At 36.4% G+C, this 72,089-nt stretch overlaps 1 protein-coding gene and 1 non-coding gene across 2 annotated transcripts; one reads left to right on the top strand and one right to left on the bottom strand.

Moving 5' to 3' along the window:
- The first annotated feature begins 5,087 nt into the window (after positions 1-5,087).
- On the top strand, positions 5,088-5,194 carry LOC121228459 (small nucleolar RNA R71). Its single transcript, XR_005926035.1, has one exon. It is a non-coding gene; the product is annotated as a small nucleolar RNA R71 (small nucleolar RNA).
- A 35,399-nt stretch (positions 5,195-40,593) lies between these two features.
- On the bottom strand, positions 40,594-41,777 carry LOC107947918 (uncharacterized). The gene is made up of 3 exons (XM_016882417.1): positions 41,566-41,777; positions 41,074-41,496; positions 40,594-40,621 (listed from the first exon to the last, which is right to left on the bottom strand). Exons 1-3 carry the CDS (start codon positions 41,775-41,777, stop codon positions 40,594-40,596), a joined length of 663 nt encoding a protein of 220 aa, XP_016737906.1.
- Between the last annotated feature and the right edge of the window lie 30,312 nt (positions 41,778-72,089).

Here is a 72,089-nt window from a genome sequence, read left to right on the forward strand (position 1 = left end):
TCCTTTTAAGTCAGGTGTATTTTGTTGAATATGATGTTTGAATATAGAAATTGTATGCATCTATGGTAAATATCTGTTTGCTTCTATGGTTAGATGTTTAGTTAGGTGTGAGAGGTTTTGAGATTAAGCTAAAAGTGTATTAGTGTAGTTTGGAACTAGAGTGCGCAACGGGAGTATAGTGGTGTTGATTGAGCTAAGTGCTTGTTCAGATAGTTGGAAATTTTGAGGACAAAATTTCTTTAAGGGGGTAGAATTGTAACACCCCGAATTTGGGCCTAGAAGTATTGGGACTTGAGTGTGGGTCAGTAAGGAGGTTGTGTATAAGCATTTAATTGTGCAAGGAAATGACACAATTAAATGTCTACTTTGGTGGTTTATGGCCTTGAGAAGTGTTGGAGAAATCTTGGGTTCAAACTTGGGCTTTAGCAAAAATTTTGGTTTTAAGTGAATAAAACCTTGGGTGCTTGGATAAAGGCCTTTTAAATTATTGTGGTAAATAAGTGACATAAGAAAGCATGTGGTCTAGTGGTTGTGGCGTCATTAAGGTTGCAAGGGAGCCTGGGTTCAAGTCTTGGCTCTTGCAATTTATTTTGGTTTTTCTTTTAAAGGAATCTGGACGTTAGCACATATGCCTTATAATTAATTGAGGATAAAATATGACACAGAAATAACCTGTGGTAGAGTGGCAAGGTGGCGTGTTGTGTAACTGTGAGGTCTAAGGTTCAAGTCTTAGGATGCGCAATGGGGTATTTATTTTGCTATTTGAGCTATGTAGGAGGTGGAGTTGGACTGGAACTCTATGGTTGAAGTGCTCATAAAAAAATAAGAAATTTTCCTAATGGTTGAAAGTAATCCCACATCGGGAAGCTAACATGGGAATTGGTAAGAAGCTGGCTTTAAATAGAGCGAACCAGATGAGTTGGTGAAAAAGAAAAGGAGATTAAGACCCAATGCAGGATGTGCCAAGGTTGGTGATCGTGGACTTCAATGCTTTCTCATAAACAGGTGTGTATTCACGCCCTTCTTTGTTAGAAACCCCGCAAAAGCTGAAAGCCGCCACAAGCGTTCTCGTGTACTGGGGCTGTTCTGGGCCTCGATGGGCTGAATGGGCCTGATAGGCTCGTGGGCCTGTTTGTGTAAATCTAACTGTTAGGTGGGAAGTAGTTGGGCCTAATGGGCCATATGAATGTGATTGGGCCTAATGGGCCATGTGAACGAGATTGGGCCTAAAGGGGCCGAATGAATAATTGTGGATCTGTTAGTGTTTAGTAAAGGGGTTGTGGACCTAGTTTTTGGTAACTACTCAAGCAGACATAAAACTTAAATAATTAATTAATCGTGACCGTGGACAAGCCATAATGTTAAGGTGTGGCAATGGTTATATGCATGTCTAGGATTGGATTTAGGGAGAGCTTGGTACTTAAGCTGTCTTAATGACTTACCTCCTCTTCTCTGGAATCCTACCTGGTGCATAGTATCTGTTCACTTTAGCCAACGAGGACTTGTTAACGGGCCAAGGTAAGTAATAAACCCATAATAAAGAGAAATTACCGAAATACCCTCAGTTTGTAAAATATTGAAGTACCCTTGGTTTGTAAAATTACTGAAATACCCCGATTTGTAAAATTACTGAAAAACCCTCGATTTGTAAAATTACTGAAACACCCTCGATTGTGAAATTACTAAAATACACTCAATTTGTAAAATTACCGAAATAGAAACACCACCGATTTGTAAAATTATCAAAATACCCTTGTAATGTAAAATTATCGAAATACCCTTGTAGTGTAAAATGACCGACATACCCCTGTAGGGTAAAATAACTATTTTTCCCTTGAGGGTAAATGACTGATTTAGACTTCGAATTCGACTAATTTGATTATGAATGTATGACTGCGTTTTAATTGACTTGACTGCAGTTGTATGACTGATATGCTCTTAATATATGTTTAAAAGACTGTTATTGAGTATGGTCATTCTGCATACACGTGTGATGATTGAGCATGACATACACGACTTATTGCATGGGTTGGGAATTATGGAACGGAAGAAGTATATGAGGATCGCATGGTTGCTTGATGACTGTGGATCCACCTATGGCTATTAAGCCTAATATTTGATTAGCAACTTGCTGCAATAAAGGTAGTACCGCAACCAAGCTACCATTGATGTGTATCGGATGGGTGGGTCGATATTTATATCCCCATATGATGTGTACCGGGGGATAGAGTTGGTGTGTAGCGGTTGGATTATTGGGGTAGGTTGCACAGCATTGCATGTTTGATATTATTGTGATATTATTATGATGTGGGCTTCGGCCCAACTGAGGCTAAGATGGGCTAGGCCCAATTGATTCTATTATGGGCTGTGACCCAAATGATATTGTAACGGGCTTTGGCCCACGTATGCTCTGAACTGGATCGTACTGTTACTATAATAGGCTTCGGCCCAGACTGATTCTGAATTTTGTCTATTTATGACTGTTACTCTAGTAAGGGGATTACACACTGAGTGTTTGTAAACTCACCTCGTTTATTAACTGTGCAGGTAATCCCCAGATTAGGTGGATCGGTGTCGCATAGGGACTCAGAGACGACCACACAACTACATATGTTTTTCTATTTCGTTTATTTAGTTAAGCACTTTGGTTTTTGATTTGGGTTGTATTAAGGCCTCTTTATTTTCTTAACTTTTTATTTGGGAAATTTATTTAGTATGGTTAATATCTGTTAGAAGTAGGGCATGGATTTCCAAAACAACAATTGGTTTCAAAATATCACATTTTCGCAACTGTTTAAAAGTAAGCTTCCGCAGCAAGTAAGGTTTTAAGGGAATTAACGTTTCACAAGTTTTAAAATGGCCAGAGGTTTTGAGTAGTAAAAAGGGTTTTCAATGAGAACATGGTTTTTGAAAAACACTTCAATGTGGCACGCCATGTTCAGGCCTAACTTCTAGTCCGAGTTTACGGTGTTACAGCAAGACCATGTCTGGGACATGGCGTCGGCACCTTACCCTATGCTTGAGGCTTATTGAATATCCTGTAGTATTCTAAATGGTTCAACGGGAAATTTACGATTTATATCAGAATAAGAGAGGTTATGACCATGATGTGAGTGATACAGGTACTTTCATTAAATTCATGAAATACGTGCTCAATTTATGTTGTATGATTAGCAATGAATGAAAATGAGTAAGCTATGTGTATGATCATGTTGAAAGGGTACAGGTATGTACTAAAAATTCATGAGTGATGAGCTCGATGTATATTAGACTTTTGGTAAGAATGTAAATGAGTAAGTCATACCTATGAGAAAGACTTTGTGGCGACCTTGTAAATATTACGTCGATACCCATGGTGTATAATTATGTGGTAAATTTGATGGATGATTATGTGTGAGGCTTTTAGGTCAAATTAAATTAGGACATGATTTGTTTATCCCTTCAACTTGTGGCCTAATGAATATGAAAATAGAAATTGATTGGCATGAAACTATATTTAAAGATAATTATGAAAGTGTAAAATTAGCATTGAAACAGTTTTGGAAAGCAGCAGCAGTCCGACTTTTAAAATCCACTAAAAATTGTAGAAATTGAATTAGAGGCTGAATAAAATATGAAATTAAAGCTTATTGAGTCTAGTTTCATATAGAAGAAATAGTGTAAGTAAAAAAAGTTCATATTATGAGATATTTGAATTGTTGTGAGATAGAGTCAAAATGATTTTGAAATCCCCTATGTTATGAAATATGTGCATGATGAATGTTTTGTAACCAATCTAAATGGTCATGGCCATGAATTAAATGTGTAATATGGAAATAAAGATGTGAAGGATTAAGGGTAACTTAAAGGCTTGGAAAATAGCCTAAGTTTTGGCCACACGGGCTGAGACACGGCCGTGTGTCTCAACCGTTAGGGGCACACGGCCTAAGCACACGGGTGTGTGGCTTGGCCGTGTGGTCCAAATTATTCGCTGACGTCATAGTCAGGGAGTTACATCGCCTAAGGACACGTGCGTGTTAAATGCGCATGGGCATGTCCCTGTGTTCACACGGGCGTGTGACCTTATGTCATTGAAATTTTTTCTAAGTTTTCCCAAAACTTTCTAAGGTTCTTAGTTTAGTCCCTAGCTACTTTCAATGCATATTTAGGGCTTCGTAGGCCCATGTATGGGACATTATGCTTGTGCATGAATGGTTTTGATACGAATGAAATTTTGTAGCCTGATTTTTGCATGTTTGTGAACAATTAAGTCCGGTAATGCCTCATACCCTATTCTGACATCGGACACGGGTAAAGGGTGTTACATGCACCACCTCCAATGTATTTTTTGGGCCTCGTAGGCTCGTTTTAGGGAAGATATGAATGTATGTGAAAATTTTTAAATTTGAAAAAAAAAATTATGTCTCGATTTTGTATGTTTGCTTATGTTTAAGTCCGGTAATGCCTCATACCCTGTTCCGATGTCAAATACGGGTAAGGGGTGTTACATGGTGCACTTAGATTGCACCTGTTTGACATTAGTTCCCATTGACTGCATCTCAATTCTATCCAACCATTGACCACATGCATTGTGGTCATTTAAGTTGACCCTATCTTGGGGTATCTGTAAATAAGGAGGTTGATAATTAGTATTTTTAACTTGATTTAAATTATTACATGCTCTTTTATTTCCCCCATATCAAATTTGGGTGATATCTCCAGTCTAGATTATATGTATTCAAATAAGGGTTTCCACCCTTATTCCCAATGTACGTTACATCTTCAGCAAAGTTGTTGATATAATGGAAGAGCCGTTTGTCTCCTTTATGCATAGACGGTGTCGTAGAAACTGATTTGATACAGTTGAGTCTATCCACTAACTGTTGATACTTATCATCCTCTTGGATAGCTTTTACCGTAGTGGGTTTCTGACCATATGTGAATCATTTAATTGGCCACTAGTAGGAGTTAGTGCCATATTCTGGATGATCTCGTACACATCCTCATACGTTCTATTCATAAGTGCTTCTACTGCTGCTTTGTTTAATCCAAATCATGCATTTGCATCCAACCTATTATAAAACACCTACAGTCGCATCCACTCAGGAAATCTGTGGTGCGGGCATTTTTGAATCTACATTTTGAACCGTTCCCATGCCTCATAGAAACTTTCTCCCTCCATCTTTCTAAAAACAAAAATCTCTCTTCTTAGTTGCATTACTTTGTTAATTAGGAAAAACTTCTACAAGAACTTTCCAGTGAGTTCATCCCATGTCGTGATAGACCCGGGTGGCTACGAGTCTAACCGGAAAAAAGCATTATCAATCAAGGAGAAGGGGAACAACTGAAGACGAATAGCGTCATCAGTGACCATGTTATACTTAAAAGTATCATAGAGTTGAAGGAACCATTTTTAATGTTGATTAGGGACCTCTATTATAGTGCCCCTAATCTGGAGATTATTCTAAATCATTTGAATCATAGTCGGTTTTATCTAGAAATTATTAGCTATAATTATCAGCCTTGTGGTACTTTCTTGAACCATGTCCAAACTTGGTAAGGCATAATCCCTTAAAGTTCTTTCATTCTAAGCCATATGAATGTTTGCAGGAAGTTTTGGTGCTGGTGGGTTTCCTAGGGTGTTATCGTTAGTGTCGTCAAATAGTGGATTTTCACGGGGTACTTTACCTACAATAGGTGGTGGTGGATCTTGCATTTGCTACTACTGCTATTGCTGATGAAGATTTCTTTGTATTATTCTCTCTAGATCTGTGGCTACTACAATAGGCGTGCACCTACTGTGAGTCATACACTAAATCCAGAAAGAGGAGATTAATAACAATAAATGGAATAGAATCGTATCTATAACCTACAAATTTCTTAATTATTCCTTTAAAGTACGAAAATTAAAATTAACCTAAGGACGTTACCTCCCCAGCAACGGCGCCAACAACTTAACCCCTTACGGACGTACTTACATCCACAATGTGAATATTGCACAAAAATATAGAATTACGAGGTGGTATCCGCAAGTATACGGGTCTAATTGTAATATAGTTTTACAATAGACTGTGTGAGTAATCTGAGGATTGTACCCAAGGAAGGCAGCTGCTAGATCGATTCTAACCTAAACACTTTATGATCTAATTAATACTTTAAATTCAATGATAGTACGAAGAATATAAAATAAAAGATTATTGGGGTTTTTATAATAATAAAACTAAAACAACATAAAAAGATCAAATTCAAGAGATTAATAAGGAAGAATAAATCAAATCTGATTATAGGGGACTAGTTCACTCTAGTAATCTCCATCAACTGTCACTTCGAGTTCCTTGTCAATAAAATAGTCACTACCTTTGTAGGATCTTTCAATCTTCCTCTAACTTAACGAGTTACTAAGAACGACTCATCATTCGACCTCACAGTCCAAACTGGTGGGGTTAAGGCTTTCCCAAATGGGCAATACCAAATTTGGGTTAATTCCCACCTTGACTTCCCGACACAGTCAGGCCTTGGGTTTATTTCATGTTCTCCCTTTCCCAAACAACTGATGTACTGAGTAACCCTACAAAATAGTTAACAGATCATACCTCCACTCACTAATCCCTTATAAAAGGATTAGTTCCTCATGGCGTTCATAAACAATATATAATTGATGCAAAGAGAAAGCATGCTAATTAAATTGACAAGATAGAGTAAATGAAAGAGCCTAATTGTATTGATATTAATCGTAAATCCACAAAGTTGAATGATTCCACAATCTAGATCTCTTGAAAGAAAACAACGAACAAATAAACTAAACTCTAGAAACCTAAGAAAGAAAACAAAACTAAATCTAAATTAAGAAACTAGGTTGATGAAAAAGTGTCTTTAACTTGTACCAAAGAAGACTATTTATAGCCTTCAGGTGGCCGTCGTCCTTAATTCTAGGTCAGTTGACATTCCTGAGCTTTAAATTTGATTGTACAGGCCAAAACGCCCTTGCTTCATTTTTAATTTATGTATTAGAGTCAATGTCGCGACACACTAGGACCTATGTCACGACAAGCAACCAGTATGCTCCTTTGTAGCCATCCACAGGGTATGTCACAACACCCTCAGTCCGTGTCACAACATCGAAGGTAGACTTGAATTTTCTTTATTCTATTCCCTATGTTGTGACATCAGACCTCATGTGTTCGACATAGCATCTAATATCAACCTAAAATGCCTTCTAATGGTCTGCTACATACTTACAAAGTACATTAGCTCTCCTTTAGGCCTCATTCGGCCCTTAAGGTGAATAAAAGACTCAATTTGCACATTTTATTGCATGTAAGTAAAATTAAAGAAACTTAACTAAAATGTAATGAAAATGCTTGTATTCAGGCTCCTTAAGTGTGAACACTAGTTTAATCTACTACATTAAATTACGACAGTTTAATAGTCTGGCCAGGGCTTAGTATTCCTATACTCTCGAGTCCGCAACATATGTAGGAGGTCGGAACCAATACCTATATTCTCAAGTTCGCAACATATGTTGGAGCTTAGAACCTATTCCTGTATTTTAGATTTTGCAACATATGCAGAAGCTCGGAACCTGGGCAAAACTCATAACCTCATATATGAGGCTTTTGTTATTTTCATCGAGATTTCACCTCGCATTATACCATTTTGCAACAATCCAATTCAATTTAATTCCATTCTCAATTTGGGTACTAATTGGCAGCCAATTCAAATTGCTAATAAAACATCAATGAACATACAAATAAAACTTAACAAAAAATTACACATATTTATATCGTATGAACTTACCTGACAAAACGAAACTACTTTAGATAATAGGGACTATTCGACAGTTTTCCCTTTTATGCCTAACTCAACAATATCATGCAATGGTTGAATTTCAAACTTTCCTAAGCCTTCCTTCCATGGTATTTTTTGGTGGGAGAAAGCAAGAAACATGAAAATGATGCTTTTTGTTTTGTTCTTTTAATTAATATTATTTTATTTTTACTTAAGTTTAATTATTATAATTTTAACATTATTTTAACTTAAAATTCACCATTTACCATCCATTAACAATAGTTATGGCATGTTTTTCACTTAAAACGATCCACTTATTCATTTAGGCCCATTTAATCCATAAAAACGAATAACGATTAATTTTTACAGTTTTTACAAATTTAATCCTTTTTCCTTAATTAACTATTCAAACATTAAAATATCCGAACCAAAATTAAACACACATATAAAAAATCCAAAAAATTTTAGTGAAAATATTTACGGGCTCGGGTTATGGAAACAAGGTCACAATACCTCATTTTCCAAAATCACTTGACTTTTAGTACAAATCACTTATACTTTAATCAGTTTTCCAATTAACAAAGTTTATCAAATAAAAATTCACTATATCATCGGATTTGACTCATAAATATTAAATAATAATATTTATGGACCCACTCATTGAAATTAGGAATCTGAAATCACTATTTTTGACACCATTAAAAAACTGGCTATTACAACTCTCCCCTATAGAAATTTTGTTCTCAAATTTTTTTGCTTGCGAATAGATTCGGGTAATGTGATCTCATAGATTTTTTGTTTTCCCACATAGGTTATTTAATATCATGTCAGAGCCATAAAACATTCACTAATGGTGCTCATTAAATTCCATAGTTGTTCTATTACAAACCTAAAATTTCGACCATTTTTTTCCAAATATAACAAGTTAGGTTGTATTTCTATCTTATCAAAAGTAATCAAGTAAGAGGAATCTTACTTATACCATTGTATCATTATTATGAATCTTTTCGAGCTTTGAGGGTAATACTAATATGTAAACTACAAGACTAATTCTCTCAAAAATTTCATACGACTAAACAATTCTTGAATTAAGTGACCACCTTTAGATGTACTAACGTTCGAGTGTAAATACTGCAATAAAATATAGATATTCGAGGCGGTATCCACATGTATACGCATCTAGTTGTAATATAGTTTTACAAAGGAGTGGGTAAATACTCCAAGGATCATACTGAATGGAGGCGAACACTAGACCAATTTTAACCTAAACACTAAAAGATCTAATTAGTACTTTGATTCAGTTGTAGTACGAAGAATATAAAATAAAGGATTTTTTGGGTTTTTATAATGATAAATAAATAAATCAACATAAAAAGAAAAAAATCAATAGATTAAAAATGAAGAATATATCAAATATGATTATGGAGGATTAACTCACTTCGAAAATCTCTATCAACTGTCACTTCGAGTTCCTCGTCAATCATGTAACAGTCCAGTTTAGACCCTAGTTGGAATAGTGGTTTTAGGACCACAAATTCTAGTCAGAAAAAATATTTAATATTATTTTCTGTGTTTAAAATATGTGAATTAACGTGTGAAAATTTCATATGAAAATTTGATAAATTGTGTGCTTAATTTGATAAAAGTACCTAATCGCGTAAAATGTAAAAGTGACCTTATATTTGTTAAAGTGCTTATTTGACATGTCTTTGTAAATGAAAGGTCCTTATGTTGATATTTGACCATTGTAAGCTTGAGTGGACAATTATGGCCTTTTATATTAAAGTTATAAATGTTTATTATTAAGGGCAAATTTGGTATTTGGTAATTAAAGCCATATTAATAAAAATAAAAAGCATGAAATTAGCCATTTATTCATGCTATTGCCGAAAATACAAAAGGAAAAGAAAAGAAAATACAATCTAGGTTCGGCTACTTATTTTGGTGATTAAGGTAAGGTTTTTAATCCGTTTTCGATAATTTTTACATTTTTGTGATCGTTGCTTAGTATACTATCAAGCCTATATCTCAATTTCTGATTTTGTTGATGATTTTGAGTTGACCCATTGATGAAATTATAAGTTTTGTGAAGTTATTTTTTGGTAAATGAAAGATATGTTTTGGGTAAACATATTTTGTATTTGAATTTTTGATGAATTTGAGTAATTTGGACTAAATTGTGAAATTTGTAAATTGAGGGACTAAAATGTGAAATAAATGAAATATATGGACTTGTATGAACACTATGAGAATTCGGCTAAGCATGTGTATAAAGAAATTTTGTGTATTTTGTAAATTTTTTAAATTAAGGACTAAATTGTTAAAATATGAAAAATATGGGGGCTAATTTGTAAAATGGCCTAAATGTGTATTTGTGGATTGATTTGAATGATTTGGTGAATAAAAGAGTTAAATTTGAATTTATATAGATCAAGAATTAAAGAAAACAGAATTAGATCGGAGAAAGTCGAAAGTCGTCGAGTAGCCGATTCTGTCTATCCAAATCCATACAAGGTAAGTCGATATACAAATAAATGTGTTTTAAATTGAAATATTACTGTTAATATGATATTGAACATTGATGAATGGTTATAAGAGTTGAGCATAAGACCTCCGAAAAAGTATTGACAAAGTTCCAACATCCAAAAAGCCCTGTACGAACCTTAGGAATAGTTAGGATACATACGTCATGACATAGGATCTGATTTGGGTTCTCGTGTAAGACCACATTTGGGACGTTGGCATCGACTTATGATTTACGTGTAAGACCATGTTTGGGACATCGGCATCGTATTTGATTTGATGTAAGATCCTGTCTGGGACAATGGTATCGATATTTGATTACATGCAAAACCACGTCTGGGACGTTGGCATTGTATGAGCTTTTTGAGCTATCCGCGTATCTTTATGATTCCGAACGGTTCAAAGGGTATTCCAATAAAATAGATGACTATGTGAATTTGTATCCGACTCAAGTACGTTTGAATTGTATACTATGTTTGAGAATGAAACGTAAATATATGTGCCTTGGTGAATATATGATATGAGTATGAGTTGCTATGAGAATGAGTTATGATATGTATATCTGTATCATGTTCGAATGAAATATAAGAGATATATGGCTATGTGAATGTATTTTACCTTAAATTATATGAATAAATTGATGTTATTTGTTAATTTTATTTGTATATGGCTTATTAAGCTTTTGTGTAACACCCCGTACCCGAGACCGTTGCCAGAGTCGGACACGAGGGGTTTGCAGACTTAAATCGCTTATTTGCACAGTCCATTTTAAATTTCCAGACGAGCTGGCTAACTGCGTCACTGTCACCTTAAAAATCATATCTCGAGTTCCAAAACTCGAAAACCATTTCCGTAAATTTTTCCTGAAACTAGACTCATATGTCCATCTACAAATTATTTTCTAGAATTTTTGGTTGAACCAATTAGTACAGTTTATTAGTTAAAGTCTCCCCTGTTTCAGGGTTTGACTACACTGACCTTTGCGCATTACGACTTGGATATCTCCCTACACAGAGCTTCAATACTGATTCCGTTTGCTTCTATAGAAACTAGTCTCGAAAAGGAATCTATACATATATGGAATGACTTCTAATTATCTCTGGTTAATTTATAATGAATTTCCAAAGTCGGAACAGGGAATCCAGAAACCGTTCTGGCCCTGTATCACGAAGACTTAAATCTCATAATATACTGTTCATATGATCGTTTCGTTACTTTCCTATGAAAATAGATTCATCAAGGTTCGATTAAATAATTTATTCACTATTTAATTCCATTACTACTATTTTTAGTGATTTTTCACATTCACATCACTGCTACTATCAGCATCTATTTTTAAGGTAGACTTTACCTATTACATAGTTTCCATGATTCAACTAGCCCTTTAGCATATATAGCACAAAATATGATCATGATTAACCATTCCAATGGCTAATAATTCCCAAACATTTCCATACCTCTTAACGAACATCATACAAGACGATTATAATACTAAGCTCAAAGTGTATATAAGCCATTTTCGCATGGCTATCCAAATTTATACAAAACCAAAGGGTCCATGACCAACAACAAAACGGGTAGTCCTATACATGCCATTTCAAAGTTCAACCAAAAGTGTACCAAAGGGGGTTTTGATAGTGTGGGCGACTTCGACTTCAATAATCCCGAGTCCGATAGCTGACGAACCAAAATCTATAAAACAGAGATTCAAAGAACGGAGTAAGCATTTAATGCTTAGTAAGTTTGAGCCACAAATTAGACACAACTAAAGTGTAGCATTCATATGGCTAAACAGATAATTTCATATGCACAAATTCTCAATATCGTACTTACTTCACATTACCAACCCTTATATTCATACACAAAAGATCAACTTAGCCAAAGGCTGGTAGCTCATTTATCGACTGAGCGAATACTAATTGTAAGGGATCAACTACATCAATGCATATACGAGACATACCTCATTGCTGGGATTTTACGAGCATATTAATTGAAACTATTACAGCAAGGTCGCTCATTCCCAAGCCAAGTACCTTCGGGATTTAACCGGATATAGCTACTCGCTCAATGCCTTCGGGACATAGCCCGGATATAGTAACTCACACAAATGCCTTCGGGACTTAGCCCGGATGTAATAACTCGCACAAGTGCCTTCGGGACTTAGCCCGGAATGTAATAACTCGCACAAATGCCTTCGGGACTTAGCCCGGAACTAGTCACTAGCGCAAAATGCCTTCGGGACTTAGCCCGGTTATCATCCAAATATTCATGCACATATCAATAAATCATGACACATCTATATTTCATTTTCATAATTAGAGTTCAAACACAAGTCACGTATTAAGCAATCCCAATTTCGGCTCACTAGCCACATACAAACAGCATGGTTTAGTTTGCTTTATGACACGATCTCTATGCACATACGGCTACCCGTCATACGTATAGACTAATTAACTCAACATATAATTCAAGTAGAATCATCATATCACCGTACATTTGTTATGCTCATACGTCATGACTTAATCAAATCGTAAACTAAGTCTCGTTACTCGAAAACTTACCTCGGATGTTGTCGAACGATTCCAATGGCTATTCGACCACTTTTTCCTTCCCTTTATCGGATTTAGTTCCCCTTTGCTCTTGAGCTTAATTTAACAAATAAATTGATTTAATCATTTGAGCATCGAAAAGAGGAACTCAAAGTACTTAGCCCATATATATACATTAGACATTAAAGTCACATACATATGAAATCATGAATCAACTCAACATATTAACCCACACTCCCTTTTAGCCGATTGTCTAAGCCAAAATAAAAGCATCAATATGCTTGCCTCTAACCGAATACATGCAACACCTATCTTCTTTCTATGGCCGAATATGCATGTCTATGTTGAGGTCGATTGCAACACTTAATACATTCTACAATTATGGTTACTTGTATTGACTAAATACCAATTCGTTTTAAGTTCAAAACTCGGCTAATACACATATATACTCTAGAGATCAAATACTAACACTTGCACTTCACCTTACTACCATTTTCATCCAAATAACATGATCAACAACCATGCTTCTCTTCTACTTCCTAACATGGCCGAATGCATCAAGACACCATACCACTTAAATTTTGGTCATGGGTTAAACAAAGAACTTAAGGCCTAACTCAAGAATGCTAAAAAGAAAATCCACCACCACATGTATCATTACAAAGCTTCACATTTAGCATGCAAATGGCATCAATCACAAATCCTCCTTAGCCGAAACTTAACCCATCTTCATGCCTCATCACCACAACATCAAACATCAACCAAGAAGACAACACCCATGGCCGAATATCATCTCCATCACATAGCAAAGATCTAAACCATGGGCTAGATAGAACTCAAGCTAACAAATAAATAAAATAAAATAGAATAAAAACATGCATGAATCTCATGGAACAACACCAAACATACCTCCTCCTAAACACCAACCAACCGAACAAGAAGCAAGAAAATCCTTTCTTCTTCCTTTCTCCTTAAAATTTTCGATCAAAGATGTTCAAGGATGAACACTTTTTTTTGTTTTCTTTCTTCAATTCACGGCAATGGGGGGGCATGGGTGAGACAATTTTTTTTCATCACTCCTCCCTTTGCATTACTTTAATCCTAACCCCTTTTTTTATTCTTTCTAACATAACACACTACACAACATGTTTACAACATGTTTCCACCCATAGCATGGCCGACCACTATGCTTTAATTTTGGGTAATTTGACATGCAAACCCATCATTTTCACAACATGCATTATTAGGCCACTTTACATTTGCCTAGCACATTTCTAAATTTTCTCACATAAGTCCTATTTGATAAAATTCACTTACAATTAACAAAATTCAAACATGAAATTTTCACACATGCATATGTACATATAATGAGCATCAACTATGACGGTTAATTATTTTTATGCCTCGATTTAGTGGTCCCGAAACCACTTTCCGACTAGGGTCAATTTAGGGCTGTCACAACTCTCCCCCACTTAAGAAATTTTCGTCCCCAAAAATCTTACCGGTAAATAGGTTTGGGTATCGCTCTTTCATAGAGTTCTCAGGTTCCCAAGTAGCTCCTTCCATCCCGTGTTTGAGCCATAACACTTTTACTAAAGGAACCTTTTTGTTTCGTAACTCTTTCACTTCACGAGCTAGGATACGAATCGGTTCTTCTTCATAACTCATATTGGCTTGAATTTCAACCTCTGATGGACTAATTATGTGCGATGGATCAGATCTATAACGTCGAAGCATCGAAACATGAAAGACGTCGTGAATCTTTTCAAGTTCAGGGGGCAAAATCAATCGATACGCAACTGGACCGACTCGTTCGGATATTTCATATGGCCCGATGAACCTCGGACTCAATTTGCCCTTACGCCCAAATCTGAGTATCTTTTTCCAAGGTGAAACTTGAAGAAACACTTTATCTCCCACCTGATATTCAATGTCCTTTCGTTTCAAATCCGCATACGATTTCTGACGATATGTGGCTGCCTTCAGACTTTCACGGATTACTTATACTTTCTGTTCGGCATCTTTAATCAAATCAATTCCAAAAATTTTACTTTCATCGAGCTCGGTCCAAAACAATGGTGTACGGCATTTACGCCCGTACAAAGCCTCGTAAGGTGCCATCTTAATACTTGATTGAAAACTATTGTTGTAAGCGAATTCAATCAAAGGTAAATACCGCTCCCATGAACCACTAAACTCGAGGATGCAACATCTCAACATATCCTCAAGTATCTGAATTATCCGCTCGGATTGACCATCGGTTTGTGGATGAAAAGCGGTTCTAAAATGCAGCTTGGTACCCAAAGCTTCTTGCAATTTCTTCCAAAATCGCAAGGTGAATCTCGGATCTCTATCCGACACAATAGAAATCGGTACCCCGTGTAATCTCACAATCTAAGAAACATACAACTCAGCTAGTTTTTCCAATGAAAAGTCCGTGCGTACGGGGATAAAGTGAGTCAACTTAGTCAGTCTATCCACGACAACCCAAATCGCATCTTTCTTACTTGCCGACAATGGCAACCCAGATACAAAATCCATCGAGACTCGATCCCATTTCCATTCAGGTATCATGATCGGCTGAAGTAAACCCGTAGGCACTTGATGTTCCGCCTTCACTTGCTGACATATTAAACACTTCGAAACAAAATCAGAAATGTCTCGTTTCATACCATGCCACCAAAACTGACATCTCAGATCGTTTTACATTTTCATACTCCCCGGGTGAATTGACATTCGGCTACAATGAGCTTCGTTCAGAATCATCGAAATGAGTCCTGAATTTCTTGGAACACACAACCGACTTCTGAACCTCAAACAATCGTCATCATCAATTTGAAACTCTGATTCCATATTCGAAACACATTCAGCCCGTTTTGCAGCCAATTCATCATCGACTTTTTGGGCTTCACGAATTTGATGAATCAATAATGGTTTGGCCTTTAATTCTGCCACTAACACATTGTCGGATAGAACAGAAAAGTGTACATTCATCGCTCGTAAAGAAAACAGTGATTTTCGACTTAAGGCATCCGCAACCACGTTAGCCTTTCCCGGGTGATAGTCAATGACAAGCTCATAATCTTTTAACAACTCGAGCCAACGTCTTTGTTGCAGATTCAAGTCTCTTTGAGTCATCAAATATTTGAGACTTTTGTGATCCGAATATACATCGCACTTCTCACCAAAAAAGTAGTGTCGCCATATTTTCAAAGCGAATACGATGGCAGCTAGTTCGAGATCATGGGTCAGATAATTTTTCTCATGTGGCTTTAATTGTCTCGACGCATAGGCCACAACTCGACCTTCTTGCATCAATACGCAACCCAACCCAAGTAGGGATGCATCACTGTAAATGACGAACTCCTTGCCTGATTCGGGCTACACTAGTACTGGAGCTTCCGTCAAGTGAGTTTTCAATTGTTCGAAACTTTTCTGACACTTTTCTGTCCATTCAAACTTAACATCCTTCTGAAGTAGTTTCATCATTGGTGTGGCTATCATCGAGAAACCTTTCACAAACCGTCGGTAGTAACCGACAAGTCCCAAAAAGCTCCGAACCTCAATAATATTTCTCGGAGGCTTCCAGTTAAGTATGGCTGAAATTTTGCTCGGGTCAACTCGAATACCCGATGCGGATACCACATGACCCAAGAAGCTAACCTCTCTTAACCAGAACTCACACTTATTGAACTTAGCATATAACTGCTTATCCCGTAAAATTTGCAACACTAATCCCAAGTGTTCAGCATGATCGGTTTCATTTCTCGAATAAACCAAAATATCATCGATAAACACGACTACAAACCGATCCAAATACGGTCTGAAGATCCGATTCATCAAATCCATAAATACCGCAGGGGCATTAGTGAGCCCAAACGGCATCACTAAGAACTCATAGTGACTGTATCTCGTTCTGAAAGCAGTTTTGGGTATATCCGAATCTCAAATTCGCAACTGGTAATAACCCGATCTCAAATCTATCTTTGAAAACACTGAGGCTCCCTTTAGTTGATCAAACAAATCGTCAATACGTGGCATCGGATATTTATTCTTTATTGTCATCTTATTCAGCTGACGATAGTCGATGCACAACCTCATGGTTTCGTCCTTCTTTTTCACAAACAATACTGGTGCACCCCAAGGTGAGAAACTTGGTCGAGCGAAACCTCTATCCGTCAATTCTTGCAACTGAGCTTTCAACTCTTTTAACTCGGTTGGTGCCATACGATACGGAGCTATCGAAATCGGCGTAGTCCCAGGTACAAGCTCAATACCAAACTCTACCTCCCGAATAGGTGGTAAACCCGGTAATTCCTCGGGAAAAACATCCGGGTATTCACAAACCACCGGCACAGATTCGGGTTTCTTTTCTAACTCTTTGTCATCAAGTACATACGCAAGGTATGCTTCGCACCCCTTTCTTACATATTTCTGGGCCAACATTGATGATATTACAGCTGGCAACCCCTTTAAGTCCGTAGACTCAACTCAGATTATCTCGTTATTTGCGCACCTCAAATCAATAGTCTTGCTTTTGCAATTCACAACCGCATCATGCACGGTCAACCAATCTAAACCGAGGATAACATCAAATTCATCAAACAGCAAAAGCATCAAGTCCGCCGGAAAACAGGAACCTCGAATTACTAGGGGACATTTCTTACACACTTTATCGACAAGCACGTAACGACCCAAGAGATTTGACACCCGAATTACGAACTCAGTAGACTCAATAGGTAAAGTCTTACTGGATGCTAAGGTTTCACATATATAAGAATGAGTAGAACCAGGGTCAATCAAAGCAATCACATTAGTATCAAAGAGAGTAAAAGTACCGGTAATAACATCTGGCGAGGAAGCATCCTCGCGTGCGCGTATAGCATAAGCCCTAGCAGGAGCACGAGCCTCAGATCTGGTCGTAGCATCTCTAGATCCTCTCTGACCACCACTAGCATTTCCCGTATTTCTAGATGGTCTACCTCGAGCAGTGGTAGCACCCGGTTTCCCACTCTGATTTACATTCTGTTCAGACAACCTCGGGCAATCTTTAATGAAGTGGTCAACTGATCCGCACTTGTAACAGGAGCGGTCATGAAATCTACAACTCCCCGAATGCCATTTACCACAATACGAGCACTCCGTTCTGTCTCGACGATCATTTCCAACACTGGCAATCGAAGTGACACGTGTGCTCACAGGGGGTCGATCGCGATCTCGTCTAGAAAAACCCGAAGTGTCCCTAGACCGGCCTAAGTCATCTCTAAATTTCTTCGATGACTGTTGAAAGGGCTTTCCTTAAGATCTCTTACGAAACTCCTTTGCTCCCACATCGGCTTTCCTTTCTCCTTACTGAGCTCCTCGGCTTTGCAAGCTCGCTCGACAAGTACCACAAATTCTCAGATTTCTAAAATGCCAACATATAGCTTTATATCATCATTCAGTCCATCTTCGAAACGTTTACACATCACAACTTCTGAAGAAATGTCAGTCCATCTTCAAAACGTTTACACATTACAACTTCTGAAGAAATGCATTCTCGCGCGTACCAGCTAAGCCTCAAATTTTCGTTCATAGTCGGTAACCGACATGGAACCTTGTTTGAGTTCAAGAAATTCCTTCCGTTTTTGGTCAATGAATCTCTGACTGATATACTTCTTTCGAAACTCGGTTTGGAAAAACTCCCAAGTTACTTGCTCTCTAGGCACAACAGAAGTCAACGTATTCCACCAATAGTAGGCAAAATAACGTAGCAAGGAGATAGTACACTTTAGGCACTCATCGGGTGTGCAAGATAGCTCGTCGAGTACCCGAATAGTGTTGTCCAACCAAAATTCAGCTTGCTCGGCATCATCGCTGTCCATAGCTTTAAATTCAGTAGCCCCATGCTTTCAGATTCTGTCAACTGGGGGCTTATTTGACCTTATTTGGTCAGCTACCGAAGGTATCATAGGTGCGGGGGTTGTGTTTGTCGGGAATGGAGGTTGTGGAACAGCCGTATTAGTCCGAATGTATTGGTTGAACCAATCATTCATCACGCTATAAAAAGCTTGTCTAGCTTCATCATTCGGATTACTAGCAATAGGTTGAGAGTACGCCGGCGCTATCCCTTGTGCGGGAGCAGGCGCTACACTCTCAAGATCATCAGCTACCACTCGGTCGGGATCGGGATCCATTACTATAAGTAAACACATTTGCAAATGTTAGAAATCACCACACTATCAAATAATCACATAATGGCATGTATAGCTAGACCCAAACGTATTACGGTAGTCCTAGAATTGACTAAACCGTAGCTCTGATACCAATTTAATTGTAACACCCCGTACCCGAGACCGTTGCCGGAGTCGGACACGAGGGGTTTGCAGACTTAAATCGCTTATTTGCACAGTCCATTTTAAATTTCTAGACGAGCTGGCTAACTGCGTCACTGTCACCTTAAAAATCATAACTCGAGTTCCAAAACTCAAAAACCAGTTCCGTAAATTTTTCCTAAAACTAGACTCATTTTTCCATCTACAAATATTTTTCTAGAATTTTTGGTCGAACCAATTAATACAGTTTATTAGTTAAAGTCTCCCCTATTTCAGGGTTCGACTACACTGACCTTTGAGCATTACGACTTCGATATCTCCCTGCACAGGGCTTCAATACTAATGCCGTTTATTTCTATAGAAACTAGTCTCGAAAATGAATCTATACATATATGGCATGACTTCTAATTATCTCTGGTTAATTTATAATGAATTTCCAAAGTCGGAACAGGGAATCCAGAAACCGTCCTGGCCCTAATGATGTGATCCGGCCCAGGTTAATCGAGTCGTTTCACAAAGTTGCCCGATCGTCTACGAGGAGTAGTTGGAGTTGTCAAAATTGGGTGATTTAGGCTAAGGGTTGCGGAAGCTTTGAGAGGGTTTAGATGAGTGGTTTGGTGTTGATAAATTCGGTTTAGAATAGAAACAAGGTAGGTTAGAAAAAGGTAATTGATGGAGATGGACAAATAAAACTTAAACGTCAAGAATGTTCAATACTAAAAAGTATTGCCCCGAGTCTTATATTGTTTAAGGTGAATTTTGATGAAGGATAGAAGCGGACCTTGACCCGTTACCTATATGGAGGTAAGAACCAAAGGTATAGGAAGATGGTTGAACGCCACACCGATTCGGTGATAAGTTCAATGGAGTTCGGATTGACACCACTAGCAAGCTAGATAAGTCGCTTCGAGACTCAAACGAAAGAAGAGAGGAGGTAACCTCACAAGAACAAAAGTTCTATTAGGTTTAATTGATCAAATTCTGTTAGCTGAACATTCACTTGAAGATCCATGTATGTGTCATCAAGTTCATTGAATCTGATGTGAATGCACCTTGCTAAATGTCTCTTCCAAATTCGGCTCACTTGAGGGCTGATGAATGCATGGGATGCCAATAGCTTTGTCTAGATTCGGCCAAGGTGTGAATGGACACTTCAAAAGATATCTTTTGGCCGAATAGGTGCATAGGAAATTCAATGGTCAGCCACCGATGCATGTAGGTGGATATTCATGCACTCTTCCATTCATTGTATTGAATCATTCATGCATCATCTTTAAGGCAACCATTCGTTGTAGGTAGTCATGCATGTACCCGAACATACATTGAACCAGAAATGTTCATGAATCCTCATTAATTGTGTTCCCACATGTGGATGTACCTACAAAAGATATAAACAAATTAGATTCAAGGTACATTCAGCTTAAATTAAATAATATCAAGACATATTTAACAAATTAAAATAAAGACATAAATAAAATATAATTAATAATAAATTCGGCTAGCTCAATGATAGTCAAAATTCTTGATGAGCTGAATTGAGCTAGAAAATTCAGTTATGAGCTGTAGTAAAAATAATTAAAATAAAACTATCACTCAAATTATTCAAATAATAAAATTAACGAGCTGGAAAGAAGCTAAATTGAGCTCGATTGAGCTGACTTGAGCTCGAGTGAGCTGAAAACGAGCTAAACGGAGCTCAACGAAAAGAAATTGAACTATTTCAGCTTGCATGGATTTGCAAGCAATGCTTAGGGAGCTGGTCCAAAAGTGTGCCCGAGGCGTGGCCGTATCATCCCCTCCCTCTTTAAAGTGATTTGTCCCCAAATCGAGCCATTGGTTCATTCGATCGCAGCAACTTTTACTTAGCTTTCCTCGGTCGAACGGGATGGATTGGAATTGGGACAACTGAAAGGAATAACCATGAGTTAACAAAAATGGTTTCAAATAAATTTGTAATCCAAATGCAAGCAAAATAGAATAAGAAAATCCCATGGAAGTGGACGGATGCAAAACAACATGTTCACAACCATGCAAACAAACTAATGTACTCGTTAATGCCTCGTCAATTATTCGAAGCGAAAATGAACATGTTCTAAGGCATTCAAATGTCTCAAATCGTTTCCACAAGTCATAACCAATATGTGAATAACGAATCAAATCAACAAAACAATCTTTGGCACCACCTAAAGAGAACAACGATGTTTCAAAAAGTTCATGAGCCTTACCTTTAAAAGTAGTAAAACAAAGATCATTTTTAAATAAAGCTGAACAGTTAAACACATCACAATTTAAATTCCTTGCAACAACCAATTCTTCAACAAAAATTTTATTACCAACCGAATAGGGCAGAGAAATTTTAAAGTTATCGTAAATCATACCTTGTTTACCTCGAGGGATGGAAAAACAAGGATCATTTTTACCTTTGTCGATCATCATAAATCTTCTCTCCTCGGAAATGTAGTCTAGTCGAATCTCTGTGGCTGAATTAACCTTAACGAAATGAAATGCGAACTTCAAATACAACCACAAAAATGGATTAAGGAATGAATTTAAATTGAAATCAAATTTTTCATACCTCAGTTCCTTATTCAACACCCAATTATCAAAACAATAGAAATTGTTCACACAAAATTGATGAAGCTTGACTTTCCCATAAAACGAACCAAAATAGATTCCGGGTTTAAAAACTTGATTTTGAGTATTCATGCCAAAATGTAGCAAAAATTTCATTAAACCAAACACGTTAAACCAATGAGATTTTTGCATACACAGGGACAAACAATTAAAACTTTTTACATTCATCAATTCATACTTGCACAAATTCATGGATTTTCCACAAAGCGTTAATTGGTGCACAAAATTGTCACAAATGAAGAATTTAATCGACATTCGTATCAAGCTCGGAGTAGGTTCGTAATGTAAAAAAAAAAGTCAAAAAAAATAAAAAAAAATTTTGAGTTGTAATTTAAATTTTTTTTTCCTTGATGATACGGCCACGCCTCGGGCACACTTTTGGACCAGCTCCCTAAGCATTGTTTGCAAATCCATGCAAGCTGAAATAGTTCAATTTCTTTTCGTTGAGCTCCGTTTAGCTCGTTTTCAGCTCACTCGAGCTCAAGTCAGCTCAATCGAGCTCAATTTAGCTTCTTTCCAGCTCGTTAATTTTATTATTTGAATAATTTGAGTGATAGTTTTATTTTAATTATTTTTACTACAGCTCATAACTGAATTTTCTAGCTCAATTCAGCTCATCAAGAATTTTGACTATCATTGAGCTAGCCGAATTTATTATTAATTATATTTTATTTATGTCTTTATTTTAATTTGTTAAATATGTCTTGATATTATTTAATTTAAGCTGAATGTACCTTGAATCTAATTTGTTTATATCTTTTGTAGGTACATCCACATGTGGGAACACAATTAATGAGGATTCATGAACATTTCTGGTTCAATGTATGTTCGGGTACATGCATGACTACCTACAACGAATGGTTGCCTTAAAGATGATGCATGAATGATTCAATACAATGAATGGAAGAGTGCATGAATATCCACCTACATGCATCGGTGGCTGACCATTGAATTTCCTATGCACCTATTCGGCCAAAAGATATCTTTTGAAGTGTCTATTCACACCTTGGCCGAATCTAGACAAAGCTATTGGCATCCCATGCATTCATCAGCCCTCAAGTGAGCCAAATTTGGAAGAGACATTTAGCAAGGTGCATTCACATCAGATTCAATGAACTTGATGACACATACATGGATCTTCAAGTGAATGTTCAGCTGACAGAATTTGATCAATTAAACTTAATAGAACTTTTGTTCTTGTGAGGTTACCTCCTCTCTTCTTTCGTTTGAGTCTCGAAGCGACTTATCTAGCTTGCTAGTGGTGTCAATCCGAACTCCATTGAACTTATCACCGAATCGGTGTGGCGTTCAACCATCTTCCTATACCTTTGGTTCTTACCTCCATATAGGTAACGGGTCAAGGTCCGCTTCTATCCTTCATCAAAATTCACCTTAAACAATATAAGACTCGGGGCAATACTTTTTAGTATTGAACATTCTTGACGTTTAAGTTTTATTTGTCCATCTCCATCAATTACCTTTTTCTAACCTACCTTGTTTCTATTCTAAACCGAATTTATCAACACCAAACCACTCATCTAAACCCTCTCAAAGCTTCCGCTACCCTTAGCCTAAATCACCCAATTTTGACAACTCCAACTACTCCTCGTAGACGATCGGGCAACTTTGTGAAACGACTCGATTAACCTGGGCCGGATCACATCATTTGGTATCAGAGCTACTAAAACGAGGAGCGCCGACGTTCGTAATAAGGCCGTAAGTAGGTTCGAAATGTGAAAAGAAAAATCATTCTTAAAGTTTGAGTTCTTTATCCATTTCCATTTATTTAACATCTTTGTAACTTAATTCTTTGTTAAACCGAACCTATCTTTCATCAAACCAAAACCCATCCTTTGAACCCATTTTGCCTACCTTCCGCTTATAAAACATTCAAACTCTATCTATCTACAAATTTGAACGAGCTTCTCGTCGACGATCGGGCATCTTAAGTGAACCCGACTCAATTAATCAGGCCGGATCACATCACCTGTATTGCGAAAACTTAAATATCTCATAATATACTGTTCATATGATCGTTTCGTTACTTTCCTATGAAAAGAGATTCATCAAGGTTCGATTAAATAATTTATTCACTATTTAATTCCATTCCTACTATTTTTAGTGATTTTTCACATTCACGTCACTGCTACTATCAGCATCTATTTTTAAGGTAGACTTTACCTATTACATAGTTTCCATGATTCAACTAGCCCTTTAGCATATATAGCACAAAATATGATCATGATTAACCATTCCAATGGCTAATCATTCCCAAACATTTCCATACCTCTTAACGAACATCATACAAGACGATTATAATACTAAGCTCAAAGTGTATATAAGCCATTTTCGCATGGCTATCCAAATTTATACAAAACCAAAGGGTCCATGACCAACAACAAAACGGGTAGTCCTATACATGCCATTTCAAAGTTCAACCAAAAGTGTACCAAAGGGGGTTTTGATAGTGTGGGCGACTTCGACTTCAATAATCCCGAGTCCGATAGCTGACGAACCAAAATCTATAAAACAGAGATTCAAAGAACGGAGTAAGCATTTAATGCTTAGTAAGTTTGAGCCATAAAATTAGACACAACTAAAGTGTAGCATTCATATGGCTAAACAGATAACTTCATATGCACCAAGTCTCAATATCATACTTACTTCACATTACCAACCCTTATATTCATACACAAAAGATCAACTTAGCCAAAGGCCAGTAGCTCATTTATCGACTGAGCGAATAGTAATTGTAAGGGATCCCAAACGAGTCGTAGCTGACGATGTCGAGAGCAATGCGCCTGCTCCCGCGCAAGGGATAGCGCCATCTGACTCTAGACCGTTTACGAGTAGCCATGATGGAGAGGTTAGACAAGCCTTTTATCAAATGATGAGTGATTGGTTTAGCCAGTATATTAGAACTAATTCGGCTGTTCAACAACCCCCAACCCCAGTCAATCCTCCGCAAGTCCCTACTATGCTACAAGTTAATCCGAATCAATTGAATAAGCCTCCAATCGATAAAATTAGAAAATACGGGGCCAAAGAGTTTCGAGCTACCACTAGTGATGATGCTGAGAGGGTAGAGTTCTGGCTGGAGAATATGATAAAAGTATTTGATGAATTGTCATTGAATTCCGATGAATGCCTAAAGTGTGTCGTTTTACTTTCGAGAGATACGGCCTATCATTGGTGGAAGACTTTGATATTAGTGGTTCTGAGGGAACGAGTTACTTGGGATTTCTTCCAAGCTGAATTCTGAAAGAAATACATTAGTCAGAGATTTATCGACCAAAAACGTAAAGAGTTTCTTGAGCTTAAACAAGGTCGTATGTTTGTTACAAAATACGAATGAGAATTTGTAAGACTGAGTCAGTATGCTCGAGAATATATATCTACTGAGGCAATAATGTGCAAAAGATTTAAAGAAGATCTAAATGAATATATTCGTTTGTTAGTCGGGATTCTTGAGATCAATGAATTCGTTGTGCTTGTTGAACGAGCATGTAAAGCCTAAAAACTAAGAAAAGAGAAAAGAAAAGCCAATTCTGAAGCTAGAGACATGAGAAAGAGATCTGCAAGTAAATCATTTCAGTCTGCGTCAAAAAAGTTCCGTGATGATTATAGTCGTTCAAAGGTTAAGTGGGGCATTCGAGTAGAGATCGTGCTAGATCGCATTTAAGTTTCAGAGCTTTAGCTACATCTGTTGCCAGTGTTCGAAATGTTCAGTCTGATCGCCCTGAGTGCAAACACTGTGGTAAAAGACTCCTAGCAATTGTAGACTGAATGATCGAGCTTGTTTGAAATGTGGATCATTAGACCATTTTATCCGTGATTGCCCCGAATCTATCGAGCAAGAGATTGTGCAAAATTCGAGGCCAAGTGGCAATGTATCTCGTGGTAGACCTCCCAGAAATATGGGAAATGTGAGTGGCAGTCAGAGGGGAATAAAAGACATTACTGTTAGATCCGAGGCACGTGCACCTGCTAGAGCCTATACCATTCGAGCTCGTGAGGAAGCTTCATCTCCAGATGCGATTACGGGTACTTTCACACTTTATGATACTTCTGTGATTGCTTTAATAGATCCTGGATCAACGCATTCTTATATATGCATGAATTTAATGAATAGTAAGACTTTTCCTATAGAGTTTACTGAATTCGTAATTCAAGTATCGAACCCCCTAGGCAGATGTGTTGTGGTTGATAATGTCTACAAGAATTGTCCGTTAATGTTTTGAGACGTTTGTTTTCTGGCCGATCTGATGTTATTACCTTTTGATGAGTTTGATATAATTCTGGGTATGGATTGGTTAACTTTGCATGATGCTGTTGTGAATTACAAACAGAAAACTATTGATTTGAGATGTAAGAATGATGAAATAGTTTGAATTGAATCTAGTGATTTGAATGGATTGCCTGCTATGATATCTTCGATGAAAGCTCTAAGTATTGTGAGAAAAGGTGGTAACGCTTACTTTGCTTATGTAATCGATTCGAAAGTGTCAGAAAGAAAATTGAATCAGTACCTGTTGTCTGTGAATTCCCTGATGTGTTTCCTGAAGAACTTCTGGGATTAGCTTCAATACGAGAAGTTGAATTTTGCATTGAGTTAGTACCGAGAACTACTTCGATTTCGATAGCTCTATATAGAATGGATCCGACCGAATTAAAAGAATTAAAGTCTCAGTTGCAAGAGTTGACTGATAGAGGATTTGCAAGACCGAGTCTTTCACATTGGGGTGCTCTAGTTCTATTTGTTAAAAAGAAAGATGGTACGATAAGAATGTGCATAGATTATCGTTAGTTGAACAAGGTGACTATCAAGAATAAATACACTTTGCCCAGAATTGACGATTTGTTTGATCAGTTGAAAGGCGCAACTGTATTTTCGAAGATAGATTTCAGATCGAGTTATTATCAATTGAGAGTAAAAGATCCAGACATTCTGAAAACTACTTTTCGAACGAGGTACGGACACTATGAGTTTTTAGTTATGCCTTTTGGATTAACGAATGCACCTGCTATTTTAATGGACTTGATGAACAGACTTTTCAGACTATATTTAGATCGATTTTTCGTTGTATTTATTGATGACATTTTGAGTTATTCGCGTGATGAAAATGAGCATGCCGAACATCTGAGAGTAGTGTTACAGACTTTGCGCGATAAGCAGTTGTATGCAAAGTTCAGTAAATGTGCGTATAGTTATGCGAAGTTGGATTTCTAGGACATATTGTGTCAGTATCAGGTATTCAAGCTAATTCGAGCAAGATTTTAGCTATTTTGGATTGGAAGCCTCCAAGAAATGTTTCTGAAATCCACAGTTTTTTAGGACTTGCTGGTTATTATCGAAGGTTTGCAAAAGTCTTTTCTATGATTGCAACTCTTTTGATGAAATTGCTTCAGAAAGATGTGAAATTTGAATGGTCTAAAAAGTGTCAGAAAACCTTTGATCAATTGAAAGCCTTGTTGACTGAAGCTCCAGTATTAGTACAACCTGAATTGGGTTAAGATTTTGTGATCTATAGTGATGCTTCGCAGAATGGTCTGGGATGTGTTTTGATGCAAGAGGGCAAAGTCATTGCTTATGCTTCGAGACAGTTAAAATCGCACGAAAAGAACTATCCAACGCACGATCTGGAATTAGCTGCGATTGTGTTTGCTTTGAAAATTTGGCACCACTATCTATTTGGTGAAAAATGTCACGAATATTCTGATCATAAGTGTAACAACCCAATTTACACCCTAGTCGAAACGATGGTTTCGGGACCACGAATCCGAGTCAGAAAAATTTTTAAAAAATTATTTTCTATGCTTATTTTGTGTGAATTTATGCCTGTAAAATTTTCATCATTTAATTTGGATGTTTGAGTGTCTGATTAAATAAAAGGACTTAATCACGTAAATTGAAAATTAAATGGTTTAATGTGTAAGGGCTGAAATGTGTTTTTCATTATAAATGGAGGGATTTATGTGGTAATTAGCCCATGATGACATGCAATGGATGGTAATGGCCTTAATATAACATGATTTTATATTTTAAATCCAAGGTTAATTGTGTAAACTAGTTAATATGTTATAATATAATAAAACATAAAAAAACATGCATATGTTCATTTTATTTGACTAAAACTTGTAAAAGAAAAGAAAAAGAGAAAGCAAATTGTATTCGACCATTGTTGATTCAAATTCAAGATCAAGAACAAAAGAAATCAGACTTGGATCGGGGAAAAGCTAAAATAGTAGAATAGTCGATTTACATTGTTCGTCGATATCCGAGGTAAATCTTTAAGCAATTAAACATCGTAAATTTTGAATGTAAATTAGTTTAATATACTGATTTGGAATTCATAGAATTATAATAGAGTTAGCTGAATATGATTAAGCATGGAAATAATGTATTTGAGTTTAATTCGACTGAGTTATAACATTTGAAATTCCGTATGAACTATATGGAATATCTGGATTTTTTGACATATGAATTGTTTATGAGATAGCTTTATAATAGTGATATTCGGGCTTTGAGCCTAGCAAGCCTTGTGCTGCTAAATTAAATCGGGCTTATGCCTAGTAGGCTTATTGCCGGTGTATAAAATTTAAGTCTAGCAGGCCTTGTGCCGGTGTGAAATACAGGCTTAAGCCTAGCAGGCTTTATGCCAGTGAATTATTATAAGTTTATACCTAAAAGACTTTATGCTGATGTGGTAATTGAATACGTTAAAAGACCTAAATGATCAGGTATGAGTTAGCTTGTTGTTTTCTTGAGATAAGGTAAATAAGTAACTTGATATTTGTTACTAATTATGTGTGATACAAATGAAGATTACCTGTGAATGTAGTATGTGTATTCGGCCTTGTAAATAAATAGTATGAATATTATAGAATTGATTCTTGGATATGTGCATATATGTGATCATGTAAATTCTTCCATATAAGTGGTATATGTACATGATGTAATATTATGGTTCTTGATCTTATATAAATGCTTATGTGTATGTTTGATTACATTAAGACATTTTGGCTTTGAAAGATGAATAATATTAGGTCAAATTGATTAAGTGAGCATTCGGCCAAGGTAGATTTTGTGTATGAAAATGTGTTATTTATCTCATTTGTAGGTTTGAGGTTAAGGTTGATAATGATAATGAAATTTGGATTAGCTTAAAATGAGTTGATTATAACAATGGGATGTTTATTTGCTTATGACTTACTAAGCTATTATAGCTTACTTTGTGTTTTCATGTTCATTCTATTTTATAGATTTTGGATTCAAGTTACAAGCTCAGGGATCGTCAGCAAAGTCTATCACACTATCAACCGTCTTTGGTATTTTATAAGTTCCATTTTAGAACTATGGCATGTATAGGCTGGAATGCGTTTTGGAATGTTGTATTTTTGTTTATGGATAAAGACCATGCGAAAATGGCTTAATCTCTATGCTTTATGGCTTAATGGTTTGAGTCTATTTTAGATATTATGCCTTATACCTTGGATGATTAGAACTTGTGTTGTGTGTGTGCATATTGAGATTGGTTGATAAATGAAATGGTCATAATACATGTATAAATATGTTTGCTCAACTTGGACACAGCTTGTATAGGAAAAGTTATATATGAAATTTAGGTTATTATGTTAGGTTAACGTGCTATAAATTAGTTGGTAATAAAGGACATATTATAATTTCGAATATGATGGGAAATATATTGTATGTTTCTTTTAAATATGGTTCATGGAAGTTGTGTCTTAAATATACATATGTATCCATAATTGATGATTAAATTATCTTTGAAAAGTATATTTTATATCATGTTTTGGTATTAAAATGTATTCAGCTATATATTCATATGACTAGAATTTATTTTGGTATATGTGTATTATTTAATATGCTTTTTTTTGAAGAATGGTATACAAATTTTGGTTAGCATTGAAATGAAGGGACGTTGAGATATATGCTACTTATATGAATATGATGATATGTAACTTTATAAATTTGCAAGTTGACAGATCCATTCATTTATAAACTATTAGTATGCTTTGAATGTTGAGTTCACATATTCCATTTGAATGTGAAATGAATTGTATCTGTTATAAGTTAAGCATTAGATCTCAAAATAAATATTTTTGAGTTGAGTAATTGTATCAAACTGTGTTATGTCCGGTAAGAGTTTGAATAAGAGTTTGAACTGTGTTACCTTATAACCCCAATCCAGTGACGGATACGGGTTAGGGGTGTTCCAATAAGAGTTTGAAATATTTGATGTCTCAGAAAGATCTGAATCTGCGATAAAGAAGGTGGCTAGAATTGCTAAAAGACTATGAGCTTGTGATTGATTATCATCCGAGGAAAGCAAATGTTGTTACTGATGCTTTGAGTTGAAAATCATTGATTACTCTACGTGCGATGAATGCTCATTCGGTTGTGTCCAATGATGGTTCGATTGTAGCTGAATTAAAAGCAAGACCATTATTCATTAACAAATTATCGAAGCTCAGAAGATTGATAATGAGATTTTAGCAAATCGAGTTCAGTGTAATTTAGATTGTGATTTAGAATTCAGAGTTGATAAAGAAAATTGCCTGAGATTTCAAGATCGAATTTGTGTTCCGAGAAATCCAGAATTGATTCAGATGATTTTGAATGAAGCTCACAACAGTCGTTTATCTGCTCATCCGGGTAGTACGAAAATGTATAATGATTTGAAACAACATTACTGGTGGTCTGGAATGAAAAGAGATATCTCTGACTTTATTTCTAAATGTTTAATCTGTCAGCAAGTTAAAGCTGAACATCAAGTGCCCTCTGGTTTGTTACAGCTGATTATGGTTCCAGAATGGAAATGGGATAGAGTGAAAATGAACTTTGTTTCGGGTTTGCCCTTATCTCTGAGAAAAAAAGATGCAATCTGGGTTGTAGTTGATCAATCGACGAAATCAGCTCATTTTATTCTGGTACGATTCGATTACTCACTTGATAAATTAGCTGGGTTATACATTTATGATATTATGAGATTGCACGGTGTACCATTATCTATTGTGTCAGACAGAGATCCGAGATTCACATCACGATTTTGTAAGGAATTACAAGATGCTTTGGGTATGAAATTGCATTTCAATACTGCTTTTCACCCGCAAATGGATGGTCAATCTGAGCAGATTATTCAGATTCTCGAGGATATGTTGAGATGTTGCATTCTTGAGTTTGAAGGTACATGGGAACAATATTTGCTTTGATTAAATTCGCTTATAATAACAGTTTTCAATTGAGCATTAAAATGGCTCCGTACAAAGCCTTATATGGTCGTAAATGCCATACACCTTTGTATTGGTCTGAGCTCAGTGAGAATAAGATACATGGGGTTGACTTGATAAAAGAGACTGAACAGAAAGTAAAAGTAATTCGAGATAGTTTGAAAGAAGCTTCTAATCGATAGAAATCATATGAAGATTTGAAACGAAAAGAAATTGAATTTGAAATGGGCGACAAAGTGTTTCTGAAAGTATCCTCGTGGAAGAAAGTACTCCAATTTGGCAGAAAAGGCAAATTGAGTCCGAGATTCATCGGGCCTTATAAGATTATTGATTGTATCGGACCAGTTACTTATAGATTGTTGTTGCCACCTGAGTTAGAAAAGATTCATAATGTGTTTCACGTATCGATGCTTCGACGATACAGATTCGATCCTTCGCAAGTGATTCCTCCATCTGAGATTGAGATTCAGTCTGATATGACTTACGACGAAGAACCGATCCGTATTTTAGCTCGAGAGGTTAAAGAATTGTGAAATAAGAAAATTTCATTAGTAAAAGTAATATGGCATCGACACGGTGTTGAAGAGGCTACGTGGGACCTGAAGATGTTATAAGACAACAATATCCGAATCTGTTCAATGGTAAGACTTTCGGGGACAAAAATCCCTAAGGGGGAGAATTGTAATAGTACGATTTAGACCCTAGTCAGAATAGTAGTTTTGGGACCACAAATTTGAATCAGAAAAAAATATTTAATATTATTTTCTATGTTTAAAATATGTGAATTGACATGTGTAAAAGTTTTGTATGAAAATTCGATAAATTGTGTGCTTAATTTGATAAAAGGACCTAATCGTATAAAATGTAAAAGTGACCTTCTATTTGTTAAAGTGCTTATTTGACATGTCTTTGTAAATGAAAGGTCCCTATGTTGTTATTTGACCATTGTAAGCTTGAGTGGACAATTATGGCCTTTTATATTAATGTTATAAATGTTTATTATTAAGGGTAAATTGATATTTGGTAATTAAAGCCATATTAATAAAATAAAAAGCATGAAATTAGCCATTTGTTCATACTATTGCCGAAAATACAAAAGGAAAAGAAAAGAAAATACAAGCTAGGTTCGGCTACTTATTTTAGTGATTAAGGTATGGTTTTTGATCCGTTTTCGATAATTTCTACGTTTTTGTGATCGTTACTTAGTATACTATCAAGTCCATATCTCAATTTCTAATTTTTTTGATGATTTTGAGTTGAGCCATTGATGATATTATAAGTTTTTTGAAGTTAGTTTTTTGTAAATGAAAGATATATTTTGGGTAAACAAATTTTGTATTTAAATTTTTGATGAATTTGAGTAATTTGTACTAAATTGTGAAATTTGTAAATTAAGGGACTAAAATGTGAAATAAATGAAATATATGGACTTGTATGAACACTATGAGAATTTGGCTAGGCATGTGTACAAAGAAATTTTATGTATGTGTGATTTTTTTAAATTAAAGACTAAATTGTCAAAATATGAAAAATATGAGGGCTAATTTGTAAAATGCCCTAAATGTGTGTTTATGGATTGATTTGAATGATTTGGTGAATAAAATAGTTAAATTTGAATTTATATAGATCGGGGAAAGTCGAAAGTTGTCGAGTAGCCGATTCCGTCTATCCAAATCCGTATGAGGTAAGTTGATATACAAATAAATGTGTTTTGAATTGAAATATTACTGTTAATATGATATTGAACTTTGACGAATGGTTATATGAGTTCAGCATGAGACATCCAAGAAAGTATCGACAAAGTTTCGACATCCGAAAAGCCCTGTACGAACCTTAGGAATAGTTAGGATATATATGTCATGACATAGGATCCGATATGTGTTCTCGTGTAAGACCACGTCTGGGACATTGGCATTGACTTATGATTTATGTGTAAGACATGTCTAAGACCTCGGCATCTATTTGATTTCATGTAAGACCCTGTTTGGGTCAGTGGCATCGATATTTGATTACATGTAAGACCACGTCTGGGATGTTGGTATTGTACGAGCTTTTCGAGCTATTCGCATATTTTTATGTTTCCGAATGGTTCAACGGGCATTCCGAGAAAATAGATAACTATGTGAATTTGTATCCGACTCAAGTACATTTGAATTATGTTTGAGAATGGAAGGTAAATATATGTAACTGCGTGAATATATTATATAAGTTTGAGTTTCTATGAGAATGAGTTATGATATGTATAAGTGTATCATGTTTGAATGGAATATAAGAGATATATGGCTATGTGGATATATTTTACCTTACATTATATGAATAAATTGATGTTCTTTGTTAATTTTATTTGTATATGGCTTACTAAGCTTTTGTAAGCTTACTTTTTGTGTGTTTACATTATTTTATAGATATCGTAGCTATCAGGAGCTCAGGGATCGTTGAGGATCATCATCACACTATCAAAATCTATTTTGGTACATTTTGAATGTGTAAATATTGGAGTATGGCATGTATAGGCTAGAAGTACTTTGATTATGTTTTGTGATGTATATATCTAGCCATGTGATTTGGCTTGATTATGGTTGTGTATATAATTGAGTTCTTGGTATGAAATATGTGATGCAATATGAACAATATGATGTGTTTTGAATGGCCTAGTGAAATGGTCAAATTTGGTAAGGTTTTGGCATGTGAATGAATGAGGTGAATTGAGGTTATGAAACATATGATTTCATATGATTTTGGCCGATGATTTGGTATGATTAAGTATAGCTTATAAGCTTGAATTTGGTTGATAATAATATGGTATGAATGATGTAAGCTTGAATTTGGTTGATAATAATATGGTATGAATGATGTATGATTTGGTATTGAAATTGGCTGAAATTATAGTGCAAATGTGCTTGGTTTGATGCTTGAAGGATTGACCCTAATGGGGTGGCAAATTGGCTTTTCAAATGGCCTATTTTTGTCCACACGGGCAGAGACACGGGCGTGTGTCTCAGTCGTGTGTGACACACGATCATGTTGCACGGTCATGTGTCCCCTAGGGTACCCTACGATTTTATGTCAATCTTAAGCAAGGCCAAGGCACACGAGCGTGTGGCTAGCCGTGTGACCCAAGTCAGTTTCGACCACGGCCAAAGTACACGGGCATGTCTTGTGGCCGTGTGTTTTAGTCAGTATATATGCTTTGATTTGACACGGTCTAGACACACAGGCGAGTCTTTAACATGGAATGATTCAACACTTCAGATCTCTTAAAAGAAAACAACAAAAGCCCTAAATTATAGAAACATAAGAAAGAAAGAAAGCAAAACTAAATTTAACGAAAGAAACTAGGTTAATGCCTAGGTGTCTTTAACATGTGTCAAAGGAGCCTATTTATAAACTTCAAGTGGTCATTGTCCTTAACCCTAGGTCAGGTGACATTCCCGAGCTTTAATTTTGATTGTGCAAACCAAACATCTCTACTTTGTGTCTAATTTATATCCCAGAGTCGATGTCGTGGCATATCAGGATCTATGTCGCAACATAACAACCAATATGCTCCTCTGTAGGCATCTTCAGATGTATGCCGCGACACCTTGTGTCTGTGTCATGGCATCAAAGGCAGACTTGAGTTTTCTTCATTATGCTCCCTATGTTGCAATAGCAGTCCTCCCGTGTTGCGACATAGCATCCAGTATCATCTTAAAATGCCTTCTAATGGTATCCTACACACTTACACAGTATGTTAGTTCTCCCTTAGGCCTCATTCGGCCCTTAAGGTGGTCAATAAAAGACTCAATTTGCACATTTTATTGAATGTAAGTAAAACTAAAGAAACTTAACTAAATTGTAATGAAAATGATTGTATTTGTAACACCCCAAACCCGGCCTAGACGTTATGACCGGATCTGATGCGCCACATCGAAGCGTTCAAAATATTCCGTATTACTTAGTTGGAAAACTTAGTTGGTGTTGTAAAAGACACTTTTAAAAGTAGGTTAAAGTGAATGGAAGCTGTGCACCAGGTAGGAAACCAGGAAGAAGAGGAGGTGAGTCCGTCAGACTGCTTAAGTACCAAGCTCCCTTCGGATCCAATCCTAGACATGCACACCGCCATTGCCACACTCTAACATCTCGTATAATTTTGAAAAAAACCGTTTGATTATGTCCATCTTAAGAAAGTGATTAAGGTTGAAAACGTTTGCTTAGCGGAAGTCTTACTCGTATTCGTGTTACTTTGAAATCACTTAATGTTTTTGAAAACGCGTCTAGAGCTAATCCATTTCGTTAGTTATCATAGTTCAGTTTTATCATAGTAGAATTAAATAATAAAAAAACAACCCAAACCATAAAAATAATTAGCGGCCTTATTACAAAAAAAACCCAAAACCATAAACAAAAAAAATATGGAAAATCCAGTTCACCAGAAGAAAACGAATTTGCAGAAAACGTGTGGCCACTCTGAATCCCGCCCAGCTCCAAGTCCACCAACTAGGGCTCACCTGCAAGGATGGAAGAGGAAGGGGTGAGTTTGGGAAACTCAGTGCGTACAGAAACCCATCCAAAGCCCAAATCAGCTCGAGCCCATTGGGCCTAAGCCCTATTCAGATAACAGTACATAGTGGACCAAAGCCCTTTTCAGAACACAGTAGCAAGGCCTTAGCCCTTTTTAACATAACAGTGTGGCCCATAGGCCCAGTTCAGTAACATAAGTAACAATAGTAGTAATGAATGCAAGCCCAACTGGGGAGACTACTCAACCCACCAACCGCTACACTGCCCCGTACCAGCCCTACACTCCATGTGGGGAATATCTCAACCACCCAGCCCTACACTCCACAGTTGCAACAACGCTGCTCAAATATCAGAAAGTTGAGGCAAAGCCTCCAGTACGTGGATGAACCACTTTCAATACTTCCTCCATCAATACCCCAATCCCATGCAACAGATATTAATAAAAGCATATCATGTAAAATACAGTATTAATCAATCATGCAGTTTAGCCAATTTAAACCCTAGGGGTATTTCGGTAATTATGCTCTTTAGGGGTAATTTCGTACTTACGCAGCTACACAAGCTATTTTAGTAATTTTTAGCAGTTTTATGCAATTTGGTTCCACCATCTAACTAACAGGCTACTTTGCCCATCTCTTACCCATATTGGTCCGTAAGCCCATTGGGCCCAGTTTTTTTTTGGCCCATCTGGCCCCTTTTTCCGAAGTACGCTAAAATGTCACACGAACTTACTTACCACTTTGCGGTGCTAGATCTAACAATTACTCTACGTCTTGAGAGCATTTGCATACTCACAAGCCTATGAAATGCCGAAATTTTGGCATTTCGGCTTTTGCCGAATTAAACTAAGAAAGGGTGTTCGGTACACACCTGATTCGCGACGACTGCTACTGAGATATCTTCCGATGTCCTACAATTGATTAGCACAGTTCTTATTTACAAACCATAATCACTAAACCCACAACCTACTTATCCATGGTCGAACCATGTCCCTAAAAGCCTTTGAAACCTTACCTTTTTGCCAAAATCGATAGCTAGCTCCGAATCCGATTGCTCCAACAACTCATGCCTTCAATCCAACACTTAAGAAGACACTAATCATTGACAGAAAACATCAGTTAAAAACCCTTAGAGCCACATGCCCAAATCGACAGCCTCCCTAGATTTTAGGGACTTCGGCTTTTCCTAACTTTGTAAAATATGACCAGATCTGAGATGATGAACACTTACCCCATACTCCTTTTTTATCTCCACACAATCTGGTGCAGATTTATCTTTCAAACGACGGTAAAACTCGACTCCCCGAGTTCTGAAGTTTCGGCTATAAGCCCCCAAATCTATGGTTTTTTGACTTTTGGGTGATGAAGGAGATGACAATATGAAACTATAACCTTGAAGTAAAATTGCCGTCAGGTATCTAGGATTAAGAAAAGATAATCGTAGATTTAATAAAACAAAAGAACATAGAAGGACCTGGCTTTGAAGAAATCGGCACAAGCAGTGATCACAGGATTTCGGCTTTTATGGATTCGGCAAAAGTATTGATGAACAGTATAATTGATGAATGGTTTTGAAGAAGAAAAATAGAAAAAGAAGAATAGGGGAGGTGGTAGTTTCGGCTAGAGAGGAAGAAGAGAGAAAAGAAAACCTGGTGATGTCTGAGCAGAAAAGAACGACACCACTCAATACCCTAGGTGCCGAAATACTAACCTCATAACCCTCTGCCGATTTTTCCCCCTTCAATTCCCAATATTCGGCCAACTCCTATCCTCTCTCCTAATCCCTTAAATCTCTCCCCTTATCACTCCTTAATCCAAGCGTTTGGACTAATCCAAACTCTTCTTTAGCAGAATCCACCTGGACTCCAACACTACCCCTCCTGCACTTAAAAATAAATGCATCTATTTGTCAACACAGGGAATCGATCCCATGTCTTCCCTTATGCTCCACACGCCACCTTTTTAGGAGCCTAGTGGCGTCACCCTGGACACTTTACCAAGGCTCTTTTTGTGATGCAATTTACCCATCACTCCACTTAAGGGCCACTTAGCCAGAACCCCTAACTCCTAAGTCCAAAAATTCAACCGGGTTTTGGCCAACACATGGGCCTTCTATAAGCCCATTTACCTACCCAAAATATTAATTTCACATCCAAATACAAAATTTTAAAATCTTTACAAAATATTGAAAACCGCGAATAAATCCGAAAATTAGGACGTTACAGTATTCAGGCTCCTTAAGTGTGAAAACTTGTTTAATCTGCTACACTGAATTTCGACATATCAAACTCCCCCACACTTAAGTTATTGCTTGTCCTTAAGCAACATAACAAAAAAAGATGACAAATAAACATGACGACCCTTGAGTAAATTTTATACAAGAATTCACTTTGGAGAATATAACTTAGACATTTCATGCTTATTAACAACTTCAACATGATGAATAGTTGACTTACCACTTTTGACTTCAAGCATCTAATTTCAATATGTTACAAAATATACAAATATTAAGGGTTTGAAGCTTAAGACAAGTATGGAATTCAAAAAAAAAAGGTAACCATCAAAAGGGTTACAAACACGAAAATAGTTTGGCACATTATATTGATCCCTATTTTCCCCCTTAGTCACCCTAACCTGCTCATCGTCTTATTTCTCCATTTCTCACCTTCCTTGTCTCTCCAAATAGGACATCATAGGATGACATAGTAACTACGGCTTGCCTACTAGTTTTGGTGCACTACTGAATGAGTTTTTTTTTCTATTTTTGTCCCTTTGCCATTGTTTTTTTTTTCAAATTTTCTCACTTAAGAATGCTTTTTGGCAATTTAGGTACTTTTTCTACTCGTATATGTTTTCTTTTTGGATTTTTTTTTATTTTGCACTTTCAAGCTAACCTATAATTCTCATATCACACTAGTCTTTCCTTTTTCACTCTATTTTTGCAAACTCTACCATGATGTATCTACTTAACCCTCAATACATATGGCCAGACGTCTATAATCGTGTAGTGCAGGACCATAGAACAAGGGCAAATACAAATCGATGTTTTCAGGCTCAAGGCTTGTAATGTGGTTCATCAAGAAGTGTCAATAAGCTCAAAATTTTGTACTAAAGGTGAAATACAATTATGATAAATTTTTGGCTCTAGATGTGTTCCAAAAAATGCCTTAGGTCATCCCTAAATATCTCAACATGCACAAATATAATCAACCAAACAAGTACAAATTGAACTATTTATTATTTATACCAGCATGCTCGTTTCCTTGTATTTTCTATATCACTTGGTATAGTTGATTGCTTAATACCAATTTATAGTGTAACATCAAGAACTTACTAGCCTAATAATCAACCCATCATGCCAAATTTATTCATAAACACAAGCAACCTATGTACATGTTCCTAACCAATCATGTTTCAGCCCGATTTTTGGGTCTAGTCAGAACAGTGGTTTAGGGACCACAAATCCAACGCAGAAAAGTTTATTTTTATTATATTTTTATGGTATATAGTTTTATGGAATGATTTCCTGAAAATTTTGTTCAAAAATTTTGACATTTGGGCACTCAATTTGGTCAAATGGACTAAATTGCAAAAAGTGCAAAACTTGAGTTCTATAAGCTAGTGATGTCTAATTATTATGAAATTTTAAATTGGAGGTCCTTAAATGTTAATTAGACCATTGGTTAAATTGTTGGACAAAAATGGACATGGTTAGGTATGTTTCTAAAGTTTTTCATTAAGGGCATTTTAGTAATTTGGTAATTAAATGAATTAAAAAGCCAAATTAAGTTTGCTCATATTCTACACCATGGCCGAATGTACCAAGAATAAACCATGGCTAGGGCTTTTTAAGCTTCCAAGCTCGATTGTAAGTCTATTCTAGCCCTATTTTTAATGATTTTTATGTTTTTAAAATCCTCATAACATGATCTATCTATTTCCATCACTAATTTAAGAAATAATCAAGGTTTAAAATTTTATCCATGATGAATATTTGTGTATTTTGATGTTTAATGGTAGAAGATGCATGTTATTTGTTTGATAAACGACTTTTGCTAAGTTATTTTCGGTGAAAATGCCTAAAAGGACCTATTTGTAAAAAGTTATAAAATGGGTGTTAAAATGCAAATAAAAGAGAATTTTGGACTGCTATAAGCATGTATAAGGTTTAGCTAGGCATGGGTATTGACGAATTGAGTACATTTCGTTTTACGAGCCTATGGACTAAAATGTAAAAATGTGAAACTTTAGGGGTAAAAATGTAATTTTTCATAATGTGATTTTGGGCTGATTTGAATATTATAATGATTAAATAAGTTAAATATGATATTATAGATCAAGAAATGAGGTTCGAAATTAGAAAGGGGGAAAATGAGTATTTGACAGTTAGGCCTTTTTGGCCATTTTTATGTCGAGAAGTTCGCATTTTAATAAGCATTAAATTATATATGTTTAATAAGAATACAACTACTTGCCTCTCAAAGTTTGTAAAATAGTTCTCAAATGTTCAGCATGCTTGGATTTATCACGAGAATAGATCAGTATGTCATATATAAAAACAACCATAAATTTATCCAAATACGGTTAGAAAATACAATCCATCAAATCCATAAATGCGGCAGGAGCATTTGTTAAACCAAAAGCCATGACAAGAAATTCATAATGACCATACCTCATCTGAAAAGCAGTTTTCGGCACATTCGAGCCTTTCACCCTCAGCTGGTAGTAATCGAACCTCAAGTCTATCTTAGAAAACCATGTCGCTCCTTTCAATTGGTCAAACAAGTCGTCAATCCTTGGAAAAGGATACTTATTCCTAATTGTTACCTTATTGAGCTGTCGGTAATCTATACATAACCTCATGGATCTGTTTTTCTTTTTCACGAATAAATCGGAGCACCCCACGGTGAAAAGATCGGTCTCACAAAACCCTTGTCAGTCAATTCTTGCAACTCTGACTTCAATTCTTTCAACTCAGTCGGGGCCATTCTATATGGAGCAATCGAGATAGGTGTTGTACCCAAGACCAACTCAATGCCAAACTCAACTTCCCTAACAGGAGGTAATGCAAGTAGCTCTCCTGGAAACACATCCGGATATTCACATACAATAGAGGATGATTCAATCTTTGATTCGGACTCTTTCGTATTCAACACATAAGCCAAATAAGCTTCACATCCCTTTCTCATACATTTCTGAGCAAACATAGAAGAAATCACAATTGGCAACTTATCTGACTCATCTGATTCAACCCGGAGAATTTCACCAATTTCACATTTTAGTTTAATAAATTTTTGTCTACAATTCACTATAGCATCATGAAATGTTAACCAATCCATGCCCAATATAACATCGAATTCATCGAACAACAATAACATCAAGTCAGCCGGAAAACAATGATCTTTAATCATCAAAGGATATTTCTTACAAACCTTATCAACTAAAACATGCTTGCCTAATAGGTTTGACACTTTAATCATAAATTATGTAGACTCAATAGGCACATTCATGCTAGATACCAATTTCATGCACACATATGAATGAGAAGAATTGGGGTCAATCAAGGCAATAACAGATGTGTCATAGAGAGAAAAAGTGCCCGTAATCACATTGGGAGAAGATGCGTCCTCACGCACAGGTATAGCATTGGCCTTAGCCGAAGCTCTAGCCTCAGATCTCACCGTAGTATCTCTTGTCACATTCTTACTACTAGCCCCATTACTGGTGTTTCTTGAAGGTCCTCCCTTTGTAGCCGTACTACCCGGCCTTGTACTCTGAAATTTTTCTTTCTCGGCCATCTCAGGACAGTCATTGATATAGTGGTCTTGAGAACCATATCGAAAACAAGCTCCATCGCTCACCCTACGCTTACCAAAATGACCTTTACCACACTGTTGGCACTCGGGTTTGGGAGCTCTATCATTGCCCACACTAGCCACAAAGGTAGCCTGAGATCTAAAACCCGAATTTTACTTCTTATGGTTTCTGTATGAATGCCTAGCCAACACATGAGAATGAGATTACACATCTCTGGATTTCTTAGACTGGGATGGAAGTGACCTACTCATCGGCCTCTTCCTTATATCTCTAGCCTTAGCTTCGGCTCTTCTCCTTTCCTTGGTCAGCTCCTCAGCTTTACAGGCCCGATCAACGATCACAACAAATTCCTTCAGCTCAAGAATACCCACTAACAGTCTTATGTCTTCATTAAGTCCGTCTTCAAACCTTCTACACATTTTAGCCTCAGAGGATACACACTCCCGAGCATATTTCCTGAGTCTGACAAACTCTCTTTCGAACTCAGTAACTGACATATGACCTTGTTTCAAAATGAGAAACTCCTTACACTTTTGATCGATGAATTGTTCACTAATTTATTTCTTTCATAACTCTTCCGGAAAGAATTCTCATGTGACCTTTTCTCTTGGAACCACTAAAATCAGCATTTTCCACCAATGATATGCCACATCCTTTAACAATAAAATAGCACACTTTAGACATTCATTAGCTGTGCAGGATAGTTCATCGAATACCCGGATAGAATTCTCTAGCCAAAATTTCGCTCTTTCGGGATCATCATCGACATTGGCCCCAAATTCCTCAGCTCATTGCTTTTGAATTCTCTCCACTGGGGTTCTATGAAATCTCATAAAATTTATAATTTGAGGCATTTGAGGCACAGGTTGGGGGGTTTGGAGGGGGTGGAGGAGGTTGAGCATTCAGGTTTATTCGAACGAACTCCATGTACCATGCATCCATTATGTGGAGAAAAGCTTTTCTACCTCTTTCTCTACTAACAGCCGTAGGTATACTATTAGATGACACTACACTTTTAGCGGGAGCAGGTGCGTTACTTTCAACATCATCTGCCACTATTCTATCGGGATCCATATACTATATGAAAATATATTTTTAAATTGTCAGGAGTCGTGTGACAGCCCAAAATTGACCCTAGTCGAGAAGTGGTTTCGGGACCACAAAACCGAGTCATAAAATTTAGTTAAAATTTTATTTGCATATCTTATATGTGTGATAGTACTTGTATAAAAATTTGATGTTTTAATTTTGTATTAGGAATGTGAATTTTGCTTGAAAGGATCTAGTTGAGAGACTTAGAAAATTATGATAGGTAAATAAGTAAGGACCAAATAGTATTAAAATAGGAAAGTTTGGGTTTGCATGTCAAAGTGCCCAATTCTTGATAAGTGGCCGGCCAAGCATGGTTCCATTCCTCCAAGTTTATGTTGTTTATTATTTAATATTGGTAAGTAAATTAGAATAAATAAAAGAAGGGAATTAAAAAGAAAAAAAGGATGAATAAAATAAGGGAGGAAGAAGGAGTGTTCATCCTTTTCCTTATCACAATTGCCGTACCTAAAGAAAGAAAAAGAAGAAAGTGAAGTTAAGGCATTTGGTCATCTTCAAGTTGATTAAGAAGCTCTTGAATATTCGGTGCCTAGGGGAAAAGTTTCTAAGAAGTTTGGCCATGCATGTAACTAGATTGAGGTATGTTTGATATTATTCTTTGAGATTCATGTATATTTTAAGTTGTAAGTTTGAAATCTACCTAGCCATGGTTCAAATTTTGGTAATTGATGGAGATGATATTCGGCCATGAATGTTACATTCTTGGTTGGTATTTTGATGTCTTTGGTGATGAGGTATGAAGATGGTTGATTTTGAGTGTTTAATAAAAAGGATACATGAATTATTGTTAAATAATGGTCGAATGTAGCATGATTAAAGATGTGAATAAATTGAAGTTAAGGAGGTTGTCAAGGAAAAATATGAGTTGGATGAGTTTTAAAGAATAAAAATTTAGGTGACTAGAGGTCAAGGACATTCGGTCAAAGGCTTGTGTGCTAGCAAAATTGGCCTAAATGTCGTTTTGATGTGTTGAATTGAGTAAGCTAGATGTTGGAACACATAAGGATTCGGCCTTCTAAAACAATAGAGATAAGTGTATGAAAGGCTAAGTTTAAGTAGTAAGGCCGAATAGGTTGTAGATAAGGCACTTGTGAGTTCTTGGCCAAGCAATTGACAAATTAAATTAGAGTTCTTGTGACGTATAATGTCAAGTCTAACTTGGTATATTTGGCCACCTAACTAAGTACATCGGTGGTGTTGAATGTAATCTTACACATTCGGCCATATGGGGTAAAAATGGGTCGAGTGTTCATGAGATGAAATTAGGTGTTTAAATGATGTTATAGTTGACATTGTGCATATATACATGCATTCGGCCATCTAATTGAGTATGAAGGTGGTGTTAAATCTAATTGTGATGCCCATTCCGAAGTATATATATATACATATATATGTATATATACATAAGTATGCCCATTCGTGATGTTACCTTTAATTATGTGTATAATCGACTAAATGGGTAATTAGTGAGGATGGTTGCCGAATATACAAACATACATATGCATGTGTAATTGAATTATGAATGTTTAGCAAGATGGTTAAACTAGTTGATTTATTGATTAAGCTCAAGGAGTTAAAGGAGGAGAATCAAGCAAAGGCAAAGAAAAGATCATCGAGTAGCCGAGTTGGAACCGTCCTACCCAACACAAAGTAAGTCATCAAGCATATATTTTGTATTGATCTAAATAGACATAATGTCTATGTAATTATGCCGAATGGAATGATAAATTTATATACATGTATGCATGTGGTGATGAAAGTGTTGAATGAAAAGAAAAGAGGTGAGATGTATTGAGTTGTTGATCTCGGCACTAAGTGTGCGGTATAAACATTTATGATCATGAGATTGGCACTAAGTGTGCGGGTTTAAATTGTTCAGCACTAAGTGTGCGAGTTTGATTATATAGCACTAAGTGTGCGAGTTGATTATATAGCACTGAGTGTGCGGACTTAATATATATTTTTGAATCATATGGGCACTAAGTGTGCGACATTATTGAGTTGATCACGGACAGCGGATCGGGTAAGTACCTTGAGTTCGTGACTACTAGGCGCTATGTTTATATTTGAAGTTGAGCTTGGTAAGTTTGAACCTATGTGACAATTATAATTGAGGTCACGTACATAAGATTTATCGTGGAATAGGTGAAAGGTCGTTTAGTTGTATGATTGTAACGAAAACAAAATGATGTATGAAAATGCCTCAAATATCCTATTGATTAGTATATGGAATGTGAATGCATGACTTGGTATGAGATTGAACCGATAGGTTTGAGGAACTATGGTATGGTTCGGTATGGGTGGAGTAACTAGCCTCGTTCCATTTTGCTTCCTCTTGTGATAATGTTATTAATGGATGGTAGTGCATTGCTTATGACTTACTGAGTTATATACTCACTCGGTGTTTCCTTGTCACCTATTTTAGGTTTCTTGGACTCGTCTCTTTTTGCGTGATCGGGCCGTCATTGGAGTCATCACACCGGCTAGCAAGTTTTGGTACTTTCTTCTTAGTCGGCTTAGGAGAACATTTCGGCATGTATAGGCTATTATGTTGTGTTTGAACTTTGGTATGTAAACTTTTAGCCATGCGAAAATGGCATAAATGTTCGGTTGGGTTTGGTTTTATAACGTTAGGTCGTAAGTCTTGATAATTCGACTTTTTTTTATGCCATATGTCATGGTTGATTATTTTTGGTGTTAAAATTCATGATATGGCAATAGTGTAGTAGGGAGATGTTTGACAATGATTAGCCTTTGGCATGGCTAGTCATGATCATAATTGGTGATATGTATGATGACTTACTAGTTAGATCAAGGAGAAATCACGAAATAGGCATAGTTGCTTTCGTAACAGATGCTGGCAGCAGCAGTGACGTGAGATTGAAAAATCACTAAAAATAGTAGGAGTGGAATTAATTAATGAATAAATTATGTAATCGAATCTTGATGAGTCTATTTTCATATAGAAGTAACTCTTATACCAATAAATGTAACACCCCTTACCCGTATCCGACACCAGAATAGGGTTCGAAGTGTTACTGGACTTAAACATATACATTCATATAAAACTGAGTTATAAAATTTCATCCCAATTTAAAACTTTTAAATCACAAAGGTATACAAGACCCAAAACATAAATCGGAAGCGATTCAGGACTAAATTGAGAACTTTCGGAACCTTTTAAACACTTAGAAAATTTTTCTTGTTTTGAAGAGTCACACGCTCGTTTGGGTAGGCTGTGTGGTTACACGCGCCCGTGTGGCTTGGGACACGTCCGTGTCCTTATCTCGTGTAACTCTCTGACTATGACATTATCAACAAAATAAGGTCACACGTCCATGTTCTTAGACCATGTGGTGAATTAAATTCCAAAAAAATCAAGTGCAGACTTCACACGGCCTGGGCATACTATAACATCCCGATTTCAGGCCTAGTCAGAACAGTGGTTTCGGGACCACAAAACCGACTTAAGAAAATTTATTTTTATTATATTTTTATGGTCTAAAATTTTATGAGATGATTTTGTGAAAATTTCGTTTGAAAATTTTGACGTTTGCGCACTCAATTTAGTCAAAAGGACTAAATCATAAAAGGTGTAAAAGTTGAGTTCTACATACTAAATCTGTCCAATTGTTATGAAATTTTAAATTGGAGGTCCTTCTATGGTAATTAGACCATTGGTTAAGTTGGTGGACAAAAATGGACATGGTTAGGCATGTTTTCAAAGTTTTTCTTTAAGGGTATTTTGGTTATTTAGTTATTAAAATGAATTAAAAACAAAATTAAAAGCCAAACTTTATCCATCTTCAACCTCTTGGCTGAAAATTGCATGGAGAAACCATGGATAGGGTTTTTCAAGCTTCCAAGCTCGATTATAAGTCCGTTCTAGCCCCGTTTTTAATTATTTTTACGTTTTTGCAATCCCCGTAACAAGATCTATCTATTTCTACCATAATTTAAGCTAAGGTTCATGTTTAAAAATTTACCCATGTGTGGCATGCATGCATTTTGATGTATAATGGTAGAAAATGAGTGTTGGGTGTTAAATAAACGACTTTTACTAAGCGATTTTAAACGAAAACGTTTGGAATGACCATTTTGTAAAAGTTGTAAAAATGGTATAAAAGGGTGTAATGATGAGAATTGTAGTTTTCTATAGTTATGAAAATGGTTTGGCTAGGCTTATAGAATGGGAAAATTGAATAAAAATCATTTTACGAGCCTAAGAGCAAAAGTGTAATTTTGGCAAAGTTTAGGGGCAAAAATATAATTTTGTCGAAATATGACTTTGAGTCAATTTGAATAATGTAAGTCCTAAATAGGCTATATTTAAAATGATAGATCAAGGAAATCGAGATTCGGGCTTAAATCGGGAAAATACAAGTTTTAGACTAAAATGGTAATTTTGACGGTTCTGTATTCAAGGTAAGTTCGCGTGATTTAATAAGCATATTATTCATTTTATTATTGTTATACATGAAATATATCTTTCTATGATTGTATTGAATTTTATGTTAATGGACATTTGATAGAAATTGACATTTTAAATGAAATGAATAAGTTTGTATGAAAACTAGGTGATATGTTATTTTTGGTTGTATGGACTAATTCCCAAATAAACATGAAAATGTGTTGAATTGAATGTACATTGCACCATCATCTATGCATATTGATATACTTGATGAAAAGAGAAAATCTCGGTTGAATAAAAAGGGATATTCGTTGGATAAATCATTGTTTACATGACATGAGATCTTGCATGTGTTGCAAAAAAGGATTTAGCCTGGACGGGTATTCTGTTGATCCCAATATAGAAAGGATCTAGCCCAGACAGGTGTTCCTCAAGTGATCGAGCCTCCCAAAGAATATAAGTGCATTAAGGATTTTGCTCGGATGGGTAATATGATTGAGGACTGAATTTAGCCTAGACTAGTAATTTAGATCCGAACTTATGAGAGTGTATGTCATTGTATGGGATTTAACCTGGACTGGTATTCCTGACAACACTTTGTGAGTTATGATACATGAAATTTATCCTGGATTGGTAATCCCACCGTAATGAGTGAGGTTCGCAGAATTGCGTACTTGAAATGATCGCTTGTATGACTTGATGATAAATGTGATATCCATTGAGATTCCGAGGAATTCAATGGGAATTAATATGAGAAATGGAATGGAAACACAGGTCTGTGGCTAGGCCTGTGGTTCATTTTGCGTGATGACATCATAGTCAGAGAGTTACACGGCCTAAGGACATGGGAGTGTTGAAGACACACGAGCGTGTCCCTGTGTCCACACGGGCGTGTGGCTCTGCTTCATGGAAAAAATTTCATAATATTTCCCGAACCTTCCAAAGTTCCCAGTTTAGTCCCTAATCACCTTCATAGCACGCTTAAGGCCTCATAGGCCCAAATAAGGGACTGTAAGATAAAAATTTAAAAGTTTTAAATTTGAACAAAATTTTATGTCTCAGTTTGCATGATTGTTTGTGTTTAAGTCCGGTAATGCCTCGTATCTTGTCCCGACGTCAGACACGGGTAGGGGGCGTTACATTTAGTGGTATCAAAGTTATGGTTTAGTCGATTCTTGGACTAACCTAGCATGAATGAGAGTCTAGCTATACATGCCACCGATTCGTGATTGTGTGATGTCTCACGGCGTGAATGAGAACCATCTTGTTTGGAAAAAGGTACTCTCCAACCGAGCTACACTGACCATATTAAATGAGATGCTAAGGTATTCGGGTAAAGTATAGTCGTGATAAGCCTGGATTTAGAAAATTATGAATAAAAGTTCATGATATATGTGGTAACATGTGAGATGAAAGTTCATGTTACGATGAGTACCTATGCTTATTTGATGTTCATATGATATTGTGCACCTGACTTGTTTGATTAAGTGAATGTGATAAAACAAAATTCATAAAGGTATGAATAAAGGTTTACAATATCATGTTACGGATAAAAATGTCATTGTCCCGATTGGACTTTGAATGTTGATGGATTGCAATGATATCCATGAGTGAGATAAAGGGATATATTGTAATGAGTTTATCTATGTTTAATTGATAGCCCTATGATGTATATGACTGATTTGATCAAGTAAACGTATGTATTTGAGTAACTCATCAACCTTATTGATAGAGCAAATGTACGTGTATGCTTGTTTGAGTAAGTATGATTGGCAAACTCACATAGCTTTAATAAATGTGCTAAATTGATTGAATCGAGTTATATGACTATAATGATGAAATAGTGTCATATGTATATACGTATGAAGATAAGTTAGGGATCTTACGACCTCACCCCCTTACCAGAATGGTGTTTATAAAAGATTTTACGAGATCTGTGGGCTAAGCTCCCAAGTGTGAAACCAAAGAGTTCAGCTGTGGAACAATTATAAATATGGTCATAGTTTGTAAATGAATTGATAAGTAAAGATAGAACTAGAAAGATATCAGGTTGATTTAAAGATTATTCGATTTACGAAGAATCGTAATGAGAGGAGAAATTAACTTTGGTAAACTGACTGATTCAGACACGATGTTGAAAGAATGTGGTAACCAGAATTCTTTTGAACTTATTTTCTTCAGTGAAAGAAATAATACGGGATTAGTGATGACAGAAATAATCGAAGGAATAATATTTGAAATGTATGACATTTGAGTGTAACAGCTTACAGTGAGTGGATTATGACTGTCTCTATGGAGGTGCCCTAAGGATTCATTTGTTCTCGGAAGTGTTATTAAGACTATCTATCTTCTGATAAATTGTTATTGTACGAGGATGTTTTCTAATCTTGATATTTGACGAAGGAATTGATAACCTGATTGGTTTATAATCGGTGTTGTTCCATTTCTCTCGGGTATTCTATTACATTTCGTCTATTGAGACTTTATGAGAAAACACACATGACGCTATGATTCTGTTTCTTCTAATAATTGATTTGCCCGATATGTATATGGAAGGTATATTCTTCTTGTTGCATCTATCTTTGGTGTCAGAATGATATTTTCTTCTGGATTTCCTTATGTTGGATTTCTATATTTTGGATTTCTCCGTTATGGATTTCCTTATTTTGAACTCTTGGTAACCTTTATCTTTTAACTCGTGGAACATGGCTTATAGTTAAAGTATGACCTTTAGATTATGATATATGTATATCAAGTATGATTATCCTTTTGATTTGATCATGGTAATTGGTGATTTTGGCATTTGGATGTCTCTAAATTTCCATATAAGGATTTAACATTGGCAAAGGCTTAAATGGTAAAATCTTCGTTTTGTGAAATTAATGGCTTAATTCATGATTGGCAAAGTTTAGACAGATGAGAACATTGTTAACCAAAGCCTTTGAACTAGTCTACTCTGTGTTGAGCAAAGACTTCCTGATTTTTAGTGATGTATTGTTGTTTGAATGGTGATGTGTTTTAAGACAACAAGGTAAGTGATAGCTTAAAGTATCTAATGTCATAGAAAGACCTGAGTTTGCTATAGTGCAAATGGCTTGGGTATTAAAAGAAGATGAGATAGTTATTGTATGATCCATGTGTAAGAATATTTGAAATGTTAATGGGGTTAAAGCCGAGCATCAGGTTCTACCAGAGTTATCTCTACCAGTATTGACATTAGAATGGAAATGAGAAAGTTAATATGAATTATCTTGTCTGGATTATTCATGTCCTTGAAAGAGGAAAGTGATATGTAGCGTGTTGTTAAATGTTTGACGAGATATGTAAATCATGCTGGTATGTACTGAATTTTTGCTCATCAGGCTCGAAGAATTTCATGTCTTTATGAATGTTGGACATCTTGAGATTCTAGTCTCCACTAGTCGGATTGAGATCCGGGTTTCATATCATGATTTCTTGGGAAAGCCAAAGGGGCTTTGAAATGAAGGTAATTGAGAGTTGAATTGGAAAATAATCAGACTGTGTGGAATTATAAAGAGTATGAGGCCAAGATGAACTGGCTAGTTTCACTATTCGAATTCGAAAAAGATTCAGGTATGAATGTATATGTAACATGATGGTATGGATCTGACTTTTGAAAACATGAACTTTCTAGTAGAGATTAAGTTGCAGTGAACGTGTTGTAAAGCGAAAACCGCTTATGATTCTTGTTTGTGGAATTTCGAGACATGTAGTAAAAGTTCAGCACTGAGTGAAAGTTCATTGACATCGATTATAGGATTGAGGAATCCAAGTGAAAAATCAAAACCAAATTTATGGTAAGATTTTCGAGGACGAAAATCCCTAAAGGGAGGAGAAATGTAACATCCCGATTTAAGGCCTAGCAGGAACAGTGGTTTCGGGACCACAAAACCGACATAAGAAAATTTATTTCTACTATATTTTTATTTTCTACAATTTCACAGGATAACTTTTTGAAAATTTCGTTCGAAAATTTTGACATTTGGGCACTCAATTTAGTCAAAAGGATTAAGTCGTAAAAAGTGCAAAAGTTGAGTTCTACATGCTAAAGGTGTCCAATTGTTATGAAATTTTAAATTGGAGGTCCTTATATGGTAATTAGACCATTGGTTAAGTCGGTGGGCAAAAATGGACATGGTTAGGCATGTTTTCAAAGTTTTTCATTAAGGGCATTTTGGTCATTTAATTATTAAAATGAATTAAAAACAAAATTAAAAGACAAATTTTGTCCATCTTCAACCTCTTGGCCGAAAATTGCATGGAGAAACCATGAATAGGGTTTTTCAAGCTTCCAAGCTCGATTGTAAGTTTGTTCTAGCCCCGTTTTTATTGATTTTTATATTTTTGCAATCCCCGTAACAAGATCTATCTATTTCTACCATTAATTTGAGCTACGATTCATGTTTAAAAATTTACCGATGTGTGACATGCATGCATTTTGATGTCTAATGGTAGAAAATGAGTGTTGGGTGTTAAATAAACAACTTTTACTAAGCGATTTTCGACGAAAACGTCCGAAAGGACTGTTTTGTAAAAGTTATAAAAATGGTATAAAAGCGTGTAATGATGAGAATTGTATTTTTCTATATTTATGAAAATGGTTCGGCTAAGCTTATAGAATGGGAAAATTGAATAAAAATCATTTTACGAGCCTAAGGGCAAAAGTGTAATTTCAACAAAGTTTAGGGGCAAAAATATAATTTTTCAAAAATATGATTTTGAGTCGATTTGAATAATTTGAGTCCTAAATAGGCTATCTTTGAAATAATAGATCAAGGAAATCGAGATTTGGGCTTAAATCTGGAAAATACAAGTTTTGGACTAAAATGGTAATTTTACCGTTTCCATATTCGAGGTAAGTTCGCGTGATTTAATAAGCATATTATTCATGTTATTATTGTTATGCATGAAATATATCTTGCTATGATTGTATTGAATTTGATGTTAATGGACATTTAATGGAAATTGACATTTTAAATGAAATGAATAAGTTTGTATGAAAACTAGGTGATACGTTATTTTTGGTTGTATGGACATGCATGCATTTTGATATCTAATGGTAGAAAATGAGTGTTGGGTGTTAAATAAACAACTTTTACTAAGCGATTTTCGACGAAAACGTCCGAAAGGACTGTTTTGTAAAAGTTATAAAAATGGTATAAAAGCGTGTAATGATGAGAATTGTATTTTTCTATATTTATGAAAATGGTTCGGCTAAGCTTATAGAATGGGAAAATTGAATAAAAATCATTTTCCGAGCCTAAGGGCAAAAGTGTAATTTCAACAAAGTTTAAGGGCAAAACTATAATTTTTCAAAAATATGATTTTGAGTCGGTTTGAATAATTTGAGTCCTAAATAGGCTATCTTTGAAATAATAGATCAAGGAAATCGAGATTTGGGCTTAAATCTGGAAAATACAAGTTTTGGACTAAAATGGTAATTTTACCGTTTCCATATTCGAGGTAAGTTCGCGTGATTTAATAAGCATATTATTCATGTTATTATTGTTATACATGAAATATATCTTGCTATGATTGTATTGAATTTGATGTTAATGGACATTTAATGGAAATTGACATTTTAAATGAAATGAATAAGTTTGTATGAAAACTAGGTGATATGTTATTTTTGGTTGTATGGACTAATGCCCAAATAAACATGAAAATGTGTTGAATTGAATGTACATTGCATGATCATCTATGCATATTGATATAATTGATGAAAAGAGAAAATCCCAGTTGAATAAAAAGGGATATACGATGGATAAATCATTGTTTCCATGACATGAGATCTTGCATGTGTTGCAGAAAAGGATTTAGCCCTGACGGGTAATCCGTTGATCCCAATATATAAAGGATCTAGCCCGGACGGGTGTTCCTCAAGTGATCAAGCCTCTCGAAGAATATGGGTGCATTAAGGATTTAACTCGGATGGGTAATCTGATTAAGGATTGAATTTAGCCTGGACTGGTAATTCAGATCCGAACTTATGAGAGTGTATGTCATTGTAAGGTATTTAACCTGGACTGGTAATCCCGACAACACTCTGTGAGTTATGATACGGAGGATTTAGCCTAGACTGGTAATCCCGACGTAATGATTGAGGTTCGCGGGAGTGCGTACTTGAAATGATCGCTTACATGACTTGACAATAAATGTGATATCCATCGAGATTCCGAGGAATTCAACGGGAATTAATATGAGAAATGGAATGGAAACACTTGAAATGATAAATTCATTTATGTTTAGATGATACTAGTATGATGTATATGATTGCCATGTTTAGATGAGTGGTTGTGCTAAGAGATAGCACAGATACGTACTAGAAACCCATGAGCAAGTGTTTTCCACGTGAAATGAAATGGACTTGTGATAAGAGTGCAAATGAATGAGTGATATTTATGAGAATAATTTTGATAACAAATTTGTGATGGTTATCATCATGTTGCACTAAGACAGATTAGTACAATACCAGCGGTCCGACTTTGAAAATCGAGCAAAAATAATGGAAATTGAGTTAGAGGATGAGTAAATATAAAATTAAATCTTATTGAGTCTAGTTTCAGATAAAGGAAATGGTGTAAGCAAAGCAATCTCATATGAGGAGATATTTGAATATTTGTGAAACAGGGTCAGAGTGATCTCAGAATCCCCTATCTTAATTTTGGAAAATAATTAAAAATAATAAAAAAATTATTATGGGTTATAATTTATATGCTTAAAATCCTTATTGAGTATATTTTCAAGGCAAATAGACAAAATCATCATCTGAGTCCCGTACTATGAGATAATTAATTTACAGTGAAGAGAGGTCGGAACTGCCAGACAACGAAATAGGGGTAAAATTTAAAGAATAAACTGTACTTATTGGATAGAGAAAAAATTCTGAAAATTTTATGGTAAAAAGATATGTGAGTGTAGTTTCAGGGAAAATTAACAGTTCTTAATTCAGAGTCTCGTAGCTCCAGATACAAATAATTTAGTGACCGTGACTCAGGAAAACAACTTGACTGGACTCTGAATAAATGGAAAGAATTTTAAAAATAGCATGTTATCACATTGCTTATTATTTTTCATGCGAGCTTACTAAGCGTAAAGCTTACTCCCTCCTTTCCATTTCCTTAGCATTTTCAGGTCAGCTTGGGGTTGAAGATCGTCGGGGTAGTATCACACTATCGAGACATCTTCGTTGGAATATTAATATATTTATGCTAGTGATTCCAAGTGAGTGGCACTATAGGGACTTAGTTTTTTGATAGATGTTATTATGAGTAGCCAAATTTATTAGCTTATAATGATTCGTTGTATATAACCATGAGATGTGGCTTATAATGATTATGTCTTGTAAGCCTATTTATCCATGTTAAACCCTAATGTTTGTGATGTGGATATGCTTGTTGTAAATGCATGTTGGTGTATAACATGTGTGTATGATGAATGCTTCATGACCAATCGAACCAGTCATTGCTATGAAAAAATGCATGATATAGAATAAAAAAAGATGATGATTTTGATTGAACTTGAATGCTCAAGGTATAGTGACACAAGTGATAAGTGAATAATTCTAGATTATTAGTAAAGGTGGTGCAATAGTAAGGTTAATGGTCATAGATGTTTGCATCTAGACTTAATATTGCACGAGCATGCGAAATACATGAATAATGACATGTTAATGTTAAGAATATATCTTAATGGAGGAGGTTAAATCATTAAAATGATGCCATGATATGTGTCCTTAATATATGTAATGAATTGTGGAAATTAAGGGTAACACAAAGGCTTGGAAAATAACCTAAGTGTTAGTCACACAAGCAGCGACACGACCATGTGTCTCAGCCATGTGGAGGGCACGGCCTAGGACACGGGCGTGTGGCTTGGCTGTGTGGTTCATTTTGCATGATGACGTCATAGTTAGAGAGTTACATGAGCTGAGGGCATGGGGGTGTTGAAGTCACACTGGTGTGTCCCTATGTCCACACGGGCGTGTGGCTTCGCTTCATAGAAAGAATTTCATAAATTTTCCTAAACCTTCCAAAGTTCTCGGTTTAGTTCCTAATCACTTTCATAGCACGCTTAAGGCCTCATAGGCCCGAATAAGGGACTTTAAGATAAAAATTGAAAAGTTTTAAATTTGAACAAAATTTTATGGCCCGATTTGCATGATTGTTTGTGTTTAAGTCCGGTAATGCCCCGTATCCTGTCCCGACGTCAGACACGGGTAGGGGGCGTTACACACATGCCCATGTCCTAAGGCCATGTTCTTCACACTGCTGAGACATAGGGCCATGTCTCTACCTGTGTGTTACTACTGGGCATTCTGTTTTGCATAATTAGGGTGCAGGGGACACACAGCCTGATCACATGCCCATGGGACAGACCGTGTGTCACACACGGCCTAGACACATGCCCGTGTGTCTAACTGTGTGGACAATTTCTAGGCTATTTTCCAAGCCATTTGTCACCCTTAAACACTCACACATTTACACTCACTTCATGGCATGCAACATGGCACATTTGATTACTTAAACATTCACATTCATGATTAAACTATGACTTAGTAAAGTCAACATGTCACTCATTCAAATTACCATACTTTCGAATGGCATTCCACACCAATTTCATGTTTATTTATCATCTTTACCAACCTAACTTCAAGCTCCACATTCTCACCACATTTATTACATACTTATTAACCATATCTCATTCACCAAACGTACATGCCATCCATCACACTCATCAACCACAATCAATCATAACTATATTAAAGCATCAACACATTTGCATGCATGCATCGATAAATAGGGTTACAGCCCAGAATGATCAATATGAGCCACCTCTTATGGCCATATACAAAATAATCATGATACCATCATAAGCCAACACATTTGGCTAATCAATATGACACATAACAAAAAGACCAAGTCCCTATACATGCCATACTCAAAATAATAAGGCTAGCTATACCCCAAATGTTGAATTGATAGTGTGATCATGCCTCCAACGTCTTTCGATCCCCGAGCTAACTTGGCGAAACTATAAGAGATGAAAAAGAAAGGGAGTAAGTTTAAAGCTTAGTAAGTTCACATACAAATAAAATGCAACTTAAACAAACATAAATCAAGCATATAACATAACAAACATAACCTTGCATTTTATCAAATCTCATGAACTTACTTCTCATATATATGTACATGTTCTTACCACAAGCTCATCATATTTCATGTCATTCACATGAGTTTAATGTACATACCTGTGCCACTTACACATAATAACTTACTTTCTTGTCTTGATGCAATCATTAAGATCGCTCATTGAGCTTCTCTTGAACTACTCGTTGAACACTCGGAATACTATTGGATACATTGAAAACTTGCACCTAAGTGCCTCATATGTAGCCAATGCTACTCCATATCTCAGACCACATGTTGCTCACTTACGAGCTACTCACGGGACTACTCATATAGGTCGTTAGGTATCCGCAACACATGTCGAACTACCTTGCCATTAATAGCATATACGAGACCAATACCCAGATGCCAAAACATGTGTCATACATATCACAAACTCAGACCACAACTCAATGAGTTCGGATGTCACATATATCATGAACTCAGACACAACTCAATGAGTTCAGATTACATAATTCCTAGTGACATGTCACTTGTATCCTAAACTATTCCTAAGGTTCAAACGGGATTCTTCGATACCACATTTTGGTCAAACTTGTCATAACGTCAATTTCAATGCTCATAGAACCAAATCACATATTCATGGAGAAATCAAAGTATAATTCATGATACAATTTAGGCAATAAACACATGATACAACATCACATTAAATAGGTATGTACTTACCATACATGCAATATTAAAACATTTAAAGCATGGTATATGTTGCATTATTTGCAAATAAACTTACCTCGATACAAAAATGATAGAAACGAGCCTAATCCTCGTAAACCTTGTTCTTCCCCGATCAAGACCCAAATCACGTTTTTCTTGATCTATAATGCCAAATTTAACTTTCTCAATACACACATTACTTGTATAGACTTATAACATATAATTTGGTAAAATTACCTTTTTGCCCCTAACTTTTCACTTATTTACACTTTCGTCTTTAGGCTCGTCAAATGAAATGTATGCAATTTCTTGGTTATCGAAGCCTAGCAGATCCATATTCTACCTCATATCAGCCCATATTTTCCTTTATTTCACATTTCTACTACTCATTTTTACACATTTTACAAAAAAGTCCTTTTAGGTGTTTTCACTAAAAATAACTTAGCAAAAGATGTTTATCACACATCAAACATTCATATTCCTCCATTAAACATCAAAATACAACCATGCTACACATGGGTCAAATTTCATGCATGAACCCTAGCTTAAAATAATGGTAGGAATGGATAGATCATGCTTCAAGGACTTCAAAAATGCAAAGAACAGAAAAAAAAGGGCTGGGGAGCATTACAATCAAGCTTGAAAAGTTGAAAACCCTCTCTATGGAACCCTTTTAAAATTTGACTATGGCTTGAAGAAGATTGACAAGATTTTCCCTTCATTTTCCCTTTTTATTCTTTTACTTACCAAATGAAAAAAATGCCCTTAAGGCTTTTCTTTCAATTTTTTCCTATTCATGCCTATTTTGTCCAAATTTTTAGAACCTGGTCTAATTTCTATTTAAGGACCTCTAATTAATAATCCAACGCAATTTCATGCTTAAAGCTTCTAGAACACTAGTTTTGCAGCTTATTCAATTTAGTCCCTAAAGTCAAATTGGACATCTTAGGCATAGAATTTATTCATGAAAATTTCAGACAAGCATGCAATCATATCATGGACCATAAAATAATCATAAAATAATCATTTCTATTTCAGATTTGTGGTCTCGAAACTATTATTTTGACTAGACCCTAATTCGGGATGTTATAGGAAACCTTTGAGGCTATTTAAATAAAGTATTAGGTCGAAAGGATAACTTGAAATCACCAAGAGCGGGGAAGGTAAATTTGCCTTAAGAAAAGTTTTGGAAGCAACGAAAGAAAGTGCAACAATGAACACAACAATTTGTAGTGGTTTGACCCCAATTGCTTAGTCCACTACTTTAGCTTTCCACAACTAAGGATTTTCCCAAATTCAATAATTTGTACAAACTTTGAGGAAAATGTTTAACCTTACAGTCTTCCTTAAGATTTCTACTCAAAATCTTAAGATTGCAACTCCTTAAGGTTTATACCCAAACCTTAACCCTCTCAAAGAGAATACCAAATAGCAAACTAAGAAGTAATCCTTACAAGATTGATGTATTTTCTAATTAAGCACACATACAAAGAATAACACTTGAGCTGAATGAATATAATGAAAGCTTACAAGTGTTTACAAGAAGAATATGAAAAAATAAGCATTAAGGTTGTTTTGATTGATCTTTAAGCTTAATGATCTCTCTCCTTGTTGTAAGACCTTTGGAACATGGTATTTATATCCTTTAATACATTTCCAATTGTCGGGGTTGTTTTGAAAGTTAATAAAGCCATTAGGGATTAAAATACCATATCATTAAATTCACTTGCAACAAAAGGTATCGATATGTTTTCTACTAGTATCGATACTATTAACATTTAATGCATAATTTAGTGACCGTTGAAATTAGTTTACAATGATACCAAAGACAAATTATCGAAACCTAATAAAATGTATTGATACTTTTTGTAAAGGTATCGATACTTTTTTTGTGAAAATTGAAAATAGAATGTCAAATTGGTATAGATTTTAGTATGGGTATCAATACTTTTTGGCTTGGAGCAATATTGACTTGTTTAAAAATAGTTTTAACATGATTAAAAATGTTTAACTCAATTGAGACCATTTAAACTTGATTTTATCAATTCTTCCCAATTTTGTTCAACTTTAAATTTTATTCAAAAACACTTTAATTTGTTATATCAAAACATATTATCAAATAAAGTTTATTTTAACATAAATGAATGCCTTCATCAAAAATTTTGAATGAATGACATGTAAAAAATTAGAAAAGAATTACATGAACGATCCTCTGAAGGCAAAGTAAAGATAGGACTCTTAAGTTAAGATAAGTGTAAGGGATAATGTATGAACAAGTAGAAGAAACTAAGTATCCAATGAATTTTGAAAGAAAGGCACTGTATGTAAATGAAATGGTGAACCCTGCATAATAATAAGAAAAGAACACAGAAGCTAGAACACGCCAGAATAGGTGGTGAATCCAGGATATGTGTGAAATGCATGTATAGGTAGCACATTGAAGTAAGGAAGATCTAGACTAACTATGTGTTAAGTAATGGGTGTAGTCTACCTTGCCTGAAGGTAATGGAAAAATTAGTAAGTATGAAATAAGATTGTAAGTTTGTTAATAAGGTAAAAAAAATGGTTAAGGACTATGTAAAGATAATATTTAAGAAGAGGCATAGAAAGTGAAGAGATTTTAAGTATAGCACGCTCAAAGGAAAGAAACGACCATTTAAGTTTGGACCTTGAATCTGGAACCTAAAAGAGTGAAGGCTTAATGAATATGAAAGGAAGATAAGTCTTTAAAGACACTGTGAGGAAGATAAAAGGCATAAAATAAAAAGGAGTAATTACAATCCGTTAAAGGAAATGAAGGACTTGCCAAAAGGAATAAGGCAAAGTCTAAGGACACATGTAGATGTGCGAAGCATCTATTATGATTGGATGTGATGAATCAGGTATTTAAGGTTTAACTCACTAAGTTCTTATAAACTTATGAAGGTTATTTCAAGTTTCAAGTTGCAAAGAAGTTTGCGCAAGGAGGGACAACGCCAGAGCTGCGCCAAAAGAAAGTGGCATGATGGGTTGTTATACATACAAAGGAAGTTAAATGGTGTGTCCAAGTTAAAGCATAAGTTATTTAAGTAGCATTCTAATGTTTTTACAGTAATCTGAGAGATAAAAATAGAGAACACTGAAATTTCATTATCATGAGTTGTAAATGTAACCATACAATGTACACCCATAAGAGACTCTATCACATTCATTGTAACACCCGAAACCCGGCCCAGACGTTATGACCGGATCCGACATGCCACATCGAAGCGTTCAAAACATTTTATATTGTTGATCCAGAAAAACTTAGTGTTTTAAAAGATAATTTCATTATAGGTTAAAGTGAATGGAAGCTGTGCACCAGGTAGGAAACCGAAAAGAGGTGGTGAGTCCATCGGACTGCTTAAGTACCAAGCTCCCTTCGGATCCAATCCTAGACATGCATTCTGCCATTGCCACACCTTAACGTCATGGATATTTCTAGGAAACCGATTTGATTAAGTCATTTTTAGGAAAAGTGATTAATTTTGGAAAATACTTTCATTGCGGAAGCTTTGCTTGTTGCCATGTTATTTTGAAATCAATTGTTGTTTTTGAAAACGCGCCCTAAAGCTATCCAATTTCAACAGTTAAAATAAGTAATACCTATCTTAGTAATACATATTAAAACCATAAAAAATAATTAAGCGGCCATATTACATTTAAAAACCCAAAACTTCAAACGTAAATAAAAAGATATCCAATTCACCAGAAGAAAATCAAACTTTCAGAACGGGTGGCCACTCCTAATTCCCTCACAGCTCCAAGCCCACTATGGTTGGGGATTTCCTGCGTGGATGAAAATAAAAGGGGTGAGTTTGGGGAAACTCAGTGTGTAAGGAAAACCCATTCAAAGCCCAAGTCAACTCAAGCCTATTGGGCCTAAGCCCATTCAGGTAACAGTGGTACTGGACCAGAGCCCTTTTCAGATTACAATAAACTGGGCCTTAGCCCCTTATTCAGATAACAGTATGGCCCATAGGCCCATTTCAAAATACATGCAACATCAATAAACATATGCAAGCCCATTTGGGGAGACTACTCAACCCACCAACCACTACACTCCACCCGTACCAGCCATACACTCCATGTGGGGAATAGCTCAACCCATCCAGCCCAACACTCCACAGTTGCAGCCTTGCTGCTCAGTTAACAGTAAATTGAGGCAAAGCCTCCAGTACGTGGACAAGCCACTTTCAGTACTTCCTCCGTCAATATCCCAATCCCATGCATCAGATAATAACAACATGGCATGCAGTAAATAACAATAGTCAAACATGCATTTAGGTCAATTTAACCCTAGGGGTATTTTAGTAATTTTGCACCTAGGGGTATAACAGTAATTTTCCATACATAGGGGTATTATAGTAATTTAGCTATTTTTAGGGTTTTTCATGCATATTCCTACTTTTCACGTACTAACAAAATCACGTACCGAGGGTTCTTACCGAATTAGGCCCGTTGGCCCATCATTCCAATTTTGGCCCATTAAGCCCAAAAATATCGAGGGCACAGCAATCTTGCACTTTGCAGTCCAAATTTTGCAGCTTACCAAAAACATTAATCGATTTACCTCACGAGCATTTGCACACTCGCAAATCTACAAAATACCGGTTTTTGACATTTCGGCTTTTCGACTTTTGCCGATCGAGACTAAGAAAGAGGGTGTTAGTTACACACACATGTTTGCGACGATATGCTGACGAGATCCACACACGAACTGCCTACAATTGGATTACTAACACGTTAATCTAACTATTCAAATACTAACTACGTATTAACCCCTTACAATATTCGGCCAACCACACCTACAGATCATAGTAAGCTTATAAGAAACCAATAAGCAACTCATTAACAAATTTTTGTCAATGTTTACCACATAATCATAATTTCACTGCAAGCTGTCTTCCTGAGCAATAGTCAATAAATCATTTATAACTGGAGCTACGAAACTCCAAATCAAGTGCTGTTAATTTTCCCTGAAAATAGACTCATATATCTTCTATCCATAAAATTTTCAGAATTTTTGGTTTGGCCAATCAGTACCAGATTTTTCTTAAATTTTCCCATGTTTCACTGTTTGACTAATCTGACCACTCTTCATTACGAATCAAATTTTCTCATTGTACAGAATTCGAAATATGTTCTCGTTTATTTAATTTGAAACTAGACTCATTAAGCTTTAATTAAATAATTTATTCACCTTCTAACTCATCTCTCACAATTTATGGTGATTTTCCAAAGTCATGTTACTGCTGCTATCCCAAGCAGATTTATTACCAAATCACTCTTTCACACATAACTTTCATGCATGTTATTTAAACATGTATATCACCAATCAATCATCACATATCTATGATTTTACTTAAGTATAATCTCTATTTCATCATTTTAAAGCACAATATATTAGCCGATTTTTCCCCTTAGCATCTAAGCACATGCATGCTCATTTGTTTGGCTCAACTTCACATATCTTCCATTTTTCATCAAAAGAACATGAAACAACAACCATTTCCTTCATTTTAATTCATGACCAAATGCTCACAACACAACCAAAAACCAAAATATGCTTCAAGAGTTAAGGTAGAATCAAGAAGAACTCATGAACATTAAGATAGAAGCAAACTACCATGAACTTACCTTCAATTTTCTTCCCCAAGTGGCCGAACATTCAAGAGCTTTCTCCTCTCCTTTCTCTTCTCTAACTTTAGGCTATGATGAACAAAGATGGACAAAACTTTGTTCTTTTCACCCCTTTTTCTTTTAATAAAATTTCATATTTCATCCATTTAATTCTTTAATACAAAAGACATGAAATGCCCATCATGGAACATTTACCTAAACCATTATCATGGAACATTTACCTAAACCATTATCATGGAACATTTACCTAACCCATTATCATGGAATATTTACCTAATCCATTATCATGGAACATTTACCTAACCTATTATCAATTTGTACCATGAATTATGGATATCAAGTGCTCATATTGTCTACAACAACACAATGGCTGGCCACTTCATGTAAAATGGGAGGTTTGTCATGCAAATCCTCCTATTTTGCACTCCTATTTATTTGGCCACTTCAATTTAGCCTATAGCATTTTCAAACATTTTCACATAGGTCCTATTTCATAATTTCACCCCCTTTTTCTTATGGAACAAAAATTAACTAAAATTGCCGAGTTCTATCTTAAGCTTGGGCCTTCTAAAGGCCCACTAACATAATTAAACCTATGCCAACATTCACAGAATTCCCGAAAATTGGGGCGTTACATTCATAGATAGAAACTTTATATAGACAAAAAGCTTAAGTTATATATGTTATAGGACATAATACCCAATACTCAGACCGGTTCATTGGGTCGAGTGGAGGGCGTTACAAACTAGGTTATGTTTTTGAGTATCTACAGTCTAATGTTTGTCTACAATTTCAAAAGTAATAGTAACTAATGAGGAATGACATCAAAGTCTTGGAATTTTATTTTGAAAAACATTATTTAAAACATGCGTGGTATGGTTCCCAATATTTCCCCTTTCTTTTCAAAAATATGCATGCAGATTCTTAAAAACCATAGTCTGTGTTTAAGAATTAGGCTCTAATTGTGACAGCCCAAAATTGACCCTAGTCGGGAAGTGGTTTCGGGACCACAAAACCGAGTCATAAAAATAATTGATTTCCATATTCTATGCTTATTATGTGTGTACATGAGTATGTGGAAGTTTCATTCTCCAATTTTGCCAATTGCATGAGAAATTATTAAATAGGGATTGATATGAGACATGGTGAAAATATGATAGGCTAATTTAAAATGGTCTATTAATGCATGTTGTGAAAATGATGGGTTTGCATGTCAAATTACCCAAAATTTGAGCTAGTGGTTGGCCATGCTATGGGTGGAAACATGTTGGGAACATGTTGGCCTAGTGAGGTATGTAGGAAAAAAATAAAATAAGGGGCATGGGCATAAAATAATGAAAAGGAGTATGATGAATACAAAAAAAAAATGTGTGTAGTTGTTTTCCCCCCCCCCATTGCCGTGAGCTAAAGAAAAGAAAGGAGAAAATTTTTGTTCATCCTTTCTCATCTTCATTTAGCCGAAACTAGAAAGAAAAAAACAAAGAAAAAAAAATGCTCATCCTTTGGTTCATCCTTGGCCAAAAATTTTAAGGAGGAAGGAAGAAGAAAGGTTGAAGAGGTTCGGCCATGCATGTAGCTAGGCTAAGGTATGTTTGATGATGTTCCATGAGATGCATGCATGTTTTAGTTGTTAGCTTGAGTTCTACCTAGCCCATGGTCTAAATCTTGCTATGTGATGGAAATGACACTCGGCCATGGATGCATCATTCTTGGTTGATGTTTGATGTTGTGGTGATGAGGATGAGGATGAGTTAAGATTCGGCCTAGGTGGAGTTTGTGTTAATGCCATTGCATGCTAAATATGAAGCTTGTTAATGATGCATGTGATGGTGGCTTGATGATTCTTGAACCTCCTTTTTAGCATTTTTGAGTGAGCACATATGTGCATTGGTTGCTAAATGGAGAAGAATCGGCTAGCAAGTTGTGTGCTAAGGCCGAATATAACTTTTGCATGTTAATGAGCAATGCATGTGTTAAATTGATGGAAAGGGAGAGGATGCTTTACTAGTGTGTATATGTGTGTATTAGCCAAGTTTTGAACTTGAAACAAAAGGGTGTTTAGTCAATACAAGTGACCATACTTGTAGAATGTATTAAGTGTTGAAATCGGCCCCAAAATAGACATGCATATTCGGCCAAGGGGGAAAAATTAGCTAAAATGTTGAGTTTGATTCATGATTCCGTACATATGTGACTTTAATGTCTAATGTATAAATATGGGCTAAGTGCCTTGTGTTCCTCTTTTCGATGCTCAAATGATTAAATCAATTTATTTGTTTAATTAAGCTCAAGAGCAAAGGGTAACTAAATCCGATAAAGGGAAAGAAAAAGTGGTCGAATAGCTATCGGAATCGTTCGACAACACCCGAGGTAAGTTCTTGAGTAAGAGAGCTTAAATTATGATGTGATTAGATCATGTTTTAAGCAAATTAAAATCATGCTCTTTGTGTGGCTATTGAGCCGAATTTGCAAGAATGATAAATGTCTTGTGTTTGAGTTTTGCTAACGAAAATGAAATACGAATGGGCCATGATTTATTGTTAAATGTGCATGGTTATTTGAATGATGTCCGGGCTAAGTCCCGAAGGCTTGTGCTAAGTGACAATATCCGGACTAAGATCCGAAGGCATTTGTGCGAGATACTAATTCTGGGCTAAGCCCGAAGGCATTTGTGCGAGATACTAATTCCGGGCTAAGCCCGAAGGCATTTGTGCGAGTTACTAAATCCGGGTTAAGTCCCGAATACATTTGTGCGAATTACTATAACCGAGCTATGTCCCGAAGGCATTTGAACGAGGAGCTATATCCGGTTAAATTCCGAAGGTACGTGATTTGGGAATGAATGAACTTGCTATAAAATTCCAGTTAATACTCTCGAAACATCCCAACATTGAGGTATGTTTCGTATGTGCTTGAATTTAGTTGAGCCCTTACAAATAAGTATTCGCTCAGTTGATAAACGAGCTACCGGCCTTTGGCTGAGTTGATCTTTTGTGTATGTACATAAGGGTTGATAATGTGAAGCAAGTACGATATCGTAAATTTGTGCATATGAAATTATCCGTTTAGCTATATGAATGCTATACTTTTGTTGTGCTGGAATTCCTTGCTCAAAACTTACTAAGCATAAATTGCTTACTTCGTTTCATTGCTCCTCTGTTTTATAGATTTGGTTCTCCAGCAATCGGACTCGGGATCTTGAAGTCAAAGTCGCCCACACTATCAAAGCCCCCCTTTTGGTACAATTTTGGTTGAACTTCAAAATGGCATGTATAGGACTACCCGTTTGTTGTGGGTCGTGGACCCTTTGGACTTGTATAAATTTTGGATAGCCATGCGAAAATGGCTTATATGTGTTTGAGTATAATGTTATAATCATTTGGTGTGGATATGCTTGACAAGGATTGGCCACGGGGATGGTTAATCACTTTCATAAATTGTGCTATTTATGCAAAAAGGGCTAGTTGAATCATGGAAACCATGAAATAGGTAAAGTCTACCTTAAAGGCAGATGCTGACAGCAGCAGTGATGTAGAGTTGGAAATCACTAAAAATAGTAGGAATGGAATTAAATAGTGAATAAATTATTTAAACAAACCTTGATGAATCTACTTTCATAGGAAAGTAACGAAACAATCATACGGACAGTATGTTGAGAGATATTCAGGTTCTCGTGAGACAGGGCCAGAACGGTTTCTGGATTCCCTGTTCCGAATTTGGAAATTCATTATAAATTAACCAGAGATAATTAGGAGTCATACCATATATGTATAGATTCCTCTCTGAGTCTAGTTTCTATAGAAATAAACGGCATCAGTATTGGAGCCCTGTACAAGGAGATATCCAAGTCGTAATGCGCAAAGGTCAGGGTAGTCGATCCCTGTAACATGGGAGACTTTGACTAATAAACTGTACTAATTGGCCCGACCAAAAATTCTAGAAACAAATATGTAGATGGGCATATGAGTCTAGTTTCAGGGAAAAATCACGAAACTGATTTTCGAGTTGTGAAACTCAAGATATGATTTTTAAAGCGACTAGTACGCAGATTGGCAGTGTCTGGGAAATATTTTTTATAAGGGGTTTAAAGTCTGTTAACACCTCGTGTTCGACTCCGGTGTCGGTCTCGGGTTCGGGGTGTTACATTTGATTGGTATCAGAGCTACGGTTTAGTCGATTCTAGGACTACCGTAATGCGTTGGGTCTAGCTATACATGCCATTTTATGTGATTACTTGATAGTGTGGTGATTTCTGACAATTGTAAATGTGTTTATTTATAGTAATGGATCCCGATCCCAACCGAGAGGTAGCTGATGATCTTGAGAGTGTAGCGCCTGCTCCCGCACAAGGGACAGCGCCGGCGGACTCTCAACCTAATGCTAGTAACCTGAATGATGAAGCTAGACAAGCTTTCTATAGCGTGATGAATGATTGGTTCAACCAATACATTCGAACTAATACGGCTGTCCCACAACCTCCATTCCCAACTAATACCACCCCCGCACCTACAATACCTCCGGTAACTAACCAAATAAGGTCAAATAAGCCCCCAGTTGACAGAATCCGAAAACATGGGGCTACTGAATTTAAAGCTACGGATAGCGACGATGCCGAGCAAGCTGAATTTTGGTTGGACAACACTATCCGGGTACTCGATGAGCTATCTTGTACACCCGATGAATGCCTAAAGTGTACTATCTCCTTGCTACGTGATTCTGCCTATTATTGGTGGAGTACTCTGACTTCTGTTGTGCCCCGAGAGCAAGTAACTTGGGAGTTTTTCCAAACTGAGTTTCGGAAAAAGTATATCAGTCAGAGATTTGTTGATCAAAAACGGAAGGAATTTCTTGAGCTTAAGCAAGGTTCCATGTCAGTTACTGATTACGAGCGAAAATTTGTTAGACTTAGTAGATACGCTCGGGAATGTGTTTCGTCCGAGGCTATCATGTGTAAACGCTTCGAGGATGGGCTGAATGAAGATATAAAAATGTTCGTTGGCGTTCTTGAAATACGAGAGTTCGTAGTACTGGTCGAGCGAGCTTGTAAAGCCGAAGAGCTTAGAAAAGAAAAACAAAAAGTTGATGTGGGAACTGGAGAATTTCGTAAAAGATCTTCGGGAAAGTCTCTTCAACAGGCATCGAAGAAATTTCGAGATGATGCGGGCCAGTTTAGAGGCACTTCGGGCCTTTTTAGACGAGATCGTATCGACCCCCTGTGGGTACACGAGGCACTTCGGTCGCCAGTGTTGGGAATGAACGTCGAGATAGAACGAAATGTCGATATTGCAGTAAATGGCATTCGGGGAGTTGTAGATTCCCTGACTGCTCCTGTTACAAGTGCGGATCAGTTGACCACTTCATTAAAGATTGCCCGAGGTTGTTTGAACAGAATTAAAATCAGAGTGGGAAACCGGGTGCTACCACTGCTCGAGGTAGACCATCTGGAAATACGGGCAATGCTAGTGGTGGTCAGAGAGGATCTAGAGATGCTACGACCAGATCTGAGGCTCGTGCGCCTGCTAGAGCTTATGCTATACGTGGCCGCGAGGATGCTTCTTCGCCTGATGTTATTACCGGTACTTTTACTCTCTTTGATACTAATGTAATTGCTTTGATTGACCCCGGTTCTACTCATTCTTACATATGTGAAACCTTAGCATCCAGTAAGACTTTACCTATTGAGTCTACTGAGTTCGTAATTCGGGTGTCAAATCCCTTGGGTCGTTACGTGCTTGTCGACAAAGTGTGTAAGAAATGTCCCCTAGAAATTTGAGGTTCCTGTTTTCCGGCGGACTTGATGCTTTTGCCGTTTGATGAATTTGATGTTATTCTTGGTTTGGATTGGTTGACCGCGCATGATGCGGTTGTGAATTGCAAAAGCAAGACTATTGATTTGAGGTGCGCAAATAACGAAGTAATCCGAGTTGAGTCTACGGACTTGGAGGGGATGCCGCTGTAATATCAGCAATGTTGGCCCAGAAATATGTAAGAAAAGGGTGCGAAGCATACCTTGCGCATGTACTGGATGACAAAGAATTAGACAAGAAACCCGAATCTGTGCCGGTGGTTTGTGAATACCCGGATGTTTTTCCTGAAGGATTACCGGGTTTACCACCTGTTCGGGAGGTAGAGTTTGGTATTGAGCTTGTACCTGGGACTACGCCGATTTCGATAGCTCCGTATCGTATGGCACCAACCGAGTTAAAAGAGTTGAAAGCTCAGTTGCAAGAATTGACGGATAGAGGTTTTGCTCGACCAAGTTTCTCACCTTGGGGTGCACCAGTATTGTTCGTGAAAAAGAAGGACGGAACCATGAGGTTGTGCATTGACTATCGTCAACTGAATAAAGTGACGATAAAGAACAAATATCCGTTACCGCGTATCGATGATTTGTTCGACCAACTGAAGGGAGCCTCAATGTTCTCAAAAATAGATTTGAGATCGGGCTATTATCAGTTGAGAATTCGAGATTCGGACATACCCAAAACTGCTTTCAGAACGGGATATGGTCACTACGAGTTCTTAGTGATGCCGTTTGGGCTCACAAATGCCCCTGCGGTATTTATGGATTTGATGAATTGGATCTTCAAACAATATTTGGATCGGTTCGTAGTTGTGTTCATTGATGACATCTTGGTCTATTCAAGAGATGAGACCGAACATGCTGAGCATCTGAGGCTAGTGTTGCAAATTTTGCGGGATAAGCAGTTATATGCTAAGTTCAGTAAGTGTGAGTTCTGGTTAAGAGAGGTTAGCTTCTTGGGTCATGTGGTATCCGCATCGGGTATTCGAGCTGACCCGAGCAAAATTTCAGCCATACTTAACTGGAAGCCTCCAAGAAATATTACCGAAGTTCGGAGCTTCCTGGGACTTGCTGGTTATTACCGATGATTTGTCAAAGGTTTCTCGATGATAGCCACACCAATGACGAAGCTACTTCAAAAGGATGTTAAGTTCGAATGGACGGAGAAATGTCAGAAAAGTTTTGATCAACTAAAAACTTATTTGACTGAAGCTCCAATTTTAGTGCAACCCGAATCAGGCAAAGAGTTTGTCATTTATAGTGACGCATCCCTACTTGGGTTGGGTTGCGTATTGATGCAAGAAGGTCGAGTGGTGGCCTATGCGTCGAGACAATTAAAGCCACATGAGAAAAATTATCCGACCCATGATCTTGAACTAGCTGCCATCGTATTTGCTTTAAAAATATGGCGACATTACTTATTTGGTGAGAAGTGCCATGTATTTTCGGATCACAAAAGTCTCAAAAATTTGATGACTCAAAGAGACTTAAATCTGCGACAAAGACGTTGGCTTGAGTTGTTGAAAGATTACGAGCTTGTCATTGATTACCACCCGGGAAAGGCTAATATGGTTGCGGACGCCTTAAGCCGGAAATCATTGTTTGCTTTACGAGCGATGAATGTGCACTTGTCTGTTCTACCCGACAATGTGTTAATAGCTGAATTAAAAGCCAAACCATTATTGATTCATCAAATTCGTGAAGCCCAGAAAGTTGATGATGAATTGGTTGCAAAATGGGCTGAGTGTGCTCCGAACAAGGAATCGGAGTTTCAAATTGATGATGATGATTGTTTGAGGTTCAGAAGTCGTTTGTGTATTCCAAGGAGTTCGGAACTCATTTCGATGATTCTGAACGAAGCCCATTGTAGCCGAATGTCAAGTCACCCGGGGAGTACGAAAATGTACAACGATTTGAAACGTTGGTTTTGGTGGCATGGTATGAAACGAGACATCTCCGACTTTGTTTCGAGATGTTTAATATGTCAACAAGTGAAAGCGGAACATCAAGTGCCTTCAGGATTACTTCAGCCGATCATGATACCCGAGTGGAAATGGGGTCGAGTCACAATGGACTTTGTGTCCGGACTGCCATTGTCAACAAGTAAGAAGGATGCGATTTGGGTTGTTGTTGATAGACTGACTAAGTCGGCTCACTTTATCCCCGTGTGTATGGATTTTTCATTGGATAGACTAGTTGAATTGTACGTTTCTCAGATTGTGAGATTACACGGGGTACCTATTTCTATCGTGTCGGATAGAGATCCGAGATTCACCTCGCGATTTTGGAGGAAATTGCAAGAAGCTTTGGGTACCAAGCTGCATTTTAGCACTGCTTTTCATCCCCAAACCGATGGTCAATCTGAGCGGATAATTCAGATACTTGAGGATATGTAGAGATGTTGCATCCTCGAGTTCAGTGGTTCATGGGAACGGTATTTACCTTTGATTGAATTCGCTTACAATAATAGTTTTCAATCAAGTATTAAGATGGCACCTTACGAGGCTTTGTACGGTCGTAAATGCCGTACACCGTTGTTTTGGACCGAGCTCGGTGAAAGTAAAATTTTTGGAGTTGATTTGATTAAGGATGCTGAACAGAAAGTAAAGGTAATCCGTGAAAGTCTGAAAGCAGCCACAGATCGTCAAAAATCGTATGCGGATTTGAAACGAAAGGACATTGAATATCAGGTGGGAGATAAAGTGTTTCTTAAAGTTTCGCCTTGGAAAAAGGTACTCAGGTTTGGCCGTAAGGGCAAGTTGAGCCCGAGATTCATTGGGCCCTACGAAATCTCTGAACGAGTTGGTCCGGTTGCGTATAGATTGATTTTGCCCCCTGAGCTTGAAAAGATTCACGACGTCTTTCATGTTTCGATGCTTCGACGCTATCGATCTGATCCATCGCATATAATTAGCCCATCAGAGGTTGAAATTCAAGCCGATATAAGTTATGAAGAAGAGCCGATGTATATCCTAGCTCGTGAAGTGAAGGAGTTGCGAAACAAAAGGGTTCCGTTAGTGAAGGTGTTATGGCTCAAACACGAGATCGAGGAAGCTACTTGGGAAACCGAGAGCTCGATGAAAGAACGATACCCAAACCTATTTACCGGTAAGATTTTCGGGGACGAAAATTTCTTAAGTGGGGGAGAGTTGTGACAGCCCAAAATTGACCCTAGTCGGGAAGTGGTTTCGGGACCACAAAATCGAGTCATAAAAATAATTGATTTCCATATTCTATGCTTATTATGTGTGTACATGAGTATGTGGAAGTTTCATTCTCCAATTTGCCAATTGCATGAGAAATTATTAAATAGGGATTGATATGAGACATGGTGAAAATATGATAGGCTAATTTAAAATGGTCTATTAATGCATGTTGTGAAAATGATGGGTTTGCATGTCAAATTACCCAAAATTTGAGCTAGTGGTTGGCCATGCTATGGGTGGAAACATGTTGGGAACATGTTGGCCTAGTGAGGTATGTAGGAAAAAAATAAAATAAGGGGCATGGGCATAAAATAATGAAAAGGAGTATGATGAATACAAAAAAAAAATGTGTGTAGTTGTTTTCCCCCCCCATTGCCGTGAGCTAAAGAAAAGAAAGGAGAAAATTTTTGTTCATCCTTTCTCATCTTCATTTAGCCGAAACTAGAAAGAAAAAACAAAGAAAAAAAAATGCTCATCCTTTGGTTCATCCTTGGCCAAAAATTTTAAGGAGGAAGGAAGAAGAAAGGTTGAAGAGGTTCGGCCATGCATGTAGCTAGACTAAGGTATGTTTGATGATGTTCCATGAGATGCATGCATGTTTTAGTTGTTAGCTTGAGTTCTACCTAGCCCATGGTCTAATCTTGCTATGTGATGGAAATGACACTCGGCCATGGATG

The sequence above is a fragment of the Gossypium hirsutum genome, chromosome A04, assembly GCF_007990345.1.
Source record: "Gossypium hirsutum isolate 1008001.06 chromosome A04, Gossypium_hirsutum_v2.1, whole genome shotgun sequence".
NCBI lineage: Eukaryota > Viridiplantae > Streptophyta > Magnoliopsida > Malvales > Malvaceae > Gossypium > Gossypium hirsutum.

Bases quoted from the DNA above. Each gene is read 5' to 3' on its own strand.
- LOC107947918 (XM_016882417.1), bottom strand. From the start codon at position 41,777: ATGTGTAGAAGGTTTGAAGACGGACTTAATGAAGACATAAGACTGTTA. The intron at 41,497-41,565 runs GTAATCTCATTC...TTCGGGTTTTAG, and splicing joins TCTAAGAAATCCAGAGATGT to ATCTCAGGCTACCTTTGTGG. The intron at 40,622-41,073 runs GTGCATGAAATT...ATGTGTTTCCAG, and splicing joins AATTCTTCTCATTCATATGT to GAGAGCTACTTGCATTACCT.